The 72,089-nt window shown below is 38.8% G+C and overlaps 4 protein-coding genes across 7 annotated transcripts; 2 read left to right on the forward strand and 2 right to left on the reverse strand.

Moving 5' to 3' along the window:
• The first annotated feature begins 3,670 nt into the window (after positions 1-3,670).
• Positions 3,671-12,632, forward strand: LOC141648113 (uncharacterized). The gene is made up of 16 exons (XM_074456579.1): positions 3,671-3,980; positions 5,271-5,486; positions 5,918-6,046; positions 6,144-6,351; positions 6,697-6,843; positions 7,216-7,290; positions 7,527-7,598; positions 8,503-8,574; positions 8,870-8,941; positions 9,038-9,109; positions 9,283-9,354; positions 9,599-9,670; positions 9,872-10,015; positions 11,331-11,402; positions 11,534-11,680; positions 12,143-12,632. The coding sequence occupies exons 2-16, from the start codon at positions 5,292-5,294 to the stop codon at positions 12,325-12,327; spliced, it is 1,734 nt and encodes a 577-aa protein (XP_074312680.1). The 5' UTR covers positions 3,671-3,980; positions 5,271-5,291; the 3' UTR covers positions 12,328-12,632.
• A 2,225-nt stretch (positions 12,633-14,857) lies between these two features.
• Positions 14,858-23,237, reverse strand: LOC141648115 (protein TOPLESS-like). Of its 4 annotated transcripts, none has more exons than XM_074456583.1 (26): positions 23,012-23,237; positions 22,363-22,479; positions 21,855-22,034; positions 21,550-21,663; positions 21,292-21,450; positions 20,930-21,107; positions 20,755-20,848; positions 20,393-20,502; positions 20,112-20,277; positions 19,904-20,013; positions 19,710-19,779; positions 19,521-19,594; positions 19,328-19,423; positions 19,129-19,224; positions 18,918-19,045; positions 18,576-18,810; positions 18,329-18,481; positions 17,930-18,031; positions 17,672-17,818; positions 17,310-17,420; positions 17,036-17,215; positions 16,658-16,786; positions 16,432-16,527; positions 16,093-16,281; positions 15,847-16,013; positions 14,858-15,515 (listed from the first exon to the last, which is right to left on the reverse strand). In XM_074456583.1, the coding sequence occupies exons 2-26, from the start codon at positions 22,440-22,442 to the stop codon at positions 15,302-15,304; spliced, it is 3,378 nt and encodes a 1,125-aa protein (XP_074312684.1). In that variant the 5' UTR covers positions 22,443-22,479; positions 23,012-23,237; the 3' UTR covers positions 14,858-15,301. The 4 variants fall into 4 exon arrangements, with proteins under 4 accessions (XP_074312684.1, XP_074312682.1, XP_074312685.1 ...); XM_074456581.1 differs by having other exon boundaries at positions 18,326-18,481; positions 23,012-23,181; XM_074456584.1 differs by lacking the exon at positions 23,012-23,237 and adding an exon at positions 22,797-22,887.
• Positions 23,238-24,581: 1,344 nt separating this feature from the next.
• LOC141649759 (uncharacterized) lies at positions 24,582-25,283 on the forward strand. The gene has a single exon (XM_074458440.1). It carries the CDS (start codon positions 24,582-24,584, stop codon positions 25,281-25,283), a length of 702 nt encoding a protein of 233 aa, XP_074314541.1.
• Positions 25,284-39,329: 14,046 nt separating this feature from the next.
• LOC141648114 (protein TOPLESS-like) lies at positions 39,330-47,946 on the reverse strand. The gene is made up of 26 exons (XM_074456580.1): positions 47,667-47,946; positions 47,243-47,359; positions 46,920-47,099; positions 46,601-46,714; positions 46,343-46,501; positions 45,677-45,854; positions 45,467-45,590; positions 45,221-45,330; positions 44,921-45,086; positions 44,704-44,813; positions 44,531-44,600; positions 44,349-44,422; positions 44,163-44,258; positions 43,953-44,048; positions 43,730-43,857; positions 43,396-43,630; positions 43,149-43,304; positions 42,736-42,843; positions 42,492-42,638; positions 41,755-41,865; positions 41,479-41,658; positions 41,105-41,233; positions 40,928-41,023; positions 40,645-40,833; positions 40,397-40,563; positions 39,330-39,991 (listed from the first exon to the last, which is right to left on the reverse strand). The coding sequence occupies exons 2-26, from the start codon at positions 47,320-47,322 to the stop codon at positions 39,778-39,780; spliced, it is 3,417 nt and encodes a 1,138-aa protein (XP_074312681.1). The 5' UTR covers positions 47,323-47,359; positions 47,667-47,946; the 3' UTR covers positions 39,330-39,777.
• Positions 47,947-72,089: the final 24,143 nt, after the last annotated feature.

The following is a 72,089-nucleotide window of genomic DNA, read 5'->3' on the forward strand; positions in this document are numbered from 1 at the left end:
GACCCGTTGTTAAAACCAATAACAACAGTTAACAACACATAACCGTTGTAATTAAGTTAAGTAAAATTCGCGCCATCCATTCTACAACGTCTTATGGTGATTTTCCTGAATAAGCGATGTTAAAGGGCCGTTGTGGTTGCCTGGATTTGTAGTAGTGTAATATGGACGTCATCAATGACCTAGTCTTCTTAAGCTCCCATTTTGACATGAAAGACCTAGGTGAAGCCAATGTTATTCTTGGTATAAAAATTATTAGGACCAAACACGGGTTGTGTTTGGATCAGTCACATTATGTTGAGAAAATTCTTAAGAAATTTGACTGTTTTGATTGTGCACCCGTCAAAACCCCATATGATCCTAGTATATGAGGGTGATAGCATGAACTAAGAAGAATATGCTAAGATAATTGGCAGTGTCATATTTTTAATGAATTATACAAGACCAGACATTGCTTATGCGGTAAGTCGTCTTAGCAGGTATACACATAGCTTAAATCAGTCACACTTGAATGCTTTATATAGACTTCTAAAATACCTCAAGGGGACAATGAGTTGGGGTTTACACTATTCCAAGACCCCATGTATTTTAGAAGGATATTTTGATGCTAATTGGGTGTCTGATAATGATGAGATTCATTCTACTAGTGGTTATGTGTTTACTTTGGCTAGTGGTGCTATTTCATGGAAATCTTCTAAACAAAGTTGTATAGCCAAATCAACAATGGAATCTGAGTTTATTGCTTTATAATTGGCACGTCAGGAGGCCGAATAGCTAAGGAACCTGTTAGCAGACATTCTATTGTGGGAGAAGACCGGCTCCATCAGTCTCAATGCATTGTGATTCTCAAGCAGCCATCGGTGTGGCAGGCAATCAAGCTTACAATGGGAAAAAGAGACATTTACGCTTAAGACATGCTTTAGTGAGGAATCTGATCAGAAATAATGTGATATAACTAGACTATGTAAAATCGGAGAGAAGCTCTCACGAAAGGCCTCTGCAGAAATTTAGTGTTGGAGTCAACACAAGGAATGGGTTTAAAGCCTATTGGGAGTGAATCGTGACGGGGCTCCCGAAATTGGTTTTAACCAAGTTCAATGGGTCAAACGAAGTAATGAGGATCTCATGTTGTAATACTACTACCATTCCTAATTTTAATAAAACGTGATGTAGTATTTATTTTATATATGGTGTTATATATGTCATGTGAAGAAGGCTGAGCTAAGCTCTTAATAAGTCCATAGTCCTTTTTTTAAGGGTGGTTTGTGACAATCAAACCTGATGGACTTACCTATGTGAATGTGGGGAAAATGCCCTACCCCCTATGAGGTATTTAGGCTTTAAGATCTCTAGAGCGTTAACGAGATACCAGGCACGTGATGGGCACCTTTTATGACATTTCGCGAGGACAAACACAGATTTGAATGCAGGTTTGTGCGCAGTTATCCATTACAAACCACCGTGGAGAGTTCAATGCCATGAGCAACTCGATACGGCTGTAGCAGGTAATTGTATGCACTCAGTGGCAATTCAATTCCTCAGGAACATTGTCATCTTAAGACTTACGTTCCGTTGCCTTAATCAGCTTCTTCTTCTTCTTCTTCTTATACTTCTTCTTCTTCTTCTTCTTCTTATTATTATTATTATTATTATTATTATTATTATTATTATTATTATTATTATTATTATTATTATTTTGAATCATGTGGGGGATTGTTGGAAGTATTGCTTCAAAAGAAGCTCATTTTATCCCACATTGATAGTTTATGTTGGAGTAATATAGTTTATAAGTGATTACCTATGTTGGACTACTAGATGTGTAGTAATAAAAGGACTCTACCACCACACACGCGCGCACGCACACCACGTCATGCCGGGCTCGGGCCTCTGGGCTCTAGGCGAGCACCTGTGGTGCGTGCTGTAGGCTCCTTTCGGAAGTGAGATCACTTATTCTCTATATTATTTTTGCACAATTTCCGAGACTGATTGCTGAGTCTTTTATAGTGATTGCTGCGTTTTTCTAAATTGAAAGTGCATTCTTCTATATTGACTTTTGTGGATTTACCATACTGATTTTGCAATATTCTAAAAGCTATTTACGAGACACTTTAATAAGGTTTCTGGATCCTTCTTACATCTCCTACAAATACTACCCATCTCTACCATTTCAAAACACACAACATAACCATTCTCTCTATTTTCTAAGCTGATTTTGGCAACGTTATGCAAGTAATCCTCATTCCGAGTCTTTGTTGTACACCTTAGACTCGGACGTCGTGTAACCCTGGGAGTTGGCTGCCAAGAGGCCGTGTGTATCGAGCGGGGCAAATTCAACTTTAGGGCAGTGATTGTCATAACGCCACGACATTTTTCCTTTCATGTTTTGTAAGTTTTTTCTGTTCATTGTCCGTCTAATAGTCATACCGCCTACACGGTTTAGTTTGGATTATTGCCATTAAATAATCCTAATAATTATGTGACGTTTTTGATTATATTGTACGGGAAATCATTGCTTACTCTAACCCCGCGTCATCTCCACCATTGTCATTGTACAACCGCCACAACAACCACCCATACTACCATCAACCCTTAAACCTCTACCTTACTACCTACATGCCATCATCCTTTTTCTCATGCATTACAACCTTAATGAACATACTCCACCAACGTTATCCACTCCTCACATCATAGTTCATATAAATCTACCACCTTACGAGGTGGTGCAGGTTAAATGGATGAGTACACCTTGGTTTCTCAAATACTAGAAGAGAGAAGGTGGTAGGTTCGTCAAAAGGAGAGGGGGGGTGATATGATGTTGCGTGGTAGAGGGAGCGTCATCGTCGAGGATATTAGGGTGGAGGTTAACGATGGAAGAGGAAAAGTGGGCGAGTGGGTGAGAAGTGGGTGTTAGGAATAGTTACTGATGATGAATAATGCTATGGTGGGTAGTAATGGCATCCTTATTCGTGGAGAGACGTGTTGGTAGTTGAGTTGGTGGTGGAGAGGGGCGGTAGTTAGGGGGGTAATGGTGGTGTTGTGTTGGTTGAATGTGGGAGTGTTGGAGATAAGGTTTGAGTGGGCTAGAGTTTAGAAAATAGAGGAAAGGTAGAATAGGTATGATTATGAATAATCAATAAATAGGCAAAAAAATTCAAGACCACATGAAAAGTGCGGTTCAGTAATTCAGTAGTGATAATAGGCATTTCTCAATTCATGTGAATTTACAATTCACCCGTTTTTAAATGGGCAACCAAACAAGCACGTGGTTTCGATTATGAAATCTTTGTATTATGATATCAATTATGAAATTTGAACTTATAATTGATAATGATTATCAATCAATTTATCCCTTCTCCTCCATTAAACTTACATATTACCACTGCAATTATTTACTTTTATCTTTCCCCAATTTTCATACTTCGTGAGTGTATGCTCCCTAAGTATTTGTGTAACACAAAGAACAATAACAAATTTATTTATTTATTTTAGCAATAAATTTAGTACTTATTGAACATAAAAATACTAATTTTGCATCTAAAAATTTCTCTCAAATTCTAGGTAGAATGAAGATTCTTTAAGATACTTTCAACTTGCAAGCCTAAAACAACTTCACAAATTTGCAAACCATCACCAAAATCATGATGAAGTATATTGTTGGCTATCATAACTGCCTAACCAAATGGATAAAACTATAAAACTCATCATCATTAACAAAGTGAAGTCCTTCAAGTTTTAAACTCTACTTAAGTACACTCTTCTTCTTATCTTTACTTCCAAAAATGAAAAAACCTTGACTTGACTTTTCTCCCTTCCGTGTCATCCTCTAATTGGCTATCTAATGCCAAGTCATTACCTCACACAAAAATATAAGTATATACACTTCTGTACCTTTCGTAGTTCTTCCGCCACCATCATTAATTCACCATTATTCTTCTGAAATGATCATGGCTTTGCTTTAATCCACTGTTATCTTCTAGAATTAGGTAATTTATTGAAAACCCATGATTTTTTTCACTTCTTTTTGTCAATTTTACTTGTGGATAATTTATTTATTTTGTTATTATGCTTGAATAATGTTGTTTTTGGGACATTTATTTGTGTTTTACTGCACAATTTTTAGTTACATGCAATCAAGACTTTACCTTTCATGTTCCTTTGATCATTTCATGTATTTTACTATGCATGATTGTATGAACTAGAGTATTATAGTGTTATAGTTGATTGGTTGGTAAGAGTTAAAAGGGGTGACACCGCTTTCTGAACTCGTAACCAAAATTATGATCAGTCGAAACTCTTTTCGGGCGAGAGGTACAACTTAGAAAACCAAATAGTTCAAATCCCTTTATATTTTTGGAAGTTTTTAACTCATTGTACACATTGCCTCAGTCCGGGTTATTTGTTTACTGTTCAAGTTAAGATATTTCATTCATTTGTTTACCTTTCTATATTAGTTAAGTTTTTTATTGGTAATTTGATCATAGATATCCATTATGTCCACTTGTCATCTACTAACAACCACCACTAATGGTCCCCTTCCCTTTTTCATGGTCTTTGTGCCAAAACCAAAAGTAAGACCGGGACGGAGGGAGTATTATTTTGGTTAAGTGGAATTTGTAGTTTGGTTATCTGAGAATTATAGATAAACTTGATGAATATAGATGAAGTAATCAAGAGTTGTTGAGATATGAATGAAATCAAGTGGTGACTTTATTAATTTTATTTAGTATAAACTATGTGAGGGTTTGGAAGTTTGCTTTTCAGAGGTTTGTGAAAAGTTAGCTCAGATGTTTGATTGATCCATTTTGATAAAAGGGGGTAAAGATTGTTTTATGAATGTGTATTTGACTATTTGTTATAGATGATTTTCACAAATTCTCAAACGAAGCGGTTTCATAAAGCATTTTAACAAGATTGTTCCATTTATACATTGAATCCGATCCTTCTTAATTGCGTGTCTCACAAGTTTATATGTGGCGGTCTCTCAGGAGACCAACAATTGAAACCAAATACAGTCACTGTGCTAACGTAAGTCCATGGAATCAAGAATTGGGAAGGTAAAGGTGTTTGTCGCCATATCAACAATTTAGTTTATGCGGAAATACTGCAACTTTGGCCTAAGATGTTTTTATGAGAGTTTTGAACTTGCGGACACTTGATTGAATTGATTATGTCATTCATATAGAAGATTGTGTCATGACTGTTGGGTTAACTTACTCCTATTTCAGGCTGTTGATTGATTGAATGCTAATTCACCATTAAATAATTAAACGCAGAGCTATCAAATACTAGGCGCGATGGGTGCTACTTGCTCTAGGAAGAGAGATATGGTTGCTGAAGAACCAATTGTGCAGAGAAGCTCATATGGATACTGCAAAAGTGGAAGCACCAAATGGCTAGGAATGACATTCGTTCGCTCCTGTCGAGATATTCAGCTGGGAACAAGACAATGCCCATCACTCATGGATCTGTGTCTACAAACAATATGCCGGGTAACATTGAAGTGATTGAACCCAAATTCTTGTTGAGACCCATCACATACTAAGTTAGAACGAGACTTGACACTAGTAGTAACTCCTTCCGTCCCGGCCATTTGTTTACCTTTGGTTTTGGCATAAAGACCAAGGAGAGTGGAGGGGACCATTTGTAGATATTGTCATTGAATGACAAGTGGACAAAAATGGATGTGGGTGGGCAAATTACCTATGAAAGGCCTTCTCAAAATAGAAAGGTAAACAAATGAAGGAGACGCCTTAAAATGGAATAGATAAACAAATGATCGGAACGGAGACTTGTTATTTCCTTCATTTAATTTGGCATCATAAGTATCAGGTCTATCTCTTGGGAGAAACTTTAAATTATTGTTGGGATTTGTAGATAGAAGCTATCTGATTGTGCTGATTTTCATCTCTTTAAATGTCAGGATATACATAGATATACTACCTTTTCCAAGTTGCCAAGGGATATCAGCCAGCAAATTTTTGATGAATTGGTTCGTTCTGAACGTTTAACTGATGCCTCATTCGAAGCTTTCCGAGGATGTGCTCTTGAGGTACTATCCAGGTTAAACGTAACCTTCATTAGCTCTTACAGTGATCTATTAAATTCATTTTGGTGGACATTCAGTATGCTTTATGCTCATCTCTTAGGATATGAACTTGGGAGAGTATCTTGGAGTCAATGACAACTGGATGGATGTTGTGTCGTCACAAGGATCATCTCTGCTTTCTTTGGATGTTTCTGGGTCTGATATAACTGATTCTGGGCTAAGTTGCCTCAAAGAGTGCACAAATTTGGAGGCATTGAACTTCAACTTTTGTGATCACATATCCGACTCTGGCCTAAAAAATATGAAAGGTAACTTTCCTTCACTTTGCTGTTTCGTATCGCTTGGGCAATCCACACTTGGACTCCTAGCATTCCTGTTTATCAATATTACAGTAATCTGGCGTCACCAAGTTTGTTCAGCCCGAACGAATTGCAAATGGGGTTACGCATATCATGGTGTTGCTTAAAATCTGTATTTAGATACTCTATTAAGTGTGTATACATATCAGGTTTTACGTATATGTATCAGATTAGGCAACTCTGATTAAAAGTCCACTTTTTGATTCGTTTCACTAATTTTTACCCTTTTATCCTTTAGTTCATTTCTATCAAGAAAAGCAATTGAGTTTTATAAATTTGTTACCGATTTTCCAGGGTTTTCAAACTTGAGAAGCCTTAGTTTTAGAAGGAACAATGCTATCACATCTGAAGGAATGAGTGTTTTTGCAAGCTTGACAAACATGGTAAAGCTGGACTTGGAGCGGTGCCTTAGAATCCATGGAGGGCTTGTTCACCTCAAAGGTAGCTTCTCATAGATTACATTATTCATGATGACCTGTATGATGTTTTGGGTTTTACAAAATTCACTCGGGTCAGAATGGGTTCCAGACTTTTCCAAATTGCACCTTAAATTGATACACCAGCCTTCAGGAAACCAGATGGTCGCTATGATGTTTGTCATATTTGCTTATGTTAAATGTTTTGTGCCTTTCTTTTAATTTGGAAGGAACGTTTTACTTCTTTTAAATGATCATGATAATAGCATTTGTTATCCTTGTCCGTCTTTCTTTACAAACTCACCTCAAAGGAAAAAGGTCGGATTAAAGGGCAACTGTAAAAACAAATTGTGAATACTGTTGGCCGTATTGAGTCAGTATGTTCTGGTTTCTGCAGGTTTGAATAAACTGGAATCTCTCAGCATCAAGTGGTGTAACTGCATAAAGGATTCAGACATGGAGCATCTATCAGGTAGTCTTTAACTCTTTTTTTTTCCTCGCGATAAATGGTGGTTATTTGAGCATTTTGCATTCTTGCAACCCTAATTCACTGAGTTACTCTTGTCACCCTTGTTCTTTGGTTTCTGCAGGTTTGAGCTATAATTGAATTATCTGTTTCCTTTTTAGATCAACCTACATGAATCCAGACTATCGTTGAAATTACCTTGTTGGAATTATGACAATATGGTGTTCTATTTATTTGTGTAGGGCTTACGAATTTGAAATCTTTACAGATTTCATGCAGTCAGGTTACAGATAATGGCATTACTTACTTGAAGGGTAACTTTGTTTTCTCATATTTATCACTCTGTGATGTTAGTTTTATCTAATGTATGCAAATTGTGCTGGTTTTGGAACGTGCTCAACAATTGGAGACCGTCTCTCAAAAGATTGATTGACGTGTCTTTCACATTTATTCTTCTGTATAAGAAACTAAGAATCTAGTCAACTGTAACAATATGGCTCCTGATCACTGACACTTTAATGCCACTTAACTTACAATAACCATCTTTTTATCTATCAAGGTTGGGGGACTATCTTCTAGTTCTTTACTTATTTATCTACCGCAAAGGTGGCCTATGTTTTCTGGTGTTTGCACTGCCCTATACGCCCCAAACATGAAAATTGAATAACATTCAATTGCCTCAAGGCCATAAAAGCTTCTGACAGAAGACATAATACCCTAAATGCGTAAGTTTGGGAGACCAGTTATGCGTTGCTGTGGGCATCACAAAGTTTACCAAGTTAGGGCTATTGGTTCAGAGTATATGGAGATAAAATATAGAATACAGAAGTAATTATGATTGCAGTCATATATGATTTGTGAATTTTTTGATCACCCGATGAATGATAACTGTGAGCTTTGAGGGCTTATTTGATATCGCAGGCATCTTAGTGGTAGAGATTAAGACACTGCGTCCCTGTTTAAAATCCGAATGGTTGAATATAGTTCTACTTGTAACGCTTTAGAGCTCTGTTAGTGAAGGCTCATTATTTCATTTGAGTAAAAGCACAACAGGGCCAAAAGCTCAAAGGTTACCTTTTCTGCCACACTCCCCTTAAATAAAAAAAATACTCAAAGGGAATGGACGGATAAAATTTATTTTTTGGTCCACGTCCACGGCCTGTTTTATGGCCTACTTCAAATTTAAGTGTACTAATTTTTGTAAGTTGTGTTCCACAGGATTACACAAGCTTACATTATTGAACCTGGAGGGCTGTCCTATCACTTCTGCAAGCTTGAACACACTCACAGGTTGCAAATCGATTTCTGAAAGTACATGCCAAATTAAGTAAAAAGAAAATTATAAGAACTGGTCTTACATGTGACTTGTGAGACGAACCAACTAACCGTAAAAGGCTATAATCCTATAATAAAATAAGGAATACACAAGGATTTGGGTTTTGCTCACATGTGAGACCGTCTCATGCAAGACTCACTGCACTAGTTATCGTTTGGATCAGAAGTTGCTTGCAGAAGTGTCCTATGACCTATTGTTCTAATTTTTATATCTTTTCGATATACTTAATTCACTTTCTCTCTTGTGCAGCACTTGGTTCCCTGTTATACTTGAATCTTAGCAGGTGTAACTTGTCTACCAATGGATGTGAGAGCTTCTCTGGTAATTGCTATCATCCTCTTTCTTTGGGGTTCATCGGATCATTAAATTAGTTTACATTTGCTTACATGCTGACTGACTGATGACTGTGTACGATAGGACTGAGCAGCTTAAAGATATTGAATTTGTCATACAGTAACATTACAAATGCATCTCTAGCGTGCCTGAAAGGTAATTTTTTCTTACTTTTTTCTCTTCAGCTGTCGCTACCCGATAAATGGGAATCCTTCTTCTCATTGCTTCTCTTTATTAGATCATTTCCATTTCTTTTTTATATTTAATGGAAAAAATATGAACGAACGTGAATGATGTGGAAGAATGGTGCTTCTCTTTACCTTAAGCAGATCTTTTTAATTTGGAGAGCTTGAACATCGAATCTTGTAAGATTACTAATGAAGGCATCGTTCACTTAGCAGGTGAGTCTTTATCCTTCCTTTGCTTGTGCATTTTAACATGTACTTGAATTCAAAATGTCACACATATAATTAAGCCCCATATAAGCTAATTGTTACACGCACAATGCTCTATCTAGTTATTATCCACACAATGTCCTGTTCTCTGCGTAATTATATTCATTAGTTGTTATTAGTCAAATAGTTGACTCGAAGTTCTCTTGATTATTAAGGCGTAAACAGCCTGATATCAGTATATGAATTTCAGGTCTGTCCAAGTTAAAACGTTTGGAGTTGTCTGATACTGAAATAGGAAGCAGTGGACTTGAGCATCTCTCTGGTGAGATATATGCATAGCATTTTGTTCTACATTTCTTCCACTGATAATTTTTGGTAGATTTATGGCTCCTTTATTTCCTTACCTCCTTTTAGTCCACTTCCAACTTTATTGCTTATGGTGTCCATTTTTTCACGCTCCTGCATGAGAAGCTGGAGTTGGTCTACTCCGGGTTTTAATGTTATTGAGATGTTTTTCATGTAGGACTGACCAATCTGGAAAGCATAAATCTCTCATTTACTAAGGTCTCTGACATGGGGATGATCAAACTGTCGGGGTTATCGTCTCTTACCTCACTAAACTTAGATCTACCCCGACTTACAGATACTGGGCTGGCTGCTCTTACAAGTAAGAATATTACAGTACATTATAGGCCTTTGACTTTATGTGTCTGGTTCATCATGCTCTCTAGTAAGTTTAAATGCTTGCCGGAACATTGTAAGCATGTCCAATTTCATTCAGCTGAACTATATTCGCTATCATCTTTAATTCTTTATTGATGATGTTTTCGATAAGTAGCTGCACTTATTTAATAGAGGCTTCCCAATGACATTTCACGTGGCTTTCACGATTAAGGTGTCCACCTTGAAAAATGCATCTCTTGGCTATCGTCTCTTGACTATGTATGCCAAGTTCTGAATCTCTTGGTGATAAAACAAGGAACATGTAGTTGGAAGCAATGGTGGATCCATGTGTAGTGACATGATGTTCCAGGACATTGCTAAGCAATTTGTTTTATTCATTTTGCTTAGTTTTGGTGTGGGCTTGCTCATTTTTACTCCTTTTGTCCCATAATAACCTTCTTACATTTCCAAATACCCGTCAAATATTTTGAAAATAAGATTATTGTGGTGCGGAGGGGTATATAATAATTGACTTACAAATTTCTATTGCGGCGGCGTTGCTATTAAAAATTTCTCACTTGGAATTAAAAACTTATTCTTCTCTCCTTTATTATTCTTCTCTCCTTTATTACATTTTTTACCAACCACTTTCTTATAGATTTTACCTGGTTCATTCCGGATCCTTAATTCTATTTCGGTTTTTAAAAATCGTTTTAATCTTTTCTCTCGATCTAAATTTTAAGTTTTTATAAAAGAAAGCCGGAATTCGATTTTAAAACCCCTAAGTTTACCTTGACTTTCCATTACATTTTCGTTCTTCCTTTTTGTTTTTCATCTTCCCTTTTTTTATTCGCATTTTGAGGCGTGCGTTAACCCATGGACGGTTCGAAAGGATGATTCATGTCAGCCGACCCCAAATCATTTTGGGATTAAGGCTCTGATGTTGTTGTTGTTGTTGTTGGAATTTAAAACTTAAGTTGTAACCTCATAGGGGATTTCGAATAATGTAGTGAAATGGATGGAACAAAGGGAGAACTAGTTTATGCTGAAGCCATGTGATACTCCCTCTGTCCCACTATAATCTTCTTATCTTTGCTTTACAGAGAAACCAATCTTTGTAGTAAAATAATGAAAGTAGAGAGTAGGGGTTAAAGTTTACACGTAAACCTGTATATATTGGTTTCAAATAGGAAAGTTAAAAACATTGAAATGAGACAACTCAAAATAGGAAAAGCAAGAAGATTATAGTAGGACACCGTGATTAAAAGCTTAAGTTGCATGAACTTGACGGTCATGTTTCAACAATTTCGAAATTTCAGGCCTAACTGCATTGACTCACCTGGACCTCTTTGGAGCTCGCATCACAGATCATGGGATGAGCTACTTGAGAAGTATGTTGTTTGATTTCCTGTTTATCAGTTCCTTCCCAGTTCCGTGATCTCCTTGCTGAGAAGCTTCAAACTTTGTACCTTACTTTTGTCTTCATCTGACGTTTTTTCTTCTGATCATATTTTGATATCAGACTTCAAAAACCTTCGACTATTAGAGATATGTGGTGGACACATAACTGATGATGGTGTGAAATATATCAAAGATCTGTCATCCTTGACACTGCTGAACCTATCGCAAAATCGCAGCTTGACTGACAAATCCTTGTCAATCATCTCTGGTAGGTTCTTTACCACTTTCTCATTATTTCAGTCTGGTATATGACTTAGTTCGTTTCACCACATTGTTGAAGTGCGTAAAGATCTTGCCATCCTACGAACTTCACAGAAAAACCATTTTGTAAGCAGAATGTTTGATACTACGACAGTATGACCGTGTCTCTATTCTCTTTGTTAGAAAGACACTTTCTATTTTTACAGAACATTCTTAGTGTTATTGTTAAGTACCACCAACTATCAAAGTTATTTGTATTATATTATACGGAGTATATCTTGGTTTGCCTTTGCTCTCAAAAACTTTCTCCTCTTTTTTGTCGTCTTTTTTTTTTTGCTCGTCTTCATTTTTTCATTTTTGTGCGTTTCTCTCACTGTTGTAGATCACATTGACAGTTCCATAAAATTCGTCGGGTTTTTTGTGCCATCCACCTGAAATTCTTATGTCTATACTACTCTACTCTATGCAGGGTTGACAGAGCTAGTATCTCTGAACGTCTCAAATTCACGAATAACAAGTGGTGGACTACAGCATTTGAAGTCTCTCAAGCATCTGAAATCTTTGTCTTTGGAATGTTGCAAAGTTACTGCAAACGACATTAGAAAGCTTCAGTCCACGCATCTCCCGGACTTGGTTAGTTTTCGCCCGTACTAATGTCCTGAGCATTGAGTTTCCAAGAACATATATGGAATGCCTGGTATTATTCATAACAAGATTCGGAAAAATAAAGTCCAGCTGTTGACTATTTGTACATAAGCTGGTTTTAGAGGGAACGCTTCGTTTGTACATAAATGAATCGGAGGACAGCCTTTGATAGTACTCTCAGTCAAGTCTTTCAGATATTATGCCTTTCATTTTTTAAGAGTTCATTTCCTTGATTGAGAAATATTAACTATATTGTTGGGCAGAATATCGTTTTCATGTTATGATGCATTTCATTTTACTTCGGACGAAGTTTATGATTCAGGATTTCAGGTACAGTTTTCTAATAGTTCTTTGTAAAGTTTGTGACAGAGGTGTGGGAGTGAACTGTTTCTAATGAAGTCCAACATTCAATTCAATATTTTTACCTTCGAAATATGTTGTAACAATTTTAAATTAGTTTTGGGTGTGATTTTTCACATACGAATTTTACTCATTCGCACACACATTTTACGACTTTACCCTTGTCACTTTTTTTCCTCCCCTCTCAATTAATTTTATTCTTCTTTCATCTCCCTCCTTTCACCCCTCTTCACCAGCAAGGCAGCGACCCTGGTGTCACGGTCCGAAACTTTGAGTCGGGGCGTGACGCGCACTTTTGTTTAAACACTCGACAAGAATGAAAGCGAGAGCGTTAGGCACTAGTGTTTGTCAAGCACTAGGCACTCGTAATCGGTCTCGGGTTGTGGGTGTCGGAATCCTAGTCTCGATCGACACACACGGGCTTGTTAGTGAAGTGAAGGCAAGAGTCGTTCACAAGAAAGCAACAACAAGCAATAATGTTTGATTGACTAGTACTCCCCAAAGAGGAAAATTTGATAGTTACATCCTGGTAGCAGGAAACATTGAAAGTGTAGAATAGCGATACACCCATTTAGGGAAAGAAAAAGCTAATGCTAACTATGCTAAACTAGGAAAGTATTTACTAAAAATATACAAGAGGAAATGAAACTACATAGCATAAATAAAACTAAGGGTTCGAAGTGTACGGATCGTCACACCTGGCATCCTGCAAGTCGGCAGCCTCCGGCGACCATCACCCATTCATCCCCTTCTCTGACTACCCTAGTTTGGTATCCGATCTCCCGCACCAATTGTGTTTGTTGACTTTTTGTAATATTTTTGATGCAGTAACTATGCTAATGTGAATTCCCTAATAAACAATATGACCACCAATTGTGTTTGTTGTTCAATCAATGCCTTACGAATTAGATGGTCCACTTTATTTAGCCAAATGGGTGCTACAAAACTATTACATTCTATGATGTTGTTTAAGCGATAGATTTGTGTCCTGTTCAATCTGTTCATGTCGCACTACCTTCTACCCACCGCGGACGATCCAAAATCACCGCTCACTATCCAGAGCCACCATCTACCATTCTAACCACCACGCTGTCCGCCGACAATAAGCCTTAGTTGATAATAATTGATAAATAAGTGATCATTAAGTGAAGTAAACCCTAATAATTTATTTGAACAATTAGATTCGATTTTACTAAGTGAAAACCCCTATTAATAATTCACTAATTGGAGAAAAGTTATTTGAACAATTATTAATAGTTTATATGAACAATTAGATTCAAGTGAACATTATTCAAGTTATTTGAACAATTAGATTCGATTTTAGGGAAAAGTTACATACTCCCTCCTATTCTCCATATTCTTCCCCTTTGTTGGGGCACAAGAATTAAGGAGGGGAATAAAGTATAAATTGTGAGTTGGGTGGGGTTTGGTGATAAGAGAGAGGAATGAATAAAATAGTGAATTGTGAGTTGGGTGGGGTTTGGTAATAGGAGAGAGGAATGAATAATTAGGAATTAAATAAGGAATTGTGAATTGGGCGGGGTTTGGTGATAGGAGAGAGAAATGAATAAAATAAGATTAAAAGTTTCCAAAAAAGGAAAAGGGAAGAAAACCTGAATAATCCGTTTTAGGAAAGAGGGAAGAAAATGGAGAATAGCAGGGAGTATAAAACTTAACTTGTCTTTGTTTAGGAAAAAAGTATATTATGAAAAGTTAATGAAAAAGTGTATGTGAAAGAGTAAAGTCCATATGTGAAAAAATAATTCCGTTTTTTTACAGCAAAAAAAATGCTTTTAAATTGGATATGAATCTTGCTACAACAAAGGATGGTGGAGGGCAAGGGGTAGAAATGGGAAAACATACCGAACAGACAAATACGATATTGGCACAATAGGGCCACCCATGCTTTATATCCGTCTGCCCGGTCTAAAGCATGGGTGGCCCTATTGTGCCGATATCTAAGATCTTGTGTGGAGGGGGTGGGAGGGGGGAGCGCCTAAAATCTTGCTCAAGACGGACAATTTAAAGGTATTTCATCTCACACAAAAAGCAATTGAAGGTGGTAAGAACCAGACCGCGCAAGTAGGTCATATCAGCCGATATCCCTATTGATATCAGCCAACAGCCATATCGACAAGTGTCGTTTCTGGTCTAAAACTAAAATGACAGGAGATTATAATTAGATGGTCGTTCCAAGCATAAGAATAGCATTATGAACCCATAAGAGTACCATTATGGTCTAATTCTAAAACATGAAAACGAAGTAGCACAAGTCCGAGTCTTTAGAAGCTATTTCATTAAACGCAAAAAAAAAAAAAAAACAAAGGAACACCTGATGACAAATACTCTAATCCTACTCTATATACTTTAAGCTGCTCTTACTCCAACACACTAAACTCTAAATAAACTGCACAACGGAAGACATTAACCCGTCCAAACTTCCACACCTTTAACTTCCATGTATGTAAGTTGAGATGATTTATCAAGATCATCATAATTTGCAACAAAAGACGGCATCTAATCGACAGAGAAATGAGCCATATTGATTGACACCTGACGGGCATTGGAACAACTGTAGAAAACGGGCTTGGACGGGAAAATAGGTTAATTGGAGTTGAATAGATCATCTTTGTTGTTGATCTGAAGCTGAAGCTCCTACTGAAGGTGTGGTCGGGATACTGCCTCCAGAACCGTTTTCTATAGGAGGCGGAGCGCCCCATTTCCCGTCAGACTCGAGGGGCTCAAATACATGAACGCCACCATCAGACAGTCCTACTGCAAATTGGTTTGCTTCTTGTGGATGTGCCGCAATCACAAGCGGATGCACATTAGAGCTACTGCAACATATAGATAACAAAAGACTCAGATAACCAGGAAACATAAACCAAATTAATTACTTGTCACTTTGTCCCAAAATGAATTAATCACGTAGCGTTTTGTGGCAAGAGCGCACACACTTTAGCCGGCCACTTCAATTATTCCCTCAAATTCCAAAAACCAAAGAAGTTACAAATCTTTAGCCTCACTGGAAATGGGCACGCGTGCACACGCCCACGCCCACACACAGTGACACAGAGGAAAAATGAGAGCCACTATATGAGATGGTGGTAACCATCATTGTTAATAATTTTAAAGGATAAACAGCTCCAGCGTACAAATAAAGTATACCTGACGCTTGCCGGGAGGTAAGCAGAAGGATTAATGCGACATCGTAGTCTGAGATTTGCAGAGTTAAATACGCAAACAGTGGCGTCCAGGAAGCTGGCATAAACGAGTTGACTATCACACGAAAACGCCGCGTGAGAGATGGGAGCAGACGACTCGTGTGGAACCCACTGGAAATAATTTAAGACAGCCGATTAGTACTACAAAACACAGTTACTATTGTGATTCCATATCTGGAAAATAAATTACCTGTTTTACACAATCTAACTGCTTTGTTTCAAATATTGCTAGTTGGGTTTCATGAACAACAAGGAAATGTGTCTGGTCTTGATGAAACTGTACACGAGTATCCGATAAAGATCTTGGTGTTCTTCCTTGTGGGAGCTGTAGAAACTTAGACCTTTGCTTTTCCCACCCATCTGAACTCCAAACACAAATCTGCACACGGCAAAAGAAAGAGAGATTTTATTATTTTAAACAAGAGAAAGTACTCGAATATGACAAGGTCAGAGGGTAAACTTAGAGAGACTGCTTTCGAATGACCCGTTATAAAATTGTTTTGAGAATTGCATTATATGAGCTACATACCTGGGAATCTGCGCCTGAAGAGACCAGAACATTTAACAAATGTGAGAAGGCCAAACCAGTTATTCTTTTCGAGTGGCCTTTTAACTTGCTTTTGACCTGTGTATAGATAGAGATAAACTAATCAACCAAACAATTTTTACAAGTTTTCTTGGAAGTAAAACTGATGAATCTACTGTCAAAAAAGAAAAAAAGAACAAAAAAAAAAAACTGATGAATCAAGGCATACCTCATCTACTCGAACATTATATATCTGAATACTCGAGTCATCCATCCCAATAGCAATGATATTGTTATCTTGGGGATGGAATGCAAGAAATGTTGCTGCTGGAGGTGGAGGCATAAAGACCGTCATTGTCTGCACACAACCGGGGAAAAAATGACAAGATATTACATCATTAGTTCATTAACAAGCAGTACAATGATACAGATTCTTGTATGGACAATCGGACATCTTATCCATCTGATCCATATGACCAAGTTAATTTCTCAGACAATAAAATAAGAAATACAAGTACCAAATAATAATACATATTTATGTTGGGTCTCCCGGTACTAGATCAAGTACAAGACTACTGGTAAAATAAGTTGATAGGGCATAGGATACCTTAAATGTCATCATATTAAAAAGCGAAATCTTGCCTCCCGATGCAGACATAACATAAGAATCATTTTTGGACAATGCAAAGCAGGGAACAGCCTCTTCAGAACTTGCATCTGACACATCATTCGTCATGACAATGCCGCTAGAAGGTTGCCAGAGCTGAGGTGAAACACTAGCTGTCGCCTGCAGTGCATTATATGTCAAGTAAATCAATAACTCGCATTGATGACTTGCAGCCAACAAAAGAATGTCTAGCAAGCTGAATATACAAACTTACCTTTCCACTCGTATTACGTTCATTCCGCTGCCATTTCCATAGCAAGTGAATTGCATTTGAAGCCAATGCCAGGATAGCATTACCTGAATTAGTATAGATCAATCTTGCAATCTGCATTTTCACACAGCAGAACACCTCAGTGACAATTAGTAAGAGTCAGCAATTAATTAACCAAGTAATAGAACATAAATAAAATAAGAATCAAACAAAAAACACAGATGACCTCTTTACAAGCAACTCAGCAGAGTTGCTTTACGGTATACAACTTTACAAAACCATCGTATATCCACAGGGTAACCATGGAATGTAACTTTCTTTTCAGCAAAGTACATGAAAGTAATGAAACTGTATAGACACTATACCTTTGCTGCTCTCATGTGGTCAGGGAGTCTTGATGATCGACATTGTGAAGGTTCGTTTATCTCAGTAAGCTTCCAAACCTTGGATTTGTCATTGCTTTCTTCAATAATTCTAGATTTTACCTCTCCCAGTGTTCTAGAATCCCCATTCTAAAAAGAACCAATAAAAGTTAATAAAAAAAAAACCAAGCCAAAAGGAAAAAAAAAAAAAAAAAGGTACACCTAATTTAGCCTCTGCAAAACAAAGCGAGGAAATCATACCATTCCACCCATGCCCATAGGGGTGCCTCTCTCAGGAAGTCCAGAACTAGTGGCAACACCTGCAGCAGCAACGGCGGCAGCAGAAATGGAGTTTATCGAAGGCTGCATAAAATAATCAATATTAGCCCCAGTTCTACAAACCATCGCAGTACCTCCATCCTGAATTTTATAGTCTCCATATAGCTATCATAGTCAATGAATGTCAGCTTTGACCTTTCATATTTCCAATTTACGAAGAGATGCAAGCTATCCAAGTCTAATATACCAAAAGAACTTCTTTTGTGAGAAAATATCGGCCAAAGTTTGACATCGTATGACCATCAAAGTCAAATGGGGATAATATAAATGGGAGATGAATGGAGCCATATAACACAGAAAGAAACCTCTGAATACTACTACCTTGGCCAAAGATTCAGATGCTCTAGAATCATAAGTTTCGTATGTTCGTAATAGCCGCTGTCCGTCAGAATTAGCCAGAACTTTGATCCCATTCTCACTAGCAGAGATGGCCAACAGTGTACCATCTTTGTTGAACCGTATACGAGGACTGGCCTTGAAATGATTTGAAATGAGCTAAGTCAAACAAAAATTCAAGTTCGACTGAACTTATCATTTTTATAATCAGCTTTTAGGATGGGAAACTTACTGGGAGCCCTCCATCAGCATCAATGGAGGTCAGTAGCTGTACATTATCCATATCCCAGAACTTTATGGAGAAATCGTCACCAGCGGCCAAATATCGATTCTTAGTGGTATCAAATTGAATGACACCCAAAGATTTCTTCCGAAATCCTAGGTAGGTTCTTTTCACAGCACCTTCACTTTCATTCCATTCAACAATATGTGATTCTCCATCTTTACTCGTTCCACAAGAAAACAGCCTAGATACCCACAAAGGATGGAAAGAAGAATTGGCCTGAATATACCCAAATATAACCCAAACCAACAAAATAACCGATTAACCTCAACAAAGAATCGAGAGATTCACCTGGTACCATCTTGACTATAAGCCATAGTTGTGCACCAGCGACCTGGAGCCTCATAATCCACTCGAGAGCCCAAATTGTCATATAACCATGCTTTTATTTTCCCATCAATAGCAGTTGAAAATATGAACTGGAATATAGATATATAAGAGCATGGAACACAAGGCAAACATAAAAAGCAACCAATTGGTTGAGAATTTAAAAAAATTCCACCTGAATGCTTTCTTTGTAGTGAGGGCACACTGAATAAACAGGGGCCTCATGCCCTTCAAAGGTATACTGCTTTGAACCAGTAGCAGCATCCCAAACCTAGTGGAAGAGAAGAAGATACGTAAATTTGGAAGAAAGGATCATCTGTTTAAAACGTGACACCAACGGATGGATACAAATTACGGAACTGTGAAGCACCAACCTTAATCGTCTTGTCATCACCACAGGTGATAACACATAGTTGTTTATTGGGAGTGGAAAAAGCAATGTCATTCACTCCACCAGTGTGCGCATCAATCTGAAAATAAGACAGAGAGAAAACTTAGGGTCAAAAAAACATTCAGATTAAGATAAGTGGTAATAATTTAACTCAAAATACTGGCTGCTATACATACTTCCAAATGTTGTCGAACTTCTTCACCACCATGATATGAATATATTTGTACAATATGCCTTGAATAAGCAACACCTGTCATACCAATCAGGTAAGCTAGATAAGATATTGTTCACTCAGAAGTCAGAACTAAGGTACTCTATGTAGCGACAATTTCTTCATAAGAAATTAAATTCCCCTAAATACTTACCGAATAAGGATCCATCAGGACTCCAAATCACACGATTCACAGAGACAGCTGGATCTTTCACTAGAGCTGCCTAAAAACCAGAAGAACGAGTGTGAGATTAAAGCAGGGTAAAATAATACTCAAATGTCAATTATGCTTCAATCACTAATAAGCAAGAAAAGTACTCCATTCCATGTATAGTACAGACAACATACCTGCAGCGGCATTGAACATGTACTAAGATCCCAGACTTTGAAATTCCTCGAAACCAGTCTTTCCCGAGAGCCAACTTCCCACAACGCTATGTCCCCGACATTTGTGCCGACTGAAAGGTTCCGGTTACATGTAGCAGGTCGTCAGTTGAACAAGTAAAAGAATGTTAAGATGAACACAAACTATAATGTGACTGTGCTGATAACAGACCAAGAAGTAGTGTTAGTTGAACAGGATGAAAATCCATGCTCATAGGAGATGATCCCTGATTCAAAGTCCTGATGACAGTCTTCGGCAAGTCATCAGGTATATTAAAAGGCTGCCCATAACCATGGCCGGGGAACGATACTGGCAATACATTGACAGGTAAATTCACCTAAATAGAAGAAAATAAACACATCACAAGTCATAATCTGATCACAACTCCTTCTCTGCATGGAGACAACACACCAACATAAGTAAAACATCATAAACGTAATTAATAGAAATACCTCATCACCAATGACTAGAGGTCTTGTTCTTTTGGCAACATGATCAGAGTCGGCAGAAGGGTAATCCACGGAAGAGTTTGTGGGTGGGGTCCTTGGATGTTTTAGTGCAGCTGAAAGGGAAATAAAAAACAGTACAATGCTAAAAAAAAGTTCCCATGCTCAAAGGAGAAGAAACAGAGGATTTTGCAATCATGAATTTAGTTCAAATATCGGCAAGGAAAAGGCCTCTTTGTGTTGCTAACACAAGGGTAAGGCTGTATACATCCGACTCCCCTTACCTTGCAATTTGCGGGAGCCATTGATGCACTAGGGTAATGTTGTTGTATAAATAAGGAAAAAGTAGACACCAAGAAAAGAAATACCAGGAATTGATGGACCACCAAGCGATGGTCCACCAGAACTGGACATCCAACCAGCAAGTGCAGCTGGAACTTGCCCAGGTATGGGTTGAAAAGGCTACAAGCATATATAGAACCAATTAGCTTAATGCATGCTAAGAAAACATAACACGCCAACAATATGAATGAAGTAACCCACCACTTGGGCACCCATTGGAGGAAACCCTCCAGCTTTAGGCAATCCCCCCAAAAGTGGATTATTCGCGGGTGATGGAGCTCGAGCACCATTTGGTTGTCCACAAGTATGATCCACAAACAGAGTTTTTATATCTGGATTCGGCCTAGGGTTTTTACAGAGTTGATGCTGCCAATTTAGACTGCAGTTAACAATAAAACACTAGTTTAATGGAAACTGTAACTAGCATAGTGTATCAAATTGGATGAGGAACAGATAAAGGAATCTATACAATACATGGAGGAGGGGGTTTTGAACCAGTGACCCATTGTCACAGTACCCAACTAAACTACAATACCACATAGTCACACTATTGAATTCTGTACCTTTGGTTGATGAGAGTCCGCAACCTCGAATTCTTCAGGCTTGGAAACTGCAACTTGTCACGAAACAAGGGATTGGCTTCAATGAGCTTCTTGAGCTCAATTAACATGATAGCCCTTGCCGATTTTGTATCTCCATACTTGGAAAGCTGCTCATTCTCTCTGCAATGATCAAGTAACCCGAATTTCAACACATAGTTCTCACAAAACTCCACACAGAAAACCATAACAGAGAATTTCACCACAAAAAATGCACAGTACCTGAAATTCTCCAATGTCAACAGTTGGGTTATCTCCTTAAAAAGGTCCTCATTAAAAGAAGCAAAAACCTTTAAATCTTTCACCAGTATATCCACAGCTTTCGGACGATCATGCCTACCATTATAACACACCATTAACCACATCAACAACGACACTACACCAATGCCTCAAGGGCTCCATCAAAAAGCATGCTAGAGTAGGGGGGACAAATGCACCCAATTAGCCACATTTTCAAAAATAAAGACACAAAACCTAGTAGTATCACAAATGCACGCTCAAAAAATTCGGGGGCAACCAAAACTCACTTGTCCAACGCCTCCAAATACTTCTGCTTACGGATTTCAAAAAATATCTTCATCGAGTATCGATTATCATCCACTTTGGTAAAGCCAGAAAGGTACTTCTCAACCTCATCCCAATTACCATTATGTACCTCATCCTCAAAGTGCTTCATATTGAAAAAAAATCCAGATTCTTGTTCAAGCCTATTAATTGTTCCAATACAACATGAGACTCATTTTCATATACAATCACCATCATAGCAATAAAAAAGCATTAACATATCTGCAATATAATTCAAATGCAATTAATGCAATACTTCCTCAGTCATAATCATTTGTTTAACTTTACCTAAAATACCTCTTACAAAGAATAATAAAAAGGTAAACAATTGATAAGGACGACGGGAATATAATTTAAAAGGTTGTAAGCAAATGCCCTATGACTACATCAAAATAAAATAAACAAAACCTACTTGTGAACGAATAATAAAAAGGTAAACAATTGACGGAAATCAAATAAAAGAAAACCTACTTGTGAACAGTCTCTTTGAACTTTTCTTCATCTAAAAACTGCAAAATTAAAAAGACAAGCTCTCTACTAAGAGAAGACATCTTGCTTGCTCCAACTCTTCTCTACCAAACTTCAGATCTATCAAACACATACAACAAAAACAGGTGAATTATTGAATACCATATAAATTAAAAATTAAAAATTCAAACAAATATAATCATAATCAGGATTATTATTATTAAAAACCCTGAAGTGAGTACTTTTACACTAATCAAACCTCTCAAAAAACCCAGAAATAAAATTACTCCAGGTAAATAAAAAAAATCAAACTTTTTTTAATAAAAAAAAATTAAGAAAATTCCAAACAAATTACACCCAAAAGAAACATGATGTTAACTATTTGTCCTATCAAATAGAGATAATTAAATAATTAAAAAGTAATTAGAGTTAAATACCAAATAAAATCCATTTTAAAACATAAAAAGAATCAAACTTTTTTTCCTTAAAAACAAATGAACTTCAGATGCAAAACCCATGAACTCCAGCAACCAAAAAAAGGGTAAAAAGTAGGATTAAAATTAAAAAAGTGAAATATTATTTGCTTTAGAAAAAAGTTTAAATTATTTTGGGTAAATTTTATTATAAAAAAAACCATGAAATTAAATCTTACCAAGTAATGATAAGAAGAGATCAAGGAAGAAAAACAATGAAAATGATGAAGAAATTTATGAAATTTCTCAGTTTCTCTCTCTAGAATTCAGGGTTCAGACTTTTTTAGAGAGATAAATTCAGGATTTAATACTAATAAACTTTTTTTTATATTAATAAAAAATGTAAAATGATGAGATTTGTGAGGAAATTCATTTATATAGAGAGAACCGACAGGAAGTGTGGATAAGTGGAGTTGCCTATCTGATAAGCTAAATGGAGTATCAGTTGCTGAATGTGTGATAAGTTAGTGTGTGATTATAAGGGGATTGTTTAGGTGGACCCCACGGTGAGAAGCTAATCTTCAAGACTTGAAGAGTTTAGCTGTACTTGTAGTTAGACCGAGTTTATGGATTGTATTAAAGTTTGTATTATCGGTAATCAAAGACAATTTTATTTTTATTTTTATTTTTATTTTTAACGAATAAATTCGTAGCCGCTAATTTTGGTACGCACTGGGTAAACAGTCATATAGTATATACTCCCTCCATTCAACTCCACTTTGCAGGTTTCACTTTTGCACACTATTCACAAGTGGATATTCAACTTCAGTTTTCTCTCGATACATAAGTTAAAATATATTCATGTGGGATCTTATTTGATTCGTATTTAAGAGTACATTAAAAATATCTAACTTTTATAATTTTTGCAAATACGTAGTTAAAGATATTTACCGCGTAAAAGTGGCGTTGGCAAACGTGATAAAGCAAACATGTAAAGTGGAGTTGAATGGAGGGAGTATAGGGGTTGCAACTTTGCATACACTCTTATACATTCAGTAAAAAAAAAATGTTACATGTTTACGGTCATTTTCAGATAGGACGGACATTTTTCTTTAAATTGAAACAGACTTGTTTTATACTTCGTAATACCCAATATGATAATAATTTATTTCAACATTACTATTTTGTACCCAAAATTGCTATATCACGCCCCCTGTTTTACTTGTTACGTCCCCTACTTTTTCATTTATTCCTATTTTACCCTTGGACTATGTAATTAATTAAAGTAAAAAATATTTCTCGTTTTTTAGTTTATGGTTTTCGGAGACGGTTTTTACAAAATTATAATCGGAGACGTTTTTTAAATTATTGTTTTATAATTATTGGATTTTGGTAATATCTTTTACAATAACTAATAATTGTATTATAGTAAATGATTTTTGTTGAACTTTTCATTTTTGAATTAATTACCGCTTTGTCGTAACTGAGTTTGGGGCGATTTTTAGAATAATTAATTTAATATGTACCCGGTCTTAAAAAAACGTATTTTCCACCAACTATTGCATTTACTTAAAATTTCACAAAAAATACGCCTCTCTAGGGTTTCCCTGTGTGAGTCTCGTCTTAGGTTAATCTCTGTCTTTTCCTTCCCGCTCAAGGTATCCTTCTACGGTGGTGTACGTAGGTCGGTTTTCTTTCCTTTCTCTCGTCTTTTGTTTCGTTTGGTGTGTAGGGTTCTTGGTTAGGGTTTGTGCACGGCTGGTTTTGTCGAACTGGGATTCTTGGGATCCGTGGTTTTCTTGTGGTAACATGGGGAGTAGGAAGGGCAAGGGAGTGGTGGATGAGGGGAGCAGCAGGGGTAGCACGGTGTTTGATTGGGAGGTCGGGGGAGCGGAGGATGATGCGGTGAAGACTGACCTTATCTTGGTGGGCAAGGTTTGGGCATCGAAGGCGATTAATGGCCGCGCTGCTATTGATACGATGCTCAGATTATGGAACCCGAAGGGTAAAATTATTGGGAGTGTGGTGGATGCGAGAGAGAAGTTGTTTATGTTTAAGTTCGAGGATATTCGAGACAAGGCTAAGGTTATGGAGGGACAACCATGGCACTTCGATAAGTTCGTTTGGTGTTTTAATGAGCCGCAGGATGAAGGTAAGATAACGGATACTCCTTTATACCATCTACCTTTGTGGGCATGTATTTATGATCTCCCCATCAAAGGGCGTTCGAACTTGGCGAATTTGAGCAAGCTTGGGGCGCAGTTGGGGAAATTTGTTGCGAGGGATGAGGTTGCGGCCCCTGAGTTGGAGAGTATGGTTCGTATACGTATACTACATGATGTTCGGAAGGCCCTTAAATCTGCTGTGGAAATTCGAATGCCAAGTGGAAGGGTGGATAAGTTCACCGTGAAGTATGAGCGATTGCCTTTGTTTTGCTATGGGTGTGGGATATTGGGGCATGGGGCTAAGGAATGTGAGAGTGGTCCATACGATGAGGATGATTTGCAGTAGGGTGACAGGTTAAGGGCATCACCTCGTAAGGGGGGTAGAGTGGGGGTGGCTGAGGTAAGGAGAACGGCGAGGGATTTGCGCCCATCATTTGAAGAGGAGTATTTGAGGGATGAGCAAGCATTGATCGAGAAGCTGCAGAGGTTCGCCCTAGCTAGTAAGGTGAAGGCCACGGTGGGAAACAAGGTGGTGGGTGTTAGGAGTGTGTTGGAAGAGAATGAGGGAGGCGAGGTTGGGGGGTTGTAATACCCCGAATAAAATTAATTTTAAGATATATATATTAATATGACCATTAGAGACTTTATATACTAAACTCGTATATTTTTCTATATACACGAAGACGGCTCCATTTTAGTATTTTTGTCTAAAAGTATATGAGTCGGAACCGTTACGATTTTTACTACGCTATTAGATAATTATGAAAAAAAAAATTCTATACAAACTACACGTGGCTTAGGGGGGGTGACTCACCTTGGCTAATCCATGTTTACCCAATAAAAACTTAAGACTACGGAGGAAAATGGGGTTGCACAAAGACACAAAAAAGAGACACACAAAAGAAAGAATAGGAAAGAAACGCATTAGTTGACATTCCGATCGTTTCTCACGGCAACCAATTTATATATATATACGGTATGATTTCGGGACCCTTTGTCGATATAAGTAATTATTTACCTTTATTTATCTTGAAATAAGTAATTAGAAATAATCGGTTATATTAGTTTTATTGTTAATTTTATTTTATGATTGTTATATTGCTCACATGTTATATAGGTTATTGTTTTATAAGTATGTATGACTGTGATAAGGTTGTTGTTGTCATATTGCATAATTGGCCAATTGTAACATTCGTGATACGATTATTGGATTGGGATGACATTATTATATAACTTGTGTACACATGAGGGGCGTTGGCCCCAAGAGCAATAGCTCCAGGAACGTTGGTTCCATATATATAAAGAGAGGGGCGTTGGCCTTGCGAGCGTTGGCTCAATATATAAACTGAGGGCGTTGGCCCATGGAGGAAAATTATTTAGCTTGTGTACACGGAGATGGGTTCTAGACCCGGTGGGAGTTTTACTCCGTAATGTCTATATCTCTTCAGTAATGGTATACCGGCATTAACGTCATATGATTGATATTCTGGTAAGTTATTGTATTGGGTGATATATGGTAATAAGGAGAATTCTGATTGAATAAAGAATATGATATAAGGACGGTGGAGGGAACTGGAGTCATACTCAGCCTGTGGTTGGCTGATTCCGTTACTCTCATTCTTTTTCAGGTACAAGTATCGGGGAAGGTCAAGTGTGAGGAATTTCACCTAGAAGATAAGACGTATAAGATGTATAGTTTAGCTTAACTCAGTTTTAGTTTTACTTTTACAAGTGTATTTATTTTATTATCTAAGCCTTGTATTCTCCGGAGGGGGAATACGGCGGTGACGCCCTTATAATTCTGTTGCTGTCTATTATTTATAAAAAGAGCTATTTTGAGCTGCCTGCTCGTTTTTCGGGGCGTTACAGGGGTGCTGTATTATGGAGAACCGTGAAATTGGGCAATATTCCAAGAATGTCGAGGAGGGACGGGGAGCTGTGGAGGTGGTTCAAGAGAGGAGGGAGGTCACTGAGCTGGATGTTGAGGGGTTGAGTAGTGTGGTTGTGGGGCAAGGTGTGGGTAGTGTAGTTGATTCAGGGGTGAATTCGAGGGTGCAAGGGGGTGTTGGGGGGACGGCGAGTGGAAGCAGGGGGTGGACGCGGCTAAACCGTGAGGTTGCTGGAGGATGTAAGGTTGATTCTTCAGCTCGAGGGAAGCCAGTGCTTAATGAATTTAATAAGCGGTCTCGAGAGGATGACGAGCAGGTTTGTGCCATGATAACTAAGAAGGTTGCTTTACACAGGGATGTGTTCATATCTGAGGCGGAGGTTGATAATAATCAACCCCGCCGGGCCCAATGAGTTGCTTGAGCCTTAACTGCAGGGGGCTGGGCAACCCCGATGCAGTAGGCGGGCTTCGGAACCTAATCCGACGGGAGGCCCCGGCTATGATTTTTCTATGTGAAACGAAATTAAGTAGTCGTGATATGAGTAGGATTATAAATAGAGTAGAGGGTTATACTGGTGTGGCTGTAGATAGTGTAGGTCGTTCAGGCGGTCTTGCTTTTTTATGGAAGGAAGGGATGTCGTGTGTGTTGCGGGCCGCAACGGTTCACTGTATGGATTTTGATATTGAGTTGGATGGGTTGAAGTGGCGTATTATTGGGTTTTATGGGTGGCCGGCTGTTCAAGATAGGCATTTATCATGGCAGCTACTGAGGATGTTGGCAGGTCAAGGAAGTGGTCTGTGGTTGTGTATGGGCGATTTTAATGAAATTCTGTATTCTACTGAGATGAAAGGGGGATCGAGGGCGCAGTGGCAGATGAGTAATTTTCGAGATGTTGTGGATGAGGCTGGTATACGGGATATTCCGATGGAAGGCTATGAGTTTACTTTTGATAATGGGCAAGTTGGGGAGGATAATAGGCAATCCCGTATTGATAGGGCAATGGCTAATGAGGCATGGTTTGAGCTTTATCCTTATGCTAGGTTGCTTCATCTTAACAAGGAGTGGTCGGATCATTGTCCAATCAAAGTCATCGGGGATAGGAGGGTGGGGCAAGATGGTCGTAGGGATAAATTGTTCCGGTTTGAGCATATATGGGTGGGGGAGGATGGGTGTGAGGAGGCTATACGGCGTGGGTGGAACGATGGGGGGGTGATTTCACGGAAAGCCTTGCGCGGTGTGCGAGGGAGCTACTTGAGTGGAAGGGGGTTAGTATAGGGAAGATTCTTAAGTGTCTTGCAAAGAAGCGGGAGAGATTGAAGGAGCTTAATGAGGGGGATAGGAGTGCAAGGCGGGTTCAAGAGAGGAAGAAGGTGGTGTTGGAGATTGCTTCTCTTTTGCGCCAGGAAGAGAAGTTCTGGAGGCAACATTCTCGCGCTATTTGGTTGCGGGATGGAGATAGGAATTCTAAGTTCTTCCATAGGGTTGCTAGTGAGCGGAAGCAGAAAAACTTTATCTCGAGGGTTAGTGATGAGCAGGGGAGGGTGTATGAGGGTACGGAGGCTGTTTCAAGGTGTGCGGTGGATTACTTTGGGGAGCTGTTCGGGTCGGGGGTACCGGGGGGTTTTGGTGATTTGTTGGAGGTGGTGGAAGGGAGGGTCACGGGGGAGATGAATGAGGGGTTGGCGGCAGATTATTCGGGTGAGGAGGTTGTTGTTGCGCTGAGTCAGATACATCCGCTAAAGGCGCCGGGTCCAGACGGTATGAATGGTCTTTTTTATCAAACTTATTGGCATATTGTTGGTCCTGCGGTGCTTAGGTTAGTGTTAAATATTCTTAATGGTGCCCCATTTCCACCTAGCTTGAATGAGACTAATATTGTGCTAATACCAAAGAAAAAGGCGCCTGATAAAATGGTAGACTTTCGGCCGATTAGTTTGTGCAATGTGATTTATAAATTGGTTTCTAAGGTGCTAGCTAATAGGGCGAAGCGGTTTTTGGGTAGGATTGTGTCCGAGAATCAGAGTGCTTTTACCCCTGGTAGATCAATTAGTGATAATATTCTGGTTGCTTTTGAGCTGTTTCATCACATGAAGAATACGAGAAGTAGGGGAGGTCATTTGGCATTGAAGCTTGATATGGCAAAGGCGTACGATCGGGTTGAGTGGAATTTTTTGGAGGCTGTGCTGGTTCGAATGGGTTTTCATGAGAGGTGGGTGAGTACGGTGATGAGGTGTGTTCGGTCGGTAAGGTATTCAGTTCTTATAAATGGGCGACGGTCCGTTTATTTCTTGCCAGGTCGAGGTCTGCGTCAAGGTGATCCGTTGTCACCATACTTGTTTATATTATGTGCGGAAGTGCTGTCTGGGATGCTGAGAAGGGCGGCTGAGGTGGGTTCAATTCACGGGGTTAAGATCGCTCCCCATGCTCCGAGTGTATCTCATTTATTCTTTGCAGACGATAGTATAATCTTTGTTAAGGCTAAGGAGGCTGAGGCTAGGGAGGTTATGCGTGTTCTTGATCGATACCAGCAGGCGTCGGAACAATTGGTGAGTTTGTCGAAGATTACTGTATCATTTAGCCGTGGTACGAGTCAGGGTCGGAGGCAGCTGATCAGCGGGGTGCTAGGTGTGAGGCAGGTTCTGTGTCAGGAGAAGTATCTGGGGTTGCCTACTGTTTTGGGGAGATCTAAGAAGGCCCTAACTGACCTGATTAGGGACAAGTTAAGCAAAAGGTTGCAGGGATGGAAGGGTTCGTTACTCAGTAAAGCGGGTAAGGAGGTGCTTATAAAGGCAGTAGCCCAAGCTATACCAACTTATGCGATGAGTGTATTTAGAATTCCGACTAATTTCTGTGACGAGATGCGGTCTCTTGTTTCGAGGTTTTGGTGGGGTACGGAGAATGGTAGAAGGAAGATCCCTTGGGTAGCGTGGAGGAAGCTTTGTTTGCCGAAATGCAGAGGGGGACTCGGGTTTCGTGATTTTATGAAGTTTAATAGTGCGATGTTGGGAAAGCAGGCATGGAGACTTCTTACTGATGAGGAAAGCTTGATGACATGTCTGCTGAAAGGTAAATATTTTCCTTCTACTTCCTTTTTGGAGGCGAATGTGGGGAATAATCCGAGTTATTCGTGGAGGAGTATTTGGGAAGCTCGGTCGGTGATTTTGTTGGGGCTTCTGCGTAGGGTGGGGGATGGTTTGAGCACGGCGGTGTGGCGGGACCCGTGGGTGGGGGGTGCTCATTCGGGGAAGATTATCTCGCCTCGTGGGGTGTTTGATCCGAATTTGCGAGTGGTGGATCTAATGAAGGATGGGGGTAGGGAATAGGATTCTGTGTTGATTGCGTCGTTATTTCTTCCGTTTGAGTGTGAGAGAATACTTAGGATGCGGATTTGTGATCAAGTGGTTCAGGATGAATGGTTTTGGAGTGGGGAAAGGGATAAGGTATACTCAGTTCGTTCAGCTTACAGGCTTTTGGGGAAGCAGGATGAGGATATGGAGGGGCCGTCGAGCGTTGCTGCTAATAGTTGGTTGTGGACTAAGGTATGGAAAGCTCTTGTCTTACCAAGGATTAAAGTGTTCTTCTGGCAGCTGTGTAATGAGGCGATTGCTACTAGAGGGAATATCTCGTTGAGACTGGATTCGGTTGGTAATGAGTGTGTTCGGTGCGGGGATTGTGAGGAAACTTGCTTACATGTGGTATGTGGATGTGGATGGGTCGGTGGTGTTTGGGAGGGATTGGATGTTGAGGTGCCGTCATGCTCAGGGTATGCGAAGGTTAGGGACTGGGTTGAAGTTACTTTGAAAGAGTTGGATGTACAAGAGCAGGTGATATTTATGACTGGTTGTTGGGCTATCTGGGAGAGGAGAAATAAGGCGATATTTGAAGATGGGGAATTGAGGGCGGACCTTGTTATTAGACGGGTTAAGGATTTGGTATGTGAGATGGCAGGGAGGGGGAGCTTGGACAAGGTTAGGGAGGTTCGGGAGGTGGGGGAAGATGGTGGTGGTGGATGGCGGAAGCCGGGAAGTGGGGTGCTAAAGGTGAACGTGGATGCAGCAGTTGTGGAGGGTGTGGGTGTGGGGCTGGGGGCTGTATGTCGAGATGACAGGGGGGAAGTTGTGTGGTGTGGTGTGGAGCAAGGGACAGTGGTAGTGGACCCGGAAGAAGAGGAAGCAGCTGTTATCTTGTTTGGTCTCAAAGAGGCACGTCGGATGAATAATCAAAGAGTTATCCTGGAAGGTGATTGCTTGAATATTATCCAAGATCTACAACAGAAAAGGAAGGGGCGCAGTAGTATTTATTTAATTTACAATGACATTTTTGTTTTATGTAATTCTTTTGACAACGTTACGTTTAATTGGTCGCGTAGGATTGCTAATAAGGTCGCTCATGAGCTCGCTCATCTGAGACCATGGTCTATAGGTACTCGTAGGTGGTTGGCGTCCGTTCCGGTGGATATTTCTGATGTAGTTTGTGCTGACTCTGATAATATTATAAATTAAGCCCTTGCGGGTTTATTTCAAAAAAAAAAAATCACAAAAAAAAAATGGCCTTGTCTTGTGAATTACAAGACGCGACCATGGTGGTGTCATGGCCATGTCGTGTGGTTTACACGACAGAACCATGGGTGTGTCATGTGGCTTACATGACAGGTCCATGGCCATGTCTTGTAAGCCACATGACAGTGCCATGGCCGTGTCTTGTAATTTACACGACAGGTTCTTGGCCATGTCTTGTAATTAATCCACATGACGGTCCTTGGCTGTGTCTTGTAAGCTACATGACAGGTCTTTGGCCATGTGTTATGTGTGCCGCTAAATTTTATTTTATTTTTTAAATCTTGTAATCATTATTCTTGAAACAATATAATCTTTTCATTCATTCATTCATTCAGGACGATTTTTTGTAACGATTTACAATCGTCTTGAATGAATGAGTACAATTTAATTTTATTTAATTTTGTAAAAAAATGTCTCCAAAAATCATAAAATAAAAAACTAGAAATATTTTACTTAACTAAATACATAATCTAAGGGAAAAATAGGAATAAATGAAAAAATAGGGAGCATAACAAGTAAAATAGGGGGCGTGAAATAGCAAATCCCCACTTTAATCCCAATTCACAACCCAACTCAAATACCTCTCCCGCCAAGTCTATCCCTCCTACACCTATTTTTTTTTATTTTTTACCACCTCCCTTAACAATTCTAGTTGATGCTCATATGAGTTTATCAATTCAGTGTAAAAATATGCAAAATGTTGATTTGATTGAGATTTTATCGTACAATGGTGTAAAAAAATACGGTTTTTTCCATGGTACCTTTGAACTTTGGCAGATTACACATGGTATCCCTCCTTTTAAATTTCTATATATGGTACCCATATATTTACCTTTTTCATTCTCAGAATACCCTTTACCAAACTTCCGTCATCACTATGTTACTTATTTGACAAATAACCCTTTTTTTGTTATTTAATACACTAATCCCTCCTATTAACTTTCATATCTAATCCTCAAACCACCCATTATCATCTTCTTCTTAACTGTCGCCACCTGCCCCGCCCTCATCGACCACCACGCCGGCGCCACCATGCCAATTCACAACCAACCACTGCCGCCTCTTTCCCTCCCACCAATCCATTAAACAAATATAATAAAATCAGCCACCATTAAAACCACCACCGTTTCCACCCTTATCAACCCCAAATCGATTACAATCATCTTCAATCAACATTCATCAACACTCCCCAATTCGATTACCACTAACGCTCAACACCAACCACCACAATCGTGATCCAGAACGGCAAGCAATTGGTCGCCGGCAGCCGGCAAGTCATACCTGCCACCGGCGAGCCGATCCACTCCCACACCGGATTGTTTGTTCCTTTTCTTCTACCCTTTAAAATTACTACTTACCTCCATAATACCACATAAAACATACACCACAAAACCCGTCCTTCAAACATGAAAACTCTCTCCCTTCCTTTCAAGACACCAGATTTGGTCGTTTAAGGGTGGTGTCGTGGGTCTAAAACGTGTTGCCAACGAGGACGAATATAGAGATACGTCGCCGGCAAAAGGGCGTCAGAGTGGCGTCATCAGTGGTGGTGTTGGGATTGGATGGTGTCGTTGGTTGTGTTGGCTGTGGGGGTCGTTAGTGGTGGTGTGGTGGTAGTGGTGGTGGTGGAAGAGAGGATAAGGAAGATTATGTTTGAAGATGTAAAGGGAGAAATTAAAATATGTGTTATGGGTAAAAGCAAGGGGTAATGAAGTGTTTAAAGATGTAAACTAAAGGCGTCATGACGGAAATTCTGTTAAGGGTATTTTGGGAAAGAAAAAGGTAAATACATGAATACCATATGTAGAAACTTAAAATATGAGGTACCATGTGTAATCTCCCAAAGTTTGAGAGTATCATTGAAAATTTCCGAAAAAAATATATACAATCTACTTAAATGATCATTTAAAAAAATATACTCTCTTATAAAAGTAACTAGGTGAAATAACATGTTTGATTTACAATATATCAAGGATTGTCTTACATAATTACTCCTTCCCCACTTTGTTCTTTCTATTTTCTTTTATGTAGTCTTAAAAATGCTATTTTGACTGTATTTTTCGACATGTGTATATAATTTATTTATTTTTTTGAAAAAATATATTCCTGAAAGATTTTTGTTAGATCACTTTATTTTATTTTTTTAAGATTGTAACAAAGTTAGATTGCCACTTTTTATACACTGTAGTAAATTAGAAATAGAATACATACTTTTATGCTCGGTCCATTTTCTCTCCATTTTCTAAAAAGAAATGGAGAGGCAAGTTCTTATTAATGGTCCGGATCGCATTTTGACAATATCTAATAGTTCTAAATTTACGCATAAAAATAAAGGAAAAACATGAGTAAAAGGAGAAAATATTACTCCCTCCTATTCAAGATAAAACTCTCTATTTCCATTTCCGTCTATTCACAATAATTTCCTATTTCCTTTTTTGGTAAGTGTTTGTGTGGTCCAAATTTAATTGTATGGTGAGATAGTGTATTTGTGTGGTTCAAATTTATTTATATGGTGGGGTAGTGTGTTTTCTTAATTTTTGTGTCAAAATGAAATGGGAGGTTTATTATGAATAGAAGGGAGTATTTAAAAAGATTATGAGAAAAAATTGAGATAAAAAAAATTGAAGATCCATTTCCATTTAGGCTTATGCTTTCCAACTGTCAAAAGAGATAAAATAGACTACATGCATTATATTGTGATTTGTGAGTTGTGAACAAAGTATTGTATTGCAAACAAATTACGGATTATATTTTTGGCTGGTGTTTCTATTTTTAACATAGCGTAAATTGTACAATCATTTCAAGTAGTGCCGGATTTTGGTGTAAAAGATTAGCTATCCGAGTTTTGACTCATGGAGCAGGATGTTGGGGCGTCTCTTAGCCTTGCGTGGTTCCGTTTTTTTTTTTTTTTTTTTTTTTTTTTTTTTTTTTTTTTTTTTTTTTTATTAGGTAAGAAAAACCAGGTTGATCCTCAGGTAGACCAACCTATCTCATCCTTTCGAATGAGGGAGGTAAGTTGAAGCCACCGGCTATCAAACCACCTCGAAAGAGTTGGACATGAATGTCCAACTGAAGCCATGAAGTCAGCAACCTTGTTGGCTTCACGAAAACAATGTTTAATTATCACTTCATCGAAAAAATGAAGGTCTAATTTCACATCCTTGATAATACTAGAAATTTCCCACGGAATTTGCCAAGTACCTCGAATCGAGTTAATAACACATAAGTTATCACCCTCCACAATTAACTTTGAGATTCCTAAGTATTTAGCTGCTAAAATACCTTCTTTTAAAGCAAGTGCTTCCGCAACAAGGATACTATTGGATCCGCACTTTTTGGCTCCCAACAAAACGACTTTACCATTGTGATCTCTTACAGAATATCCTAAAGCAGCTTTATTACCTTCTATTCTCGATCCGTCAAAATTTAGCTTTAGGAAACCGTTTGTAGGTTTTTCCCACCAAATCTCTTCCTTACTAGAATTGTTTCTAGCTGACTCTTCTACCTCGGGATTGTTGAGATCTTTAAATCTAGTCACATTCCATATCTTAGTGCTATTATTACATAAAGTAATAAGTTTGTTGGTACTTAAATTAACATTATTAAAGATAATATAATTTCTATGGAACCATGCATTCCACCAAATAAAGATAATCTTTATAAAGTCATCTTTTGAAATTAAATCCTTGAGATAATTAAGTTTCGTTAGAAAACTTTGACTTATAATAGTATCATAATTTGACAAAAACTCGTTGAAACTAATAATGTTCATGTCTTGGATGACAGACCCAATCAAGGGACATTCGTAAAAGAAATGATCTTTGTTTTCAATAGGGTTGTTGCACAGAACACAATGAGGTGGGACATTAATATGACTCTTGAGAAGTCTTCTTTTCGTTGGAAGGCCGTCAACACAGGCTTTCCAAAGAAAAAATTTCAATTTAGGAGGAATATTCAATTTCCAAATTCACTGAAATTCACATTTGTCAAGAGCTTGATCGAACAAACCTTGCGCTAACCAGGTTGCTGTTTTGGTAGAGAAATTTCCATCTACGGACAACCCCCAAATTAGGGTATCTGGAATATCATTATGTAATCTTTGGAATGTTAGTAATCGATTAACAATATCGTTATTCACTAAATGGATAATTTACAAACATCCCATTGCTTGTCCGAGGTTATGAAATCTTTAACCAAAAGATTAAGATCACGGTTACTATCATCATCAACCATCTTTGCTTGTAAGTGGGTGTGAAAAAACCCAATTATCGGACCAAAACTTAATGTTGCTACCATTACCTACCTGCCATCTCAGTCCTTTTCTAAATAGAGTCCGAAGACTCATTAGTTTACGCCATTGCCAAGAAGAGGCTGAATTAGGCTTATGATCAAATAGTGAACAATTTCTCAAGTAATTTTTAGATACCACTTTGACCCATATACTTTCCTTATCCATAAGAATTTTCCATAAAAGTTTCATTTGAAGAGCTTTATTTATTTGCTTGGAAGATTTAATTCCTAAACCACCAACCGATTTTGGTAAACAAACTTTATGCCAACCAACCAAATTAGGAGAACGTTGGGAAGGATTCTTATTCCAAAGAAAGTCTCTATTAATCTTATCTAATCTATTATGGATCGATGAAGGGAGGAGGAAGTTTTGCATCTGAAAAGTTCCTTCGCGGCTAAATTAGCATTGACAAGAACTAGTCTACCCGCTTGGGATAGAGAATTCGCTTTCCATTTCGATAATTGAGTGCAAGAAGATTGAATAATGTTGTCGAAAGTATTTTTAGTCACTCTGCTATCAATTATAGGACATCCTAAATACTTACCCAAATGAGCTTCCTCGTTTATATGAAGAATGCCTCTAAAGGATTCACGAAGAGAACGCTCAATATTTCTAGTGCATTGAAAAGTGGATTTGTCAAAATTAACAAATTGTCCGAAAATCGTGCAAAATATATCTAAAATAGACTTAATAGTTCTACAACTCTGGTTAGAGGCTTTAGCGAAAATGATAGTGTCATCGCAAAAAAGTGAGAAAAGGAATTTTCTCCACCCGGACCCAATTCTAATACCAATGTCACTAGAGCTAACATCACTATTCTTTTGTAGAGATCTTGCTAAAATCTCAGCGCACATAATAAATATATATGGCGAAAGTGGGTCTCCTTGTCGAATACCTCGAGTGGGTTTAAAAACGTCTCCCGGTGTTCCATTTACTAACACTGAGTAAGAAACAGTGTTTATACATGCCATAATCCATGAAATCCACTTAGCATTAAAACCCATTTGCTTAAAAGTTTCCTCGATAAAATTCCATTCTAGTCTGTCGTATGCTTTCTCCATATCAAGTTTGATTGCAATCCAACCTCCTTTGCCTTTTTTACGTTTAAACGAGTTAAAAATCTCGTGTGCAAAAAGAATATTATCTTGAATAAAACGATTAGGTGTAAAAGCACCTTGAAACGGGTGTATAATTTTATGCAAGACACTTCGAAGACGATTAGTCAAGATTTTTTTATTCGGCTTAACTTTAGTTTGGCGTGTGTGTTTTTCTTGTTTTTTCTTTTTTCGTCTGTTTCCGTTTCTTAGTTTGGATGTTTATATCCGCTTTTCTTCACCAAAAAAATATTTGAAAGCCGCTCAATTAAGCCAAGGGGTACGGATAATATTTTTATACTAAAATACGAAAATCTAACAGGAGCCAAGCCTCCTCCCGGCATAATTGAGATCTCCACTTATCTCAACAAGGCATAAAGTAAACCAAATTATCTTCAAAATTTATCATCGATAATGTACTCAGGTCTTGTTCTTTTGGACTTCAAGTTGCTTAACTGAACTTATAAGAGTTGAACTGAACTGAACTAAACTTATAAAAGTTGAACTGAACTGAGCTTATAAGAGCTGAATTGAACTTATAGGAGCTGAACTGAATTGAATTTATAAGAGTTGAGCTGAACTAAACTTAGAGAAGCTGAACTGAACTTATAAGAGCTGAACTGAATTTATAAAAATTTTGCATTTTATATAAGTTAATTTTTTATACAAGTACTACAATACATTGCAATAAAAAAATATATTACATATTACATTTTTTTTTCTAACCATCTATTTCCATATTATCATCCTCCTCGGCACTTTCATCTTCATCTTCATTTTCACTGACATCGTCGAATCCATTGTCTCGCCAACTGTCTTTTACTATGTTATTTCGTACCTTGTACATAGCTTCCTTACACCAATCGTTGGTTGGCGCAGTGGTAGCATGGGGCTGCGCTTGGTAGGGAGGTCTGCGGATCGATCCCCCACAACTGCGATTGGGAGGGGTTTAAATACCGTAATCCTTAGACACGCCCCGAAATCCGGATTAGTCGGCCCAATGTGGTTTGGATTACCGAATGGTTTAGACCAAAAAAAAAAACATAGCTTCCTTACGCTTTGTTTCAGATATGTCTCAATCTGTTGAGATTAATGAGGTATAGGTGAAATAAGGGTAAAAATATTAATAAGATAGGTGGACTTGTGATGTGAATAAGTAATGAGTAGGCGGTTTAGCATAAACAAATTATAAGGGTCATTTTTTTATTATTTAAGAATAATGTGTATTGGATAATTTTAATATTGGATTTTTTTCATTGATTTAAATGAAAAGCGTACTATTTTTTTTTTCAACTTGTCAATATTAGAAAAAGGATATGAATTTGTAGTTAATATAAGTTGTATGTACTTGTCTAAACTGAGCTTATAGGAGCTGAACTGAACTTAACTTATAGGAACTGGACTTAAAGAAGGAGACTTTAAGTCCAAAAGAACATGGTCTTACTCCATACAACTTTACAATTTTAAAACTAATTTAAAGACCAGTCCGTCTCACTGAATACGGCCACTATCTGTCACAAGCTGAAGGCGGATAATGGCCCTCTCACAAAATGCAAGTGGGAGGGCAAGTGAGGATATCCATTTCCCCCCACTTCTATCCATTTGCATTTTGTGAGAAGGACATTATCCGTCTTCACCTTGTGACGAATAATGTTCGTTTTTAATGATAATTTCTGTTTTAAAGACATTTTCGAGGGCGCAGAAAGGTTTTTTATGGTCTCGAGTGGTGGTTATGGGTTTCGAATTAGGGATGGAGGGTTATGCGCTAGGGACTCGTTGGGATCAAGTGGTGGGCTTGTGAAAGGTGGTGGTGATGGTAGGGAGCTAGGTAGCACGAACATTTCTCTTAATCAGCCGTCATGTGTCGGACACCAACACTCCTCGGACACACGCCGAAACGTATCGGAAGCCTATAAAGCCTTGTCTAACTTTCAGCATTTATTTGGGCACGTGTCCGACGCGTGTCCATGGTATTTGGGCCGTGTCCGACACGTGTCCATAACATTTGGACATCATTTAGGGTGAATGATGTTCTTTAGACGGAAAATGTGCTGTTGAAATAGCTTGATTAGAAGATGGGTTTTGATGGGAAATGAAAATGAGTTATAATATTCGTCAAGTTTTACCTTTACTTATTTAAATTTAATATCAAATATTTTTATAAAAATAAAATCGAATGTTTATAACTATAAAATATATATTTTATTAAATTTATATAGCATGTCCCGTGTCCTAAATTTCATGGGATGCCGTGTTACATATCCGTGTCGTGTCCGTTTTGGTGCTACCTAGGTAGGGAGTAGTAAAATTATGTATTACTTCGTATGATTTTTTTTCCTTGCCTCCCCTAACCCCTTCATACAAGCTCCTAACATCCAGAGAAGAATGGGACTGAGATTTTGCCCATATGGGCTATGGCTGGTACCTGACCAGTTCTCGACACACGATATTTTCGATACAGAGCCCATATGACCGATAAAAAAAACTAACTGAAATGAAGCGGACCATCGTCCACGTAATCGGGTCATATAAGCCATACCGGTAAGCATAGTTTGGGGGTTTAAAACCAAAACCACAAAGGATTATAATTAAATGTTATTCCAAGCACAAGAGTAGCATTATGAAGCCACTAGAGCACCATTATGGTCTAAAACTAAACTCAGCGGCTCAAGTCGGAGTCATAGGAAGCTATTACATTCACACGAAAAAAAAGGAAGAACTGACGATAAATACTCTAAAATTCTAATCTATATTAAGTTGCTGTTACTCAAGCACACTAATAAACTAAACTGCACAATGGAAGATATTAAACCCGTCCAATCCCGAAATCTGCATTTAAGCTGAGTTGATGGATCAAAATCATCATATTTTGCAACAAAAGACGATATCTGATCGACAGAGTGATGAGCTGTGTTGATGGATGCATGACTGGCATGGAGCAACTGGCCATACCTGGATAGAAACACAGGCTTGGACGGGGACATACGTAAAATAGGTGTCTAATGGATCATCTTTGTTGTTGATCTGATGCTGAAGCTCCTACTGAAGGTGTATTCGGAATGCTACCACCTGAACCATTCTCCATAGGAGGCGGGGAGCCCCACTTTGCTTCAGACTCGAGGGGCTCGAATACATGAACGCCGCCATCGGACAGTCCTACTGCAAACTGGTTTGCTTCTTGTGGATGTGCCGCGATGACAAGTGGATGCACATTTGAGCTACTGTAACACACAGTTGCACACGGACTCAGATAACCAAGGAAAATAAATTGAATTCGTTTACTAGGGCACTCTGTCCGTAAGAATTAATCACATAAAAACTGTTCCGAATGACTCCTACTGAAAAATGTGACGTATTAGCGTTTCATTGGAATATCAAGTATAGAGTATTTGGCTTCATTGAAATGACAACAAGAATTTGTAACTGATGGTGAAATTTGGACGTATTAGCGTTTCATTCTATCAAGTATAGAAAGTGATCGATAATTTTGGGACAAAACAAATGGAAAATGTGTGCCACTAGATGAGATATGCTAACCATCATTGACAAAATACTCAAGCGTAAAAAGCTTCGGCGTACTAGTAAACCATCAGAGTTAAAAGCTTCAGCATACTAGTAAAGTATACCTGACGCTTGCGGGGAGGTAGGCAGAAGGATTTATGCGGCATCTTAGTCTGAGATTTGAAGAGTTAAATACGCAAACAGTGGCGTCCAGGAAGCTGGCATACACTAGTTGACTATCACACGAAAATGCTGCATGAGAGATGGGAGCAGACGACTCGTGTGGAACCCACTGAAAATAATTTACAATACTCCATTAGTACTACAAAAAACACGGTTATTATTGCGATTAAATACCTGGAAAATGAAGTACCTGTTTTACACAATCTAACTGCTTTGTTTCAAATATAGCTAGTTGAGTCTCGTGAACGACAAGGAAATGTGTCTGGTCTTGATGAAACTGTACACGAGTATCCGACACTGATGTTGGCGCTCTTCCTTGTGGAAGCTGTAGAAACTTAGATCTTTGCTTTTCCCACCCATCAGAACTCCACACACAAATCTAGACATAACAAACGGAAAATGAATTAGAGAGACTGTTTACAACTGACACATTATAAAATTGCAAGGAGAGTTGCATTATATAAGCTATATACCTGCGAATCTGCACCTGATGAGACCAGAACATTTAATAAATGTGAGAAAGCCAACCCAGTTACTCTTTTCGAGTGACCTTTTAGCTTGCTTTTGACCTGTATAAATAGAGAGACTCGTCAACCAAACAGTTTTTGAACAACTTATCTCGGAAGTATAAGTGATGAATCAAGGCATACCTCATCTACTCGAACATTATATATCTGAATACTCGAATCATCCATCCCAATAGCAATGATATTGTTATCTTGGGGATGGAATGCAAGAAATGTTGCTGCTGGAGGTGGAGGCATAAAAACCGTCATTGTCTGCACTCAACCAGGGAAATAAAAAAAAATCAAGACATTACATCATTAGTCCGCTGACAGGCAGTCAAGTAGGACAATAAAACAAATTCGTGTACATGAGAATTTCATCCATGAGACCAAGTTAGTCACTCCCACGATAAAATAAGAAATACGGAGTACAACTAATACTTATTAACTTGGTTTCACGGTACGAAGACCTCGTACCAAGTTTTGCTGATAAAACAAAATCATAGGTTGTACGATACCTTGAATGTCATCATATTGAACAGCGAAATCTTGCCTCCGGATGCAGACATAACATAAGAATCGTTTTTGGACAATGCAAAGCAGGGAACAGCCTCTTCAGAACTTGCATCTGACACATCGTTTGTCATGAGAATGCCGCTAGAAGGTTGCCAGAGCTGAGGTGAAACACTAGCTGTCGCCTGCAGTTGCATTATTTGTTAAGCAAATCAACAACTTGCATTGGTGACTTCTATCCAACAAACAAATCTCTAGCAAGCTGAATATACAAAATTTACCTTTCCACTTGTATTACGTTCATTACGCTGCCATTTCCAAAGCAAATGAATTGCATTTGAAGCTAACGCCAAGATAGCATTACCTGAATTAGTATAGATTAATCTTGCAATCTGCATTATCACACAGCAGAACACGTCAGTGACATTTAGCATGAATTAGCTATCACGCTGACTATAATCTATAAAAGAACATCTACGCCTCAAGGCTTCTGCATGTGGGTTGTACACAACAGGACCACAGGGTTAAAAATAGAACACAAATAGGTTGATTCCAGACGTCTATTTCACAATATGATGAGTCAAAGATTATTTAACTCCTTATCGAAAAAACATCGCCTAGGCTATTTGACTATGTTAGATTGTTAGGCATTGTGTTGCAGGCAAGGCATTGTGTTGCAGGCAGGCAGCCACCCCCTCAAGAAAAATAAATTAATAAACAAAATAATATTAACTAACAGAAAGCAAAATGTTAAGAGCGAATTTTATCCTGTCGCTAATTGAAAATACACAAACACATTCTATAAGAGCGAATCGTGAATCAGTAAGGGCGTATTCATAACGAATGCGGTAACCATGCTCTCAAGAAAAAGCACATAGGGCTGCTGTAGGGTGTAAAACTACAAAAAAAATCATCAATTCATCATATATCCACAAAACCACAAGGCGACCATGGAATGTGTAATTTTTTTAATACGGAATATGCTTCTCAGGACAGGTATAAAAAACTGTATACATACTTTTGCCGCTCTCATGTGTTCAGGGAGTCGTGATGACCGACATTGGGCAGGTTCATTTATTTCAGTAAGCTTCCAAATCTTTGATTTATCATTGCTTTCTTCAAGAATTCTAGATTTTACATCACCAAGTGTTCTAGAATCCCCATTCTGAAAGAAAACAAAACAATAGAAGGTTAATAAAGCGCAAAAAAAATTCTCCGACACTTAGTTGGTGTCTGCAAAATAAAAAAGAAGATAATCATACCATTCCACCCATGGAGACTATAGGGGTGCCTCTCTCAGGAAGGCCGGAACTAGTAGCAACACCTGCAGCGGCTACGGCAGCGGCAGCAGAAATGGAATTTATTGAAGGCTGCACAAAATAATCATTATTAGACCACCTAGATTCTCCAACCGAACATTGTATTACATCCATTCCAAATTTACTGTCCCCATTTAGTTTTCGTAGTTAACAAATGTCGACTTCCACCATTAATTTCTCATAATATATGTACAGATGCAATGAAAAGGTATCATGGTTGATTTACCAAAAGAAGTATTTCTTATGAGAAAAGATTGGTCAAGGTTTGACGTTGTTTGACCATCGAAGTCAAATGAGGAAAATTTCAATGAGAGATGGATGGAGTATATAACAAGAAAGGAACTTATAAGTACTACCTTAGTCAAAGATTCAGGTGCTCTGGATGAATCATAAGTTTCGTATGTTCGTAATAGCCGTAGTCCATCAGAATTAGCTAGAACTTTGATCCCATTGTCACTAGCAGAGATAGCCAAAAGTGTACCATCTTTGTTGAACCGAATACGAGGACTTGCCTTGAAATGATTAAAAATGAGCCAAGTCAAACAAGGATTCAATTTCGACAGAGTATCATTATTAAAATCAGCTGTCATGATGAAAACTTACTGGGAGCCCCCCATCAGCATCAATGGAGGTCAGCAGCTGCACATTATCCATATCCCAGAACTTTATAGAGAAATCATCACCAGCAGCCAGATATCGATTCTTAGTAGTATCAAATTGTATGACACCCAAAGATTTTTTCCGAAATCCTAGATATGTTCTTTTCACAGCACCTTCACTTTCATTCCACTCAACAATATGTGATTCTCCATCTTTACTCGTGCCACAAGAAAACAGCCTATATACCCACAAAAGATGGAAGGAAGAATTAGCCTGTATACATCATATATTACCCAGACCAACCAAATAACCTCAACAAAGAATAGATAGAACTCACCTGGTACCATCTTGACTATAAGCCATAGTTGTGCACCAGCGACCTGGAGCATCATAGTCCACTCGAGAGCCCAAATTGTCATATAACCATGCTTTTATTTTCCCATCAATGGCGGTTGAAAATATGAACTGAAACATAGAAATATATATAAGCGGGTTAAAGTTTAAACAAAAGGCAGACAATACTCAGCAATTAACAATTTCAGGAGTTACGAAGGTTCCACCTGAATACTTTCTTTGTAGTGGGGGCACACTGAATAGACAGGGGCCTCATGCCCTTCAAAAGTATACTGCTTTGAACCAGTAGCAGCATCCCACACCTAGTCAAATAGAAGAAGAAAAGTAAAACTGGATGATAAGATCTTCTATTTAAAACAACTGACACCATTTCGAAAACCAAATGGATACAAATAATAAAACTATTAAGTGCCAACCTTAATGGTCTTGTCATCACCACAGGTGATAACACAGAGTTGCTTATTGGGAGTGGAAAATGCAATATCATTCACTCCGCCAATGTGTGCATCAATCTGAAATTAAGACAGATCAGAATACTTAGATGTTGAAAAAAAATATCAAATTCAAATAAGTTGGAAAGAAGTCGTGCCCGCTATACATACTTCCAAATGTTGTCGAACTTCTTCACCACCATGATATGAATATATTTGTACAATATGCCTTGAATATGCAACACCTGCCATACCAATCAAGGAAGCTAGATATGATATTGTTCACTCGGAACAAAGCTACTCACTGTAGCGACAATTTCTTCAAAAGAAATGACCTTTCACTGAAAACTTACCGAATAAGGATCCATCCGGACTCCAAATCACACGATTAACTGAAACAGCTGGATCTTTCACTAGCGCTGCCTATAAACCAGGAGGACATGCATGAATTAGAAGCGAAGTAAAACAAAAACTTGAATATCAAATATGCTTTAACCACTAATACTGTAATGTACAGATGACATACCTGCAGAGGCATTGAACAGGTACTAAGATCCCAGACTTTAAAATTCTTTAAGACCAGTCTCTCTCGGGAGCCAACTTCCCACAATGCTATTTCACCGACATTTGTACCAACTGGAACAGTTGCAGTTACAAGTATCAGATCATCAGTTGAACCAGTAAAAAGAAAATGTTAAAAAATGAAGAGCTGAAATTATAATGTGGCTCGGCTGATAACAGACCCAGAAGTAGTGTTAGTTGAACAGGATGAAAATCCATGCTCATAGGAGATGACCCCTGATTCAAGGTCCTGGTGACAGTCTTCGGCAAGTCATCTGGTATATTGAACGGCTGACCATAACCATGGCCTGGGAAAGATACTGGCAATACATTGACAGGTAAATTCACCTAAACAAAAGAAAATAAACACATCATAAACCATAATCTAATCACAAAAATATTCTCAGCACGGAGACAGCTCACCAAGTCACCGGTGCAAGTAAACGAACATCATGATTCATGAATGTAGTTATCAGAAATACCTCATCACCAATTCCCAAGGGTCTTGTCCTTTTGGCAACATGATCAGAGTCGGCAGATGGAAAATCCATGGAAGAATTTGTGGGTGGGGTCCTTGGATGCTTTAGTGCAGCTGAAAAGGAAATCAAAAACGGTACAATGATAAGAATAGTTCCCATATTCAAAGGAGGAGAAACACGGGATGATACAAATCCTGAATTTAGTTCACATATCAATAAGGAAAAAGTAGACATCAACAAAAGAAATACCAGGAATTGACGGACCACCAAGCCCAATTGGTCCACCAGGAACTGGAGAGTGGCTCACAGCCGGAGAATTGGACATCCAACCAGCAAGTGGAGCTGGAACTTGTCCGGGTGTGGTTTGAAAAGGCTGAAAGCATACAGAGAACCATTACAATAAAGATTAAAGCATGTCAACTAATCAAACAGGACAATGAGGTGAATGAATTAACCGACCCCATGGGCACCCATTGGAGGAAACCCTCCTGCTTTAGGCAATCCCCCCAAAAGTGGATTACTGGCAGTAGATGGAGCTTGAGCGCCATTCGGTTGTCCACAAGTATGATCCACAAATAGAGTTTTTATATCTGGATTCGGCCTAGGGTTTTTACAGAGTTGATGCTGCCAATTCAGACTGCAGTTAACAATAAAGCACTTGTTTAGTGTAAAATTTAACTAGCGTAGCGTGTCAATTGTCAAACTTAACAAGAAAGAAAAATAGAATCCTCTTGTGAGGCATTTGAGGGTAATGTTCTCTCTGTGAACACACACACACACACGTGCTTAAGGATCGTGCTTAAGGAAATCCTCTTGTGAGGTATTCGGGTAAATTTTATCTCTGTGAAAACATGCACAAGTTTCCATTAGCCAATAAGAGCTTGCTGTATCAAGTAACTCCATTCAGCATTTGCTCTATGCCAATGGTAATTTAAGATTAACTGCAACATAGACATCTCAAGGAGTCCTGAAAATAAAAACTAAAACAGTCCCATACAACTACATGAAGCAATTTACCATCTACACTAATCACGGTATATGATCAGTCTATTATATGCAAAAGCTTGACAACAAATTGAGGCTTAAATCGACCCAAACCACATAGCCACACTATTAATTATGTACCTTTGGTTGATGAGAGTCCGCAACCTTGAATTCTTCAGGTTTGGAAACTGCAACTTGTCACGAAACAACGGATTGGCTTCAATGAGCTTCTTGAGCTCAACCAACATGATAGCCCGTGCAGATTTTGTATCTCCATACTTGGAAAGCTGCTCATTCTCTCTGCAATAACAAAGTAACCCGATTACAACTTATAATTCTCGCAAAACTAAATACAGAAACTGCAGCAAAGAAAATTCCTGCACAAAAGTTCATCAGTACCTGAAATTCTCCAATGTCAAAAGTTGGGTAATCTCCTTAAAAAGCTCCTCGTTAAAAGAAGCGAAAACCTTTAAATCCTTCACAAGTATATCCACAGCTTTCGAACGATCATGCCTACCATTATAACACACAATTACCCACCATCAGTCCACCACCACCACAACAACAACAACATTTTGTCAATGCCGCAAGGGCTCCAGCAAATGGCATGCTAGAATTCACATGAGGGTCAAATGTAACCAGTGTTACCCTAGTAACAACCAATTAGCCACATTTTCAAAATATAAACAAAGAATTCACAAGCAACCACTAAACTCACTTGTCCAATGCCTCCAAATACTTCTGCTTTCGGATTTCAAAGAATATCTTCATCGAGTACCGATTATCATCTACTTTAGTAAAGCCAGAAAGGTACTTCTCAACCTCATCCCAATTACCATTATGTACTTCATCCTCAAAGTACTTCATATTGAAGAAAAATCCAGATTCTTGTTCAAGCCTATTAATTGTTCCCAATACAACATGAGCCCTCATTTTCATATACAATCACCATCATAGCAATTAAAAAAAATGCCTCTTACAACGAATAATAAAAAGGTAAACAATTGACTGGGACGGGAAATGAAATAAAAGAAAACCTACTTGTGAACAGTCTCTTTGAACTTTTCTTCATCTAAAAACTGCAAAATTAAAAAGACAAGCTCTCTACTAAGAGAAGACATCTTGCTTGCTTCAACCTTTCTCTACCAAACTTCAGATCTATCAAACACATACAACAAAAACAGGTGAATTATTGAATACCATATAAATTAAAAATTAAAAATTCAAACAAATATAAAAAAAAGCATCAAACTTTATTTGAAAAACCCCAAAATGAAGTCCAGATGCAAAACCCATGAACTCCAGCAACCAAAAAAAGGATAAAAAAAGGTAGGGTTTGAAATTAAAAAGTTGGAAAACAAAGATTTATTCTTTTTTTAGTAAAAATAAAATAAAATAAATGGATTTTAAAAAAAAAAAAAAAAACATTAAGAAAAAAACAACTAAAAATGAAATTAAATCTTACCAAAGAACAGAGCATAAAGAGATCAAGGAAGATAAAAATGAAATTGATGGAGAAATTTATGAAATTTCTCAGTTTCTCTCTCTAGAATTCAGGGTTCAGACTTTTTTAGAGAGAGAAAATCAAGATTTAATAATTAAAATGTTTTTTTTTTTTAAGTAATAAATACGATGAGATTTGTGAGGAAATTGATTTACATATATAGGTAGAAGCGACAGAAAGTGTGGATAAGTAAGACTGATTATCTGATAAGCTGAATGAATTATCACGGTATCTGTTGCTTGAATGTACGATAAGTCTGTGTGAGTATAAGAGGACTAATTTAGGTGGACCCCACTGAGAGTGGAGCTAATCTCGACGAGTTTACCGGTGCGGAATCTTTGGTTTAAACAGGCTGTAATAGATTTTGAGAAATGCCCAGAGTCCAAGGGTTTATTACGGTTTCTGCCACTCGATTGTGGGGGGAGAAAATAGTATAGATATAGAAAGAGATATCGTGTTAGGATATCTCGAGTTAAACACGATAATATGGTGGGTGGACCACTATCATATTTCATTTTTTTTTTTTTCGGTGACTAAAATATAAAGTTTGGGACCACTCTTAAAGGCATAGCTAAGTTTTGGTTGAATGGAACAGCAAGTCTCCCTCGTGATGTATATCCGTTATAAGTTTATAATGGGTCAAATATTATTCACATAGGTGGATAAGACAAAACAAAATGTTATTCCATAGGTACTTTGCTTTTGTCTTATTTTCCGATAATATTTGACACGTCACAAACAGTAAGTGGATTATACATCTGATGTAAGCGGTGCGAGGGGAACCAACCCCACAGCTCATTTCCGATCCTCCTAGAACTTCTCCACATACTCCATCGTCCTCCTATGTGCCCATGCCTTCGCCGCCCTTTGATCGCCTAGACACTCCACTTACGCCCCGTCCTCTTCTTTCATGCACGAACCTTCACCGCACCATGACCCTCCCCGACACTCCATGCACATGCCGCCTTTCACCGGAGGATATAACCAACCACCGCCGACTTATGATCACCAATATCACATGGCGGACCTAGTTGAGAGAGTGAACAACTCCTTAGTCCTAAGAGATGTACATGAGTTCACCTACAACCAAGGGGTAAGGCCGACCGAAGACCCTAGTTTTTGGTCCAGGGATGGGGACACTTCCGGAGTATTCAAAGCCTATGGTATTCAACCCTCGGATTGGGGTCATAGAGTTCCTCACGGCGACGGACACTTGCTTGGTCCTTTGACGGGACCGTACTATACCACCGGGAGTTTCTTTAATGATACGCACCAAGGTGGAGGCTACCAAGAGAATGTGGGTGGTGATTACCAAGGTAATATGGATAGTTCGTACCAAGAGGAGGTGGGGGGTGTCTCTCACGAGGGTGGGAGCAATGTTTTCTATGGAAGCGGGAGTGGAGGCGGGGCATCCAGCTGGGCTCCAGAACTTATGGAGTATCATGGCCGCTACGTTAACGCAATTGTAGAAGACGCAACGATGGACACCTCGGGAGATACAAGGAGTGAAGAGCTTAGCACGCGAAAGGAGGAGTCACCACTAAATAACCAAGGACCCCTAGTTCAGTGGGTGAAGAGGCTTGGCAAGAGGAGGAAGTCATCTTCTTAGTTTTATCTACTCATGTGGAAACTTGTGTGACCTTATGTCGGTTGAGTCTCGGACAATTTGTTTTTCTCGCGTTGTAAACTCGGCCATAAGGACAAAACCTAGTAGATGTTGTGTGGTGGGATGATGCTATGATCACCATTGAGACTCTTTTACAAGTATGATTGACCATAGGTAAGTTTAGAGACCATGAATGACCGGATTTTTAGACTATCAGGTTACACTCGGTCGAGTGCCGTCTTCACTCGACCGAGTGGCGGTCCACTCGACCGAGTGCCCCATCCCACTCGATCGAGTGAGCCGAAAACAGACCCTGGGAACTTTCTGTAAAAACACGCATTCGACCGAGTGACACTCTCACTCGATCGAGTGAAATCCCCACTTGACCGAGCAAGTCTCCACTCGACCGAGTGAACTGTTTAGTTTCTGTTTTGATGGTTTTGAACTGACATGGACTGAGTATTTTCGTTTTGTGACCCTACCGACCACCCAATAGTTGTATGAACATAGAAATCCTTAACGAATAAACTGGAATGAGTTGTTTACATTGTTATGTGCCATTTTATATGTTATAACATGAAATATGTTTAGCCGACGGATGAGACCTAATATGCTTAGTAAGGATAATAATGATGCGGTAATTGGTAAGCATAAGTGAGAATTCTATAAGTCTTACACGATCGAGTCTTGTGGCAACTAGAGTGAGATGATATGATACGAAGATGGATAAGAATACATGCGTAATCACGTGGTTTATGCACAACATGAGTTAGTCGGGAATAAAGAATATGGAAGAAAGTCAATCACACTAGACGAGGTACCCGACCGTGTTATGATTGTTGTGTACGGACTCATGAGTTATACACGTATACCTAGAGTCACATACTATGCATGAGACGACAAGCCTTAGCCATAAGAGTGGGAATGAATGTTGAGCTTAACTTGTACTCGAACCCATGAGTCTAGACCGAGTGATTAAGAGAATCCTTCTTGCGAGAGAGAAAGTGGCGAACTTCGGGACGAAGTTCTCTTTTAGGGGGAGTGAATGTAACATTTAGAAATAAGAAAGAACATGAGAACACAAAAGAGCACGTACGGTAAAACACTAGCGAGAGAGACGAGCGAATGTGTGAGGAAGAGTTTTGGGGGTGAGGCATGACACGAATGAGACGTAAGAAAGTGTTAAGGAAAAGTGAGGATGAGGCGAACTTCGAGGACAAAGTTCATTTTTAAGGAGGGAAGATTATAATACCCGGCCTTTGTGGGACCCATACTTAGACCTTAGGACGCGTGAGATGACCTTTAGACCGATACGAGAGCACTCGGAAGAAAAGGATAGCCTTACACTAGACCTGGACTAAACTGTGTGGTGTTATAGCGGATTGAGTGGGTCTACTCGGTCGAGTGAAGGGTACACTCGACTGAGTGAGTCCACTCGACCTAGTGGACTCGACACTCAGTCGAATGCCGTTGTTTTCAGAACACGGGATTAATCCCCTTTCTCCCCTAACCTTAAAATCATTTCCACCTTCCTCCTTATCTCTCCAAACTCTCTCCCCTGTCTCTAAACCCTTACAAACACCTTCTACTTGGGATTCAAGCTTGGATTAGAAGATTTACCACCTTTCTCTTCACCTCCTTCACCTAGTAAGTAAAGATCTCCCCTTTTCTAGTCTTTTAAACCCTAAATTTTGGGGAAATTCATTATGGGTAATTAATTAGTGATTAGCATGTTTATTTGGGGTAATAATAAGGGGATTTGTAGTATATATTAGTATGGGATGTGTTGTGATAGTTATCATGTGATTTGTATAGGATGAGACGGTCCCTTGAGACGGTTTTGGTCCGGATTCGAGTAGCTTGAGAGATTGCTAAAAGGTAGGTTAATCCTACTCGATTTCAATAATGTGATGTTGTTTGTGTTGATGTTGTGGCTAGTCTTGCATAATTAGAGCATTTGCATTATAACATGTTTAGTGGTAATCACATCACTAAGAGGATGATTATGATATGTTGGTTGTGGTTCATGTATTGGTCGTCATCATATATGCTGGAGGAATTATTGTTGTTGTTGTTGTTGTTGTTGTTGTTGTTGTTGTTGTTGTTGTTGTTGTTGTTGTTGTTGTTGTTGTTGTTGGTGGTGGTGGTGGTGTTGTTGTTGTTGTTGTTGTTGTTGTTGTTGTTGTCGTCGTTGTAGTTGTTGTTGTTGTTTGGAAACGTAAGACGGTTGAGAGATCGTCTTGCGCTTAAGTCGCCTCTTGGAGCTTCCCACTCCAAGGGGGATGTGCACATTAATGGATTGAGTTACGGAAGGACTCGTGTGGTTAAGATACGACGTCTGGCAGGGGATCTGGTTGGCTTCCGGACCCGGTACGTCTGGGCGTGTCCCGGTACTTGTTTGTGGTTATCGGTATGTATTGGCGTGTCCCGGTACCAGTGTGGTTGTCGGTATGCCTGGACGTGTTCCGGTACCGTGGTGGTGGTCATTTAGTATTATGTCATTCACATTAGTAGTTATATTGCATGTTCACACTTTAGTTGTGTCGTCTTTTATTTGTCCATTGAAACTGATGTTTGTTGTGTCTGTGTATTTGTCACCTGTCTCTTTTGGCGTGGCCTGTGTTGATCCGTATGATGTCCTTTGGTCATATGGGGAGCAGGTTAGGTACAGATTGTTGGATATTACGCGGGAGACGGGACGAGCTTGATGAGTCACGAGATGAGTATAGCTAGTTAGATGAGTATAGTAGTCATGAGTTGTATTTTATTCATTAGTTTATGGTTTGTAATCACTAAACTTGTCATTTATAATAAATGTTTCTTTATTGTAACTCCGATTCACCGCCTCGGGAAACCGAGAAGGTAACATTCCTCAATTACCGTGGCCGGGTAAGAAGGGGGTGTTACAGGTGTAGTTGAGATTATTCTCATCAAATAACCCTAAAGAATAATGGGGGGGGGGGGGGAGTATAAGTTAACTTGAAGTTTCTGAACTTTTCTGAATTGAACTTATAATATCTGAACTTTTCTTAATTGAACTTAACTTTACTGAACTTTTCTGAACTGAATTTATGGAATCTGAACTTTTCCGAACTTATAGGATTTCCATGGAACTGAACTTAATGTTGCTGCTGAACTTTTCTGAACTGAACTTTTCTGAACTGAACTCATAGAATCTGAACTGGATTTAAAGGAGGCGACATTAAATCCAAAAGAACAAAACCTTATTGTTGTAATGATGTAACCTGTTATAAGAGGTGTTAACGAATCCAACACCCTTTAGACCATCCACAACAAAGGGGATACTCTTATTTTTTTTCTTTTTTCTTCTATCTTTTTGACACCTCACTATTTCTTTCATCCACCTCATTTTCCATTATCTACTTCCTCTTTATTTTCTCTACATCTATTTTACTCCCACAATAAGGAGGATCCTCTTATATATTCTTATTCTTATTTTATTTATTTTATATTTAATATTATGAGTCACTTTATATTAGTTTAATCATTTACAAATAAATAAAACTAATTTAATAATTATTATAACAACGAAATATTAGTTTATGGGCACAGGGACCTATTATGTCTCATTTCCTCTTAAATTAGAGAAAGTACTCATCTTCCTCTATGCAAGAAGATATCCAATATGTTTCCCACAATAGAGATTGTAACGCCCCGTAATTTCGGACCGTTAATATATTTCGAAAATAATTTATTAATCAAATAAAAGTTGATATTTAAGTATTTAAAGTAAAAATAATTCAAAGAAATATAATTTTATTATATTTTGAAGAAAATTATTTATTTTGATAGTTTCGAAATGTTTAAAAATAGTTTAAACCGTGTAAAACTTTTTATTTCGAAATAAGGGCGTATCGGGGGGGAAAATGACAATTCTTTTGAACATTGGGTAAACGAATTTGGAAATGGGTCGTATGAGTATTCAATTTTCTTGTAATCTCGTGTTTAAAAACTTTGGTCTTGTCGGAATTTGCATTTGACCTACGGTTTTAATTATTATCGAAACGAGTCAAAACCGACTCGAAAAATTCCGACTCAATCCCGTCCTTTCTTTTCCTCTTACGCGGCACCCTCCCCCTTCCTTTCCTGTTGTTTTCTTTTCTATCTACCGCCAACAATTCCAAATCACCAAAGAAACACCATTTTTCACCTTTCTAAGCCAAATTCATCATATCTTTCTCGTTTCTTATCGGATTTTTGCATAATTTATATTTCCGGAATCCCCTCGTCGAGATCTACAACCTGGTATAATTTAATTTCAGTTTTCTTGAATTTGTTTTAAGACGAATTTTGGCAAAATTCGGTATTTATGTACTTATTATTGTGTTTTTATTGTTTATTTAGGTGAAGAATTGGAAGACGAGTTTAGGGACTCGTATATTGTCGAGGATAGCGGCTAGTTGTTGTTAGGGTTTGGGTTTTGAGGTGCTAATTGCTCTTTTTCTAGCTTAAGGTAACATATTTCGAGTTACTCGACGAATTATCGTCACAATCTTTGTTGTTTTTGTATGTTTTGTGATTTTTGTTTGAGTAATAATTTTCACATGATTAAATTTGATGCATGCATGTTTAATCCATGTATTTTTGTTAGTTTTAGCTAACAAAGTTGAATTGGGAACGATTAATTAGTGTTTAGACGGTCTTTTATTGAACAAAAATGGAAAAAAGAGAGGTGTAGGGGGCGGCAATGAGCCCGGAGCCCACGGTGGCCCATGGTGGCCCCGGGTCGGTCCGTTGCTTGTTTCGCGGTTTTCCATGCATTGTTCGTCATTTTAGGTTCATTAATGAGATAATTAGAATAAGTCATGTATGGGTAAACTTTTGAATTAAATCAAATTAGTAATAAAAATTATGTTAAAGGTAAAAATTATATATATTTTGGTAGTTGCACATGTTAGTATAGGTTACAAAATGAAATTGTAAAGATTAGGCTCAGAATGAATTATATAGCGATAATTGTAATGTTTTGTTGTTTGTCTTAAAACCGAGCCTTAGTCCCTTTGATCGATGCGATGTCGATTAATTGAGTGATTGGTCACCGCAATTTAACCGCACTGTCGCAGGGCTGGGGTTGCGGGTAAAAATTCGGTTGAATGAATTAGATAATCGGCCTTTTTCTTGTTTTAGGCCATTTATTATATTTTTATTTCACATGTGTAATTAGTTGATTTAAGTAGCTTCTTATATTGTAGAAACGGCCCTAGATTCCCTGAAGCCTTTAACATGGTTAATATTGTTAGAATTGGAAATTAGTATTGAATTCTTATTGAGGACATGTTGGATTATCTCATTTGAATAGACATTTATATAGCCTTTCACATGATAGAATGTTAGCATTTAGGTTGGTAAGTTGGACTTTTTGTCCTCTTATGGTTAAGTGGGTGTCTTACTTGTCTTGTGTGGTGTGGGCTAAAGTATTCAAGTTTGGGACTAGGGACTAGGTCCTAGGTGAGTATTTCGGCCTTCATCATAGATAGGTCTTTATAGTCTTTGACGAGTATATGTTCACTGCTTGATAGCCTTTGTGTTCCTGACTAGTGGATTTATATCCAAGTTGGGGCATGACCTCGTTACTTATTTTGTTAGTAAGTGGTCAGCTTAAGTACTAGCCAACCCTTTGGTGGACTCCTTAGGGTACTCACTTTGTTTTAGAAAAATTGTGGGTCTTGGGTGCGATGGTGTGTATCCGCATGTCTAGGTCTGCGCAGATTTTAGGCTAGGGTTGTGTTGTGTCTTGGCCATGTTTTATTAATATTAACCGCTGAGCCAAGATACCGGTTCGATTACCTTCCCTACCTCGTGGTATAGACTCGAGTTACAGAGTGACTATTGACGGTGCTAAGAACTTATGCCTGTCTTTGATATATTGCCCTTTCTTGTATGGTGACTTTATGAATTGTAATAGGTGAGATGTAAGCCGGTTACAATTGATAAAGTTTGGATTACTGTTTGTTATATGTTTCACATGATAGTCTAGTTTGGTCAGTTTAGAGTTCACATGTTAGAATACATGATAAGTAAATGGTTTATCAAGTTGTTTACATGTTTCATTACATGTTACATTATATATGACGATTCGTGGCTGGGAGGACTCGAAGTTACTCCCCACTGAATTGTGGCTTTCGTGTTTGTATAAAATGCGATGACAGGTTGTTGATGCTTTGTTGGGGTCACAGACGAGCTAGTGAGCATAAGGAACCTTGGACCTAGTTTTGGTTATTCTATTAGTAAACCTTTTAACTTTTGGTTTTGTATATAATTTGAAGGGACATATGTCTCCCTTTTCTATTTTGGGTTGTATCATTATGTATTTTCTTACCTTTAGCGGTGTTAAGTAAATTAGATTGTTAGCAATTGCAGGTTTTGGCACCCGCCTATTGGGAATGTTGGAGATGTTGTGATTGGTTTAGAAAATTTTTTGAAATTACAGGTTTTTATATAGTTGGACCAATTACAAACATATCCTACCAGTTTTTCCGTAGAATTTACGCGTTTAATTATCGGGTTATTTAAGGGTGTCACAGAGATGATGTCCTCTTGAAAAAGAGAGGTTCAGAACATGTACAATAGAGAGGATTTACCCTCATCTTAGCACCATCTCTCCTCTAAGAGGAGGTCATCTCTATTGTGGAACAAAATAGATCATCCTCTGGAGGAAGTTGTAACACCCCCATACTCCAAGTGCCTTACCAGGACCACTCAGGTATGAAGACATTACCATCTCGGTTACCCGAGACAATGATAATCAAACAACAATAAAGAAACAACATTTATTATAAATAGTTTAACGAATAGTTACAATCCATGAAACCAACTAAAAGTGCGATACATTATTTTCAAATGACTGTCTAACTGAAAAGTAAATAAACTAAGGCTACAGCAGAAGACTCCTATCGTCATGTCGTGGCATCCCAGCTATCCCAAAGACTCATCTCAATACCGCTCAATATCCGCTCACCATCCCCGAATGGATCACCGCAGTTTACAAAACAACACCGGGGTCAGTACTAATCACACAATCAATATAGATAACAATAATAAGATAAATGAGACAACCGAATCACACACACACACACACACACCACCAACTCCCATCATCTCAATACTAACTGTCCACTGGACCAGCCCTGCCAGTGGGGGACCGCAGCCGTTCCCACCTAAGGCCCGCTCATCATACCGAGCGATAACCCTGTCCCATTAATGTGCACATCCCCTTCCGTGGCGGGTTCCACGAAGGGCGAAACTAGGGCGTGAAGTCACTCCCGCAAGTGACGCCACTCAGCCGAGAACGCATCTCGAGAGCCATCAACATCAATCACAACCACAAACACAGTACAATCATCATATCAAACAACTAACTACAAAGACATCACCAATATCCCATTATGGGACTAATGCGAGTAGAAATCCTACCGGAAAGCACAACAAGAGACGGTATCTACAAAATTTGTATCAAAACGCCTTTTCTACGAATCCTCCTCCTATCACATAACACATAGAGACTACACATCACATACTACACCCAAAACCCCCAATCCCTAAATTAGGGTTTAACCAATCTTAACAAAGCATTATAAAAATTATGTTAAAAGCTTACCCTTGACGCAAGGAACTCAACGATACGAATTACGACAAGAATCGACCGTCTCGAACTCCGGAATTGCTAAGAATGCGATTAGGAAGATGAACTGGCTGCTTTCTCTCTTAAACAGGGTTTTAGGTTTTGTAAAAGTGATTTAAACAATGACGATTATGTTTAAATACCTTAATCGCATAATTAACAAAACCCGAGAAAACTCCCCGTAAAACCGGACACTCGATCGAGTACCCAAGGTACTCGATCGAGTACCCCCTTACTCGATCGAGTACTGACTACTCGATCGAGTACCCAACAGGTCAGAAACTATTTTATTTCGCAACTTACCCTTACTCGACAGAGTAAGGGCTACTCGATAGAGTACCCCAAGACATATAAATACGGAGTATTACAGAAGTACTCCATTTCCTCTAAAATTAGAGGAAGAATAACTTTGGCTCTTGTGTCAAGTATCCACCCATAATATTCCGTGTGGAATATTAATAAATTATTTTATTTATTTATAGAAAGTTAAGTATAATTTAATTTAAAGATAAGAAGTAAGAAGATCCTCTCTATTGTGTTAAAATATAGAAGAAAATTGTAAGAAGAGGAAGTAGATGTTGGAAAATAAGATAGATGATAAAGAAAATGAGGTGTCAAAAAGAGTGGGAGAGGGGGAAAATAAGAGAATGACTATTTCCTCTCTATAGTACATGCTCTCAAGAAGAGCATATATACTTTGAACTTTGAAGAGTATGTTACCATCCTTTTATTCCTTCCCTCTCCTTTTATCTTTTTGACACATCATTTTCTCTTTCATCCAACTCATTTTCCACTATCTTCATCCTCCTTCTTTTCTTCTATTTTTTTTTTTGCACATAAAAAGGATCCTCTTTACTTCCTCTTTCATATTTTAATTATTATTTCTATTGAAAATCAATAAAATAATGTCTACATGCAATATTTTTATAGGAGAGTGTGCATAAGGGCCTAGTTGTACTTCTTCTAAAAATAGAGGAAATTTTCATCTTCCTCCTTCAAAGAAGATGTTCAATATCAGTTCCACATTGGAAAACATCCTTTTAGCACCCTCTCTCATATAAGAGAATGTTCAATCTTCTTCAATGTGGATGCTCTAAGAAATACTTAATCCTCTTTATTGTGAGTGTTCTTACCCCTTGTTAAATCCAATCCTCGTGCGTTTAAATAAGTTTACATTTACTGATCTCTGGTCGAGAGGTATAGGGTTTCACAACAGTGGTTGATCTAGGGGCTAGCAGGGGCGCTCGCCCCCGTTGATGGTCGGAAATTTTGAAGTTTTTAGTTTAATTTTCTAAAAAAAATTCAAGTTTGCCTTGAACTATTACATGTTCATCATTGCTGAGATTTTTCGCCTTTGTTGAATTCAATTCCTGACTCTGCCACCGTTATTCCCAGTAGAGTTATGAAAATAGAGGGACCCCGGATAGAAATGTGTGTCACAAAACGAGAGAGAAAGAGAAAGCAACGTGGTAGTGCCAAGCATCATAAAAAAAGAAAAGGAGCTTTTAATATGAAAAAAACAACTTCCCATGTCCAAATTTGAAAGGAAAGAGGGTGACTCTTTCTTTACTCCATCTCTTCCATTTTCTCGTCGTTTTCACATGTCAGATCATATCGTTAGTGCGAAATGTACGACATTATCATATAACTCAACTCACTCGACGTTATCTCGTATCGGATTATTATATCTCGTCTCTCTCTCTTGTAAACGGAGACATTCAATGTCCCATTCTACCTTATTCCAAGCACTACGTATGATACAATTAATTAATCAACGAATACAACTACTCATCCTAATACGGAAGTACTTTACGCCTTTTTTACAAGTACTTCCTTTTTAAAAATTTATATGTTTAGGTATTTTTTCCATAATAAAAACTCATCTAAGTGGTTAACGGGTGATATTGAGATTCGATATTATTTTCTAATATATTTTTATATGGTCTCTTTTATATTATATACTTCCTCCATTCAACTCCACTCTACCACTTTCATTTTTCACGTTTGCCAATGCATGTTTTACGCGCTAAATATCGTTAACCACGTATTTGCAAAAATTATAAAAGTTAAATATTTTTAATGTACTCGTAAAGACGAATAAAAAAAAATCCCACATGAATATATTTTCACTTACGTATTGAGAGAAAATTAAAATTGAATACACTCTTATGAATAGTGTACAAAAATGATAATGGTAGAGTGGAGTTGAATGGAGGAAGTATAAGAGAGTGGTACTGCGACTCGACATTATCTGATAATGTCATCGAACTTCCCTTGAATATGTGAAAAAAATAGATGACCTAATTCATCTCTAGTTTAGGCTTCCTTCGCAAATGTCGCCTCTTTCCCGATAGAGAAGGAATGGTCCTACTATCTATTCTACTATGGCCGGCTCGTAGACATCAAAGGAAGACTATCACCTCTATGCCGATAATGAAAAATGTTTGAGATATTCTACATGGTACCCCTCAAATTTTTGACTTTCTACAAGGTACCCCTACACTTTTTAAAACATACATGGTACCCCTAATTGTTGTCATTATCACTAAGTGTACCCCTAAACTTTATTTTCCGTCAATTAAACTCAGTTTTAGGCGTTAAGTGATGATTTGGACGTGTAACCAAGCTTGTCATTTATTATCTCATGACATAAGGACTCTATTAGATTCAATATCCATCTCGATCCTAATATTTATTGATATATATGGGCTAAAAAAATTTTGACGGAAAATTTATTGATCCCCTGCCATATCACGTCCAAAGATCTATTATCTCATGACATAATCGACTCGGAATTTTCCGAACTTAAAAATTTAAAACTTAAAAATTTGAGTTTGAGCTCGAAATCGACTCGGAATTTGAATTTACTCGTCGATTTCGAGTTCGGAAAATTTGTGTGTAACCGAGTTTGAGCTCGAAATCGACTCGGAATCAGCTCAGATTAGGCTCGAACTTAATTCATTTTCTTTACTTTATGATGTAGTAGCTTTTAAGTCAGAATAAAAATAAATATATTTTATGATAAATATAAATATAATTTTTTAATCAAATATAATCATAAATGCGGAAATAACATATTAAAAGAACAGAAGCACTTGTAAAATACCAAAATTAAATAATATTAATAATAATAAAAAATAAAACGAGTCTAAATGAGCTTTCGATTTGAGCTTTACTCGGAATCGGCTCAGATTTGATCAATCGTTTCGAAAGCAGTTTTAAACGATCTCGAGTCGAATTTTGATCGAGAACCGACTCAAATCACTGACAAATGACATTCCTACGCGTCATTAAAAGAGACCACCCGTGTTAAAAAACATACGTACTTCGTACTTCTTTCTAGTCGGTCATTTCTTCTCACTTTCCTTTTTCATGGTAGTCGGATTTTTTTCCCTTTTTCCTTTTTTGCAAAGGTTTGTGTGGTCCAAATTCATTGCATATGGGTAGAGTGTTTTGTGTAGTTTAAAATTATTTCCTTATTTTTTAATGTAAAATGGTAGGGGAAGAAATAAGCGATTATGAGGAAGTATTATATATTGCACAAATTCTCATTTGTGACATGCAATATCCGTCACTTTGGAGTGACGGATACCATTTTACCTCACAAAGCACCCACTTTTTCTCTCTCTGCAACACTGTTCATGTGGTCCCCTTTCTCCACTAACCCATTTTATTATCATTTTTACTCACAAATTATCCGCCACAAATGGTAACCCGTCACAAGGGAGACCAATTGTATATATTGTGGATGTAGATGCCATGATAATCCAAGCATGGCCCCAACACAAGTGCTGTGACAAGTCTATAATAATGAAAATGGCACCACTTGGATGACTAATTTGTGAAAAGAAAGGAAAACTCAACCAAACGTTAGGCACTTTAGATGATGTCCCCTTGAATATCAACTATATATGTGCCCCCCATGCACTGTCTCTTAACATGCCCATACTCTTTTTCTTTCTACGTACCTTCAAACTCTTTGTTCTTCGGTTAAGTTTTGTAATAAAGGGTATATCTGTCACAAGTTTGTTACGGATTAAATATCACATTATCATCTATATAGATAAATACGACAAAATCAAAGTGCCTATAACAAGGGAGTCACAATTATTTGTCTTTAGCTTTCCATGTGAATTTCATTTGACCCGTCAAAAACTTATAACAGATACTGAGTATCTATCCTAAATGACAATTTGTGATATTTTTTATGTATCGTATTAAACTAGACATTCTAGAATTGCAATTATTTAGGCTTGAAGTGTTGGAATGAAAATTCGTGGTAAATAGACAGAAACTTTAATAATACAAGAGACAAAAAAGGACTTATCGAACAGAATTGCAGCGCCGTGGTAAAAAGCCACTGACTTGAAAACTATTACGGCACGACCGTGGTGGTTATCGTCTCACGCCGGTAGTTCCCCAAGGTTAACACTGCAGCCTTCGAACCGCACCACTGAAGTAAGAAGACTTTGGAAAAAACAGACACTGTACCCGGAAAAATCAGAAGTAATAGAAGAAGAGCATATTGAGAAGAGAGAATGTGGAGTGTGTTAGTGTGATCTTCTGTCAAGTGAACAACTCTATTTATAAGAGAAAAATAGAGCTGTTACAGAGACAAAATCTCAGCAATTAAGGGACGGTCAAACGTAATTAAGGGATTAATTACGCTCCCTTAATTTCTGCAATTAACAGTCATAAAAACATTTGACTGAACATAATATCACAGGTTCGGACCTAAACCAAAAACACACAGCCCAAAAGGAAAAGAGGGCCTTTGGCCCGCCCCGCATGGGCTCTACCCAAACCCAAACCCGAGCCCGAGCTCGAGCTCGAGCCGGGTCGGGCCGGCGCGCGCGTGTGTTTGGATCAGACTCACAGGCCCAACACTCTCAACAAAAGCCTCCTTGGTCCAACTCTTATCCACTTAGGGAGAGAAAAGTAATATAAACACAATATACCTCCTTCTCCCCACCGATGTGGGAGAAGAGGCAAAAATGTTTTTGGCTTTATAAAGCCATTACTTCCAACAATCCCCCACTAATGGCGAAGAGAAAGCAATAGAGATATTTCGGGTAAGGAAGGATTGGATACTTAAACGTTCAATGTCTTTCGACTTGAATTGACGTATTAGTGAAGCGAGGCAACAACTTACTTTCAACAGTGAATATCTTTCGATTTGAATTCCTCGTCGGACTTCAGTCGTTGAATCCCCCACAACACATATCATACCTTCAAAATCTGTTTTATTCCGCGATTTCTAAGTGTAACGCTTTTAAAGCCATGCGTTTACCCTGGTTTAGGTGAGTGCTCTAGCGAGAATTTATGAATTTATATATATTCTCACATAGATGGTGGCTGAGCCATCACACTCCCAAAGGTAGCTCAAGTGCTTCTCAGTAGCACTTCTCACAAGAGCTATTAAGGACAATAGTCCAACCTCATATAAAAACACAATCCATCAAGTGCGTCTCAAAAGCACCACCAAATTTGGATATCAAATGCCATAGGAATGAGCTATAAAGTCCATCAAGTATCACACTCAAACTTGATTCAAGGACTTAAGCCCCATTCCCCTCGACATATCAAGGACTACTCTCCTTGTTAACCCCTTAGTAAGGAGATCAGCAAGATTACGTTCGGACTTCACATAGTCCAAAGCAATCACCCCATTTTTCTGGAGTTGTTTTACCACACCGTGCCTGATCCGAATATGTCGTTTCTTACCATTGTAGACATTATTCTTAGCAACACTGATAGCTGCTTTACAATCACAGAGAATGGAGACTGGTGCAACTGTCCCCCCACATAGGCACGTCTCGCTAGTAAGTTCCTCAACCAATCTGCTTCTTGACCTGCCAACTCAAGAGCAATGAACTCAGATTCCATGGTGGAGCTAGCTATACAAGTCTGTTTTGCAGACTTCCACGATATAGCTCCTCCACCCGAGGTGAACACATAACCACTAGTAGAATGAATTTTATCATTACCTGCAACCCAATTTGCATCACAATATCCTTCTAACACAGCAGGAAATTTACCATAATGCAAACACAAATCAATTGTTCCTTTCAGGTATTTAAGTAAACGACGAAGTGCATTCCAATGCTCAGAACATAACATCGGATTATCTGAAAAACCATAATGCAAACTCGTTATGGACATCCGTCGATGGACATCGGATTATCTGAAAAACCGATGTACATAACTTGCACATCGGTTGTTTGCAAAAAACTGATGTGCATATAATTATATGTACATCGGTTGCGTTAAGAAACACATGTCCATTATTTCTAATTTTAAAGGACATGTGATATTTAATAAAACCCATGTCTATATAAAAGTCATGGACATGGGGTATTGCATTTAACCGATGTGCATCTAAAGTTAAAATTATAGGCGCAAAAATATTTGCCTCACCGCCATCACTTATAATTTCGACTACATACATTCTTCCCCAAATCCCTCTTCCTCACTCTCACTCCCAAACCCTAACCCCCAAAACCCTCACATAATTCCTTTTGTGACGAACAATCAGTCAGATAAAGGAATATGAAAACTCGGTTTTGTGACGGACTATCCGTCACATATAGGGATTTGTGACGGACTTGTGATGGATAGACCGTCACATGCTTCTTTATTCTGAAAAAATATCGCGATACTCCTTCATTTCCCCCAAATCAATTTCAATCACACTCAAAACCTAAAATCGCGCACCACATCGCCCGTCACCACCACCACCACCACCACCACCGGCCTCGCAACACCAGCCTTCCGCAAGAGGCCTGCCTCCGACCACGCCCTTCTCCTTCTTCTTTCCTCTTTTCCTTTGGTGCTCTTTTTCTCTTTTCCTTTTGTGGTGCCTCCGACCATGCATGCACGACTGCACCACCGGCCTACCACCACGCCTGCACCGTGGCCGTCTCATTTTCACTAACCTTCTTCACTCTTCTTCTAAGCTTTGCGAACAAGCCGCCCCTTCCGCTCAGTTCCCTCCTCTCTAGGTTTTCTCCTTTTTTCAATTTCATTTTTATAATTTTCTTTTGTTAACAAATTTTTAATTTTCGAGCATTTTAATGTTGTTGCATTTAATTAGGGTTTTATTTGATAATTGATTCACTAATACTGATATGATTTGAGTTAAATTTAGAAGAATTTAGATCAATTTGAAGCATTGTCGAAGAAGCTGAAAGCTAAAACCCTAAGAGGTGAAGCTCCCTCTCAGTCTATCGCTGCTACTCGGTGCGTTTTCCCTTCGTTCTCGTTTCGCTTTTGCTGTATATAGTTGTGTTTTGTGCTATCTGATTTAGCATAGGCTATGTTATTTTGATGACATTTGGTTAATTGGATTCTTATATGTTCCATGTGTATTGCTATGACAGTGATAATCAGTTTGTGTGAGTTTTGTCCTTGTTTGGCTGTCGAGGAAGGGTCGGAAGGTATGGGAGGAATAAGAAGTTTTATTTGGTTGGAGGTAGTAGGTTAGTGTGAGAAGTGGGTTGAGTTAGCGTTGTATACGTGATCCCGTCTCTCTTACTGTGGTAAGATAGTAAGGTGAGTTGTCGATGTTCTCTGATGTGCCGGTTTCACCTACTTAAACTGGCTTGGTTTTGTCGGTAACTTTTGTTTTTCCTCAGGGCAATGTTAATTTCAGTATTGGTTTGTTGTTAGAATGGTTGTTGAGAGATGGAAGATGGGGGAGATTAAGAACGGGAGGGAAAGGTAATCCAAGACACTAGGCTAATGTCATGGTTGTTGTTTTCCTGTTGATTTAACTGAGGGTCTCTAAGACATAACCATTCGATAATTTAACATCTACTCTATACGACTATACACTAGGCTAATGTTGTTGTTGTTGTTGACTGAGATCAATCTGCCAGGAAAGTTGATTCAGACCCATAGTTGCCTTGATTACTGGTTATACCAAGTAACTATGAAAGACTTGCTTAGGCCTCTATGTTGTCTTGTCAGGGCAATGAGAACAGTCTGAAAATTTGACCTATGGACTACTGCTGTCTAATTATCGTGTACTTGAACTTCTCTGCAGCCATCCAAGCGACACGCATATGCACAAATTACTTCTGTAGAGAGAGAGCTCGTATTTGATATTGTATGATGCAACTACTAAGTACTCCGTATCTGCCAACATATTAGGTAAATTAGTATGCTTTTCACTTATGATTCATTTTATTCTTGTTGACAGCGGGGGCCCACGGGGGTGCTTGGGAGGAAAAGAGAAACAAGCGTTTGCATTTTTGTATGGAGTCGCCACCAATTTTTATGGGAAATTGGAGCCGTTCGAATACCTCGTGTCATGTCAAGACACAAAGTAAAGACATGAACACTAAGCAATCGTTACCCTTAGCATTCTATGTCTAGAATGACTCTCGTGGATGCCAATGAACACGGGTGTTCACAGATATCTGGAGTAAGGGGTGAGGGTACGTATTAGGAAGCTCTTTTGATCGAACACCTAATCCCGTCCGCCTCGATAGCGGCCTCTACTAATGATTATGGAAGTTGTCTATACTTGATATATCGTCGGTTGTATGAATGCAATGCAACATCCATATAATTAATCCTAGCATGTGAGAATTAATACTAAGTCGGTTAACACGTAGTTTAATCATACAATTGGGTCGAAGTAGGATTTAATGTTCAATTACATGTGAAAACATACAAATGATGAAAGAAATACAATAATTATAAATTACAATAATGAAAATTACAATAATTACAACGGATTAGGCGATTTATGTCGAAAATACCTTTAAAACGGATAATTTGAGAAAACGAATAAAAGAATGAATTACGAATAGATCAGAAGGTGATAATACGAGTAATAGTCAATTAATACGTCAACTAAATAACTAAGTCAAGGCAAAAACGGAGTTCAGGGACATAATTCAACCCGGAACAGGCGCAGCAGAGCTGCGTCCTTTGGAATAGGCGTAGCAGACGCTGCGTCTACTCCTGACCTGAATTCTGGCTGTGAAGCCGGAATTGCGAATTGTTAATATCAATTGGTGAATTTAATGATCGATTAAAATTATTTACTCAGATAAAAGTGATTAATAGGTTAATTACATATGATTGATGGTCATAAAACATGAAAACATGGATGAGACGGAATTAAACGAATTAATATAAGATGGATTAATTATAGGAGTGAAAAATATTAACAAACTAAACGAATTAAATCAATTAATTAAGTTAGATATGATGGATTAATGACGAATATGAGATGAATATGACAAAAGACAGATGAAAACTATATCAAAGGCGAATTCCATAAACCCAATATTGATGAATTGAATCTCTACAACCCGGATTGAATTTAATGACGAAAACCCGCAAATATTGGATTATAAGGGATTTAAGTCGGATTTGTGATGATTAAAACATATTAAAGATGAATAATAAATATACATGTGAATTATATGCTATCATGATGAAGAATTAACAAACAAACGAAACAAATAAAAGAACTTTGACGAACAACAATGGACGAACGAAGAAGAAAGGAAGCAGGAACTGCGGCAGCCTCACGAAGAGGCGCATCAGGAACTGCGCTCCTTCGAAGAGGCGCAGCAGTTGCTGCGTCCTTTCTCGACGATTATATACTGGAAATCCATAAAAAGAGGTTTTAAAGCATGGTTTTAGAAATCGGTTTTAATGGTATTTTTGACATAAACCTTACAATTGATGATGATACAATAAATACAATAAATAAAAGAGAGATTTACACCCTCAGACTTACATGTTGACGAAACGAGAAGGACTAAGATATCGATTAGTGATGCTCGACGCGAATGCAAAGAAAGTGCCCTCGTAAGAAGAAAACGATTAGATTAATTAAGTTGATTGATGTGGAGTTGGTCAAATTGGTCGGTCATGCAAACGAGGCTGGTACTCAGAAGGATCTGAGCTTACGTGGTCGAAAGTTCAAGCACGTAGACGCCAAAAAGTAAGAACAAAGTCTAGAATGCAAAGGAAGAAGAGAAGGGCGGACACTCGCGTGAGAAATATGAGGAGCGAAGGCTCCTATTTATACTAATCACGTGGAGGAATTAGGGTTTCGGAGACTCTTTGGAAGTGAATCTCGGAAAGATATGAAAAAGATACGAGAAATACGCAGAAAAGGGCCTGGGAAGAGGCGCAACAGCAACTGCGTCTCTTGGAAGAGGCGCAGCACCTGTTGCGTCTGTTCCCAAGGGGTTTCCTCCTGCGGAAGAAAGATTTCCGTGTTTGAGTTATGGTAGGACGGAAATAATTCGGTTTTCCTTAATATATTATGTGAATATTACGGGAAATTGTTTACCAAAACATAACATTTATGAAATATGGAATAGAAATATCCGGAACATTCCAGAATATTCTGACTCGGGTTTTAACGGTTATCAGAAAATGAAGACGGTTTTAGGCCCGGACTCCAAATGTACTCTAATTACTGTCAAAACGACCGTATCGGGACGTAGATGACAACTAAGAAGTAGATATTAATATTTGAGCAATCACTTGACGATAATCTTACGAACTGTCACAAATCGTTCCGCGTACCAAACATGCGGCCCAATCATCACCGAGTGGTTTGCGAGAGGTGCAGAAATGAGGTATCTACAGAGCCCCCACTTTGACTGAGGCTTGGACAAGGCGAAAGTCAAAGTATAGCTATCAGGTCAATTGAAGATTACAACCTGACGACTATGGCGACGCGAGGCGGTTCAAGGGGTCTGAACGAAGGACCCTGTCGTCGGGAACATTTTAGAGTCTGTCGACTATCGGGGAGGGTCGTTTAAAGTCCATTAGACTACGTAAGGAGGCTCGCCAGCCATAAGAAGAGATCATACCTGAGACTTCTTCTCGAGATGCTTCCGGGGTGCATAGGAGCTAAGGTTAAGACCTAAAAGATACATAAGGATTGTGCTAGGGTATGGGGCCCTAAAGGAAAGCATTGACGGGAAGGAGGCCAAAAATTCAACTTAAGGGTAACTAAAGCTTGGGTATAGGAACTCTATTGGTTTGGGAACTTCTGGAGAGCGACTTCTTTGTCGAACTCCGCGGGGAAACACGAAATATTGTGGGTAGCAGGACACAGGCGGGAGCTGCTGAGAGAAAACTGCTTGGGTAGTCTTCGAGAAACAGTTGCGAGTAGCAGGACACAGGCGGGAACTGCTGAGGGGAAATCTGCTTAGGTAGATGTTAATCCTCACGTCTTGAGAGGGACAGTACGTCCGCTTACTCTCGCTGGAGACATGATTGGGAATTATTCTTCTTGTCATCAGAGGGAAAGTATATCCGCTTACTCTCGCTGGAGACATAATGAAGGTGTATCGAATTCTGTGAAGGAATAAATGCTCGTTGCAACAGGCAAAAGGTCTTGGAGGGAATAAATAACGTGCGACAGTCTGCTTCTGGCTTGGAAATGCAGGCCGGAACGAAAGAGAATCGTCAAACGGACCAAAAGAATAAAATAGCATCGGGGAAGAGGCGCACCAAAGATGGGCCCACAAATAACGAACTCATAACGAATTTTTGAAAATCCGTATGGAGGGAACACAGGGAAGAGGCGCAGCAAGAGCTGCGTCTCTTGGAAGAGGCGCAGCACCAGCTGCGTCTATTCCCCAAAGTGTTCTTTCTGCGTAAAAACGCGATAATCAGAGGTTTATGTTCATTTGTTCGAAACACAATTCACACAATTTCTCTCTCAAATCTTCACCATTTCCGCCAAGGTTTGATCCAAAAGCTTGCATTAATCATGACTATTCGAGGTATGTGTCTCATTCTTGCATTAATCATCCATATTTGTCCAATTTTGAGTCGAAAAAAATTAGGGTTTATGACCCATTTGATCGAAATTTTGGGGCTTTTTCCCCAAACGCATTTGCCTTGTCAAATTGACATTAGAAATGGACAATAGGTAATATTAGGAACATAACCATGTATTTGTCTCGGATTTTTGTTGAGTTTTGAGCCTTTGAGTGAAATTTGAGACGGTTTCAAGGCTAAACCGTAAATTGCTTCGAAAATAGCCTTAGGATTGCCCATTCGTGATGAAACTTGATATTTGGGATCCTTTAATGATGGGTAAACTTTCCACCATCTCGTAATTTTGGTTTGTGGCGGCTTTTTCAGGACACCTTTCTAGGGCATAATCGCCGTTATAACGAAATGCTGCCGAAATTTTGACTCGAACCCGAGACTAGGTTTCAAATTAGGCATGACTTGACCCAAATTACCACATGAGTGATCGGGTTGGTGAGAATATGGCCAAGGATGGCAAGAAAAGAGCGGTTTCAGGGCTTTGAAGGCTCGAAAATCCCTTAACAAAGGCTTGTCGTCACGTGACGCGGCCTAAATTTGCTTTAATGTTGCAGGTGATGAGGCTTCTACTTCTGGGAGAGCTCCCATGGAGATAGACGCTGCCACTGTCGAGGAGGCTTTAGAGCAGGCCTTCACTGCTGCGGTGATGGCTGCTGGGGACGAGGTCCATAAGGAGGAGGCTGTTGAGGAGGAGGAGGCCCCGAGACGGGCCAACGTCGGGCGAGGGGGTCGTCAGTTGAGAGGTGCTCCTGCGTGGGCTGAGACTTGGGAGAGCAGGCACCTGGTGTGGGCTGCAGAGGGTCACCTGTCCTACAAGACGGTGAAAAGTTTGGTAAATTGGAATTCACTACTCATTACTCATCCTCTTTCATTCATTTGTTCAAGTTCCTTTCAAATTTCATTCAAAACTAAAGATAACTTTTGTTTCAAATCACAATAGGAGGCCGGGAACATCAGGTCGTTCTCGGGTTACACGACAGCGATGGAGCACTACAAGCGGCTGTCGGCGGAGGAGCGGGCCATGATCGAGCGTGGAGCGTTTGGTCCTTTGGTGCAGGTCTGGAGGGATATCGCGAAGAGGAAGTTGCGGGCTAACCTTAGCCTGGTCCGCGCTTTCTTGGACCGATTCTGGGATACGACTTCCACGTTTTACATGCCTTTCGGTGAGGTGGGAGTCACTCTGGAGGACTACGGCATGGTTTCTGGCCTGCCGTGCGGGACCGAGGAGGTGGAGTGGCCAGAGACTGCCATGAGGGTGGACTCGGCCGAGGCGAGGAGATTGATCGGCTGGAACTTGTCGCCGAAGGTTGTTACAGTGCCGGGTTTGATACCCAGTTCCTGTAATACTCCGTATTTATGAGTCTTTGGGTACTCTATCGAGTAGGCCTTACTCTGTCGAGTAAGGGTAAGCTGCGTTTTAGAAAAAGTTTCTGACCTGTTGGGTACTCGATCGAGTAGCTGGGATACTCGATCGAGTAAGGGGGTACTCGATCGAGTACCTTGGGTACTCGATCGAGTAGCCGGTTTTACGGGGAGTTTTCTCGGGTTTTGTTAATTATGCGATTAAGATATATAACCTTCGTCGTCATTATTCTAAACACTTTTGCAAAACCTAATTTACTGTTTAAGAGAGAAAGCAAGTACGTTCTTAATCCTAATCGCATTGTTAGCAATTCCCGGAGTTTGGAAGGTCGGTTCTCATCGTCGGTTATACCGTTGAGATCCTTGCGTCGAGGGTAAGATCTATGTACCCTTTTTGTTGTCTTTCCTTTGTTTTGGTTAAACCCTAATATAGGAATTTGGGGTTTTTTGAGTAGTATGTGATTTGGTAGCATTTGTATGTTGTATGATAGGAGGAGGTTTCATAGAGGAAGCTTTTGATATACGGTAGAGAGAGACCGTCGATTGTGTGCTTTCCGGTAGGATTTCTACTCAGTATTAGTCCCATAATGGGATGATTGTTGATGTGTTGAGATTGATTGTTTGATATAGTAATTGTATTGTGACGATTGTGATTGTGATTGTGATTGTTGTCTATGGTTCTCGAGGCGTGTCCTCGGTACCGAGTGGGGTCACTTGCGGGAGTGGCTTCACGCCCTAGTTTCGCCTTCTCTGGAACCCGCCACAGAAGGGATGTGCACATTAATGGACGGGGTTATCGCTCACTATGTGGAGCGGGGATTTGGTGGGTACGACTACGGTCCCCCCGGCGTGGTGGTCCAGTGGACGATCGGTGATTGAGATGATTGGAATTGGCGTATTTGTGTGTGTGTGTGTGTTCTGATTAAGTCTATCTGTTTATCTTATTGTTGATATATATTGAGTTGTGTGATTAGTCACGACCCCGATTCTTTGTTTTGTAAACCCGCGGTGATCCATTCGGGGATGGTGAGCAGATATTGAGCAGGTATGAGATGAGTCTTTGGGATAATTTGGGATTGCCATGACATGATGATAGGAGTCTTCCGCTGTAGCTTAGTAGTTTCTTTACGTTTCAGTTAGAACATGTATTGCACTTTTGGTTTGGTTTTGAGAATTGTAACTCTTCACTAAGTATTTATATTTAAACGTTGTTTCTTTATTGTTTATTTGATTATCATTGCCTCGGGTAACCGAGATGATAATATCTTAATACCTGAGTGGTCCTGGTAAGGCACTTGGAGTATGGGGGTGTTACAAATGGTATCAGAGCGACGATCCTGAGACCTGTAACCAATGAACCTAATGAACATAGGGAGTCAATTAAAATGAACCCGGGGTAAAAGTTGTAGGAGCTAATGCAAAGGCTTGGGAGACGTCCTAAAGTCGCGAACTTGCCCTACAATTTTGAACCGGTCACATGGGGGGTGTATGTCAAGGTCGTATGTGTTGTTTGGTTAGCTTGTGTAAGAATGTGATGAAGTGTGTGTAATTGTTGGATGTTTGAAGTAGAAAGTTGAGAATGTGAAAGAAAGGTTAATGATATATGTAGACTTGTTGTTGGAGTGAAAACATGTTGGATGTTTACAATGTGGCGTTTAATAATATGATATAATGATTTCGTGAATCGTATGAAAAGATGCGTAGCATTATATGATTAGTTATGATACAATGTTAGTTTTATAAAGTTTTAGCATGTTAGCATATGATATAGCATGCGGGTAGCGTTTCTGAGTTAGCATGACTCGATCGAGTGGGACTGACTTGATCGAGTGGGTTTTTGACGATTTTGAGTCCAGAATCGTGTTTTTGGGCACTCGATCGAGTACCTCAAGCACTCGATCGAGTAGGGGGTCACTCGATCGAGTAGCTTTAGATACCTGTGACTCGATTGGTG

The sequence above is a fragment of the Silene latifolia genome, chromosome 3, assembly GCF_048544455.1.
Source record: "Silene latifolia isolate original U9 population chromosome 3, ASM4854445v1, whole genome shotgun sequence".
Lineage (NCBI taxonomy): Eukaryota > Viridiplantae > Streptophyta > Magnoliopsida > Caryophyllales > Caryophyllaceae > Silene > Silene latifolia.

Coding starts and splice junctions, on each gene's coding strand:
- LOC141648114 (XM_074456580.1), bottom strand. CDS start 47,322: ATGTCTTCTCTTAGTAGAGAGCTTGTCTTTTTAATTTTGCAGTTTTTA. Junction 44,601..44,703: donor CCTGTTCAATGCCTCTGCAG/GTATGTCATCTG, acceptor CCTGGTTTATAG/GCAGCGCTAGTGAAAGATCC. Junction 44,259..44,348: donor AAGTTCGACAACATTTGGAA/GTATGTATAGCG, acceptor TCTTAATTTCAG/ATTGATGCACACATTGGCGG.
- LOC141649759 (XM_074458440.1), top strand. CDS start 24,582: ATGGGGAGTAGGAAGGGCAAGGGAGTGGTGGATGAGGGGAGCAGCAGG.
- LOC141648113 (XM_074456579.1), top strand. CDS start 5,292: ATGGGTGCTACTTGCTCTAGGAAGAGAGATATGGTTGCTGAAGAACCA. Junction 5,487..5,917: donor GTCTACAAACAATATGCCGG/GTAACATTGAAG, acceptor TTTAAATGTCAG/GATATACATAGATATACTAC. Junction 10,016..11,330: donor TGGGCTGGCTGCTCTTACAA/GTAAGAATATTA, acceptor TCGAAATTTCAG/GCCTAACTGCATTGACTCAC.
- LOC141648115 (XM_074456581.1), bottom strand. CDS start 22,442: ATGTCTTCTCTTAGTAGAGAGCTTGTCTTTTTAATTTTGCAGTTTTTA. Junction 21,451..21,549: donor TTGACATTGGAGAATTTCAG/GTACTGTGCATT, acceptor TGATCATTGCAG/AGAGAATGAGCAGCTTTCCA. Junction 19,225..19,327: donor GTGATGACAAGACGATTAAG/GTTGGTGCTTCA, acceptor CTCTTCCACTAG/GTTTGGGATGCTGCTACTGG.